The following is a 72089-nucleotide window of genomic DNA, read 5'->3' on the forward strand; positions in this document are numbered from 1 at the left end:
ACATTTTTAACAGCAAAACAAGATTTTTCTCAAGGTCATAAATATGCGCACGGAAACTTATGGACTGACCTGATATTTGATTTTGTCGAATTTTCAAAGGGGAATTAATATTAAGTTAAGCTAAGTAGCTGAGTTTATTGTCGGGTTGACTTGTTGAATTTTCGTTAATAAATTTTGTTTGGATGATTGAAATTTGTACGTTGTACATTCTAGTTACTAATGAAATATATTTAAACTTTTTGATTTAACTTGATATTTATCGTTATTATTACTAATTTTTTGGTGCACGATTAAAAGCCCAGGCCTGGCAAACTAATCTCGAATCCGCGTAAAGTAGTACCTGTTAGGTTAATGGAAGTTTTACCGACCGCAGTTAGTGTCGGTTTCATAAGATACAAAAAATAGTATTTACAGTGTGTCCAATTTTCTATTATAGGTTTGATCTCGTAAAGTTTATTGTGGACTTGTTCGTTCCACACATATTGCCATCTCTCTGCTTGTCGTTTTTTAATCACCAGCTTGAAGTCACATCCTTCAATAAACATTGTATGCTGAGGAAGAACTTGCTGACTTTGCAGCTGCATCAGCTGCTTCATTCCCTTTTATACCTACGTAGCCTGGGACCCAACAAAATTTTACAAAAATATTACTGCAAAAGAGATGGCAAAAACAGTTGCGAATTTTAATCCACTATAGAGTGAGAACTAGGTTCATGTGAGATCAAAGCCTGAAGTGCACTAACTGAGTCAGTGTAAATAACACAGCGACGATGACCTTTCCTAATTACATATTTTAAGGCTAGGTAAATAGCCTGCAACTCTGCAGTAAAAAATGGAAGAATTTGATGCAATTTGTTATGCCACGATCTCATCCTGGCAGACAAAGGCCGAGCAAACGTAATCAACCGACTTCGCTCCATCAGTATAAATAGGAATTAAATTCCTGACGTAGTGTTGAATTTCTGCAAAGTGCTGTCTATAGATGTAGTCTGGGGTGGATTCCTTAGGAAACTGCTTTAAGCTAATGTCAACATTTATCACAGGAGTTGACCAAGGTGATATATTATTGACCTCAGCCTGTGAAATATTGCTTGTGTCCAAGACGATCGTGCTGCTTACATTCTCCATTCTAATGTTGAATGTAGGTACACTACGTAAACGAGCTGCAAATAGTCTTTTCAGCTGAGTATCTGAACAATCAGCTAACAGTCCATTCTTAGATTTTTGTTTAATGTGGTAAAAAAAAGACAACTGTTCTCTCCTAAGAGATAGTGGAGGCTCATAAACATCCACGTACAAACTTTGAACAGGAGAAGTTCGAAAAGCACAAGTGCACAAACGCAATGCTTGGTGGTGGACTGGATCCAGCATCCAAAGAGTAAATTCTCGCGCAGAGCCACACACAACACATCCATAGTCCAGCCCAAAGCAAACAAGAGCCCTATATATCCTGAGCATAGAACATTTGTCTGCTCCCCAGGATAAGCAGCCTAATACCTTTTAAAGGTTCAGAGCTTTTAAACATCTACTCTTCAAATTACGCAAGTGAGGCAAAAACGTCAATTTATGGTCAAATACAACACCCAAAAATTTTGCCTCGTTGACCATTGAGATTTTAACCCCATTTATGTGAATTTCCGGATCCAGGTGCAAACCACGCCTTCGGCAAAAATGGATACACGAGGCCTTCTCTACATTAAAACTGAAACCATTGGTCTTGGACCAATTGTCGATGCGATTTAGAGAGGTTTGCAGTTGTCTCTTGATGAAACCCATATTACTAGACTGGCAGGAGATCTGAAAGTCATCCACATACAGTGTGTATTTCACACTGAGAGGGAGACACTTAGCTATGCTGTTGATTTTAATTAGAAACAGAGTTACACTCAAAATAGAACCTTGAGGAACACCCTCTTCTTGTGTGAAAGGCTTGATAAAGAGTTGCCCTTCCCGACTTGAAATCTTCTATTCTGTAGGAAGTTTTTTATAAAAATTGGCAAATTACCCCACAGTCCGAATTCATTCAAATCACAAAGTATTCCGTATCGCCAGCAGCGATCATAGGCCTTCTCTATATCAAAAAACACAGACACTAAGTGCTGTCATCTAACGAATGCTTCGCGTATAGATGTTTCAAGCCTTACTAAATTGTCTGTGATACTTCCGTTCCTACGAAATCCGCTCTGATGTGGAGAAAAGTAGCTCTTTTCCTCTAAGAGAAACATCAGACGTCTGTTTATCATTCTCTCGAAAAGTTTACAGAGGCAACTCGTAAGGGAGATTGGTCTGTAATTAGAGGGATTCTTGTAGTCTTTGCCTGGTTTGGGAATGGGAATAATAATTGATAGCCTCCAAGAGTCAGAAAAGTATGTTCTGTCCATATTCTGTTAAACAGTTCAGAAGGTTTCCAAGGAAATTGTCTGACAGATGTTTAATCATACTGTAGTGTATTTTATCCGATCCTACAGCAGTACTCCCCAAGCAAGAGATCGCTGTATGTAATTCAACTCTGGTGAATGGCACATTATATTCTTCGTTAGATGAGGAAAAGAAATTTAAACTTTGTTTTTCTCTTTGAGCTTTATAAGCTTGAAAATTCCTTGTGTACATTGTATTGCTGGATGACAAAGAAAACGTTTCACCCAACAAATCAGCAATACCCTGTACATCGCTGATTATTGTGCCATTATTTTCCATCATGGACAGCGTGTGGAAAGCATATTTCCCATTAATTTTATTGATTTTATCTCAGACTGCTTTTGAGCTAGTGGAAGATGCTATGCTAAAAACATACTTTCTCCAAGAATCCCTTTGACTTTGCCTCCTTATTTTCCTGGCATTGGCCTTTGCTTTTTTAAAAGCAATCAAATTGTTAGCAGTGGGGTATCTTCTGAAAATCCCCCATACTTTCTTTTGCTTTAAATGCTGCCTTGCAATTCTGATCCCACCATGGTTTCAGATGCTTTGGATATCTGGTTGATGTTTTTCCCATTGTTTTTTCGGCTGCCTGAATAATACTGGAAGTGACAACTTCGACTGCATCATTGATATCAGCAGTATTGACCATTTCCTCAGTGATGTTAGCCAAAGAGAAAAATGCAGGCCAATCTGCCGTTTCAAGTTTCCAGCGTGGTGGACAGGATGTTTCACAGCTCTCTCTGCCTCGATATTTTAAAAATATTGGGAAGTGGTCGCTGAAAAGTGGGTTAGATCCAACCTCCCATGTAAACGCTGAAAACAAGTCTGGGCTAGCTAATGATAAATCAATGGCAGTGAATGTTCTTGTTGGGGCATGGAAGTATGTCACTTCTCCAGTATTAAATAAATATAGTTGATGATTACCTACGAACCTCTCAATGGCTCTGCCTTGACAGTTAATATCGTGACTGCCCCACATTGGAATGTGGCCATTGAAATCACCCAGTAAAAGAAACGGAGTTGGCAGCTGTTCAACCAAGAAATCCAGTTCATCCTCATTGACTCTGACATCTGGTGGCAAGTATATGGAACAAACTGTGACAGTTACACCAATTGAAACCCTGACTGCCACAGCTTGCAGCTCTGTTGTTATTTTTACCGGTAAGGACAGGATGCAGTTTGAAACCAGTACAGCCATACCTCCACTGGCGCGGGCGTGGCTGTCGTCATGTTTACGGTAAAGATCAAACCCTTTTAAAAAATTCTTTCTCCAGGTTTTAGATGTGTTTCCTGGAGTGTGATGAAGAGAGATGAGGTAGATGAGGTCAAGTGTTTAATGTCAGAAAAGTAGAGAGGGCGCATGGTCGTCAACACCGTTAGTCAGATTTTTGTGTGCTCCTTTTTCGATCTTCATAACTTGGTTATTTTTGTATTCTCATCAATCTAATATATACCGTTCGATAGGATATTTTGCAAGGAAGCGGTAAGTGTCTAGTTTATTAAAATCGGACCAGCGGTTCAATAGTTACATGCGCTGGAACTCTTAGACTTTGTAAGGGCCCCATTTGGCGCCCCCGCTACTTCCGGTGCCTAAAATATACGTTTTCTTGTAGCCTCTGTTAATAGGCAGTATGTATATAAATTTAGTTAATGTACGACCAATAGTTCTCCGGCAAACTTAAGTTTATTTTTCGCCTGTGAGACAAAGGACTCGACACCCACGTGGCAGCTGTTCGGCGTCATCCAGCCACTCGGCGTTGGTCTCGTGGTGCTTCTACGTTTGAACTTTTAATCACTCCCTTGGTGCGGCGAACCTCTAATGTTACACCCTCCACCCTTTGGATAGTAGGTTTTATCATCGGGTATTTTTCTACCTGGATAGCCGTTCGGCGTACACGTGTTTTGAGCTTTTCCAGCAGATCGGCGATCGTAGCTGTTCGGCGTTTCCTTCATCTGGTCCTTATTTTGTTATTCTTCAGTGAAATTCAACATGGCCTTCCCAGAAAAGAACCTCTTTGAACAACTTGCTGCTAATTTAAACATTATTATGGAAACTTTTCCATCTAACTCACAGGGCTCCATAACTAACAAGGGCCGCAAAAACGTGCGAAAAGCGGCTACGAAAATGTATGCTGCGGCCAATAGCCTGTACGGGATGTTACTCGCCTTACGATCCAAACCGCAAGTCGATACAGAAAGCTATGCCAGTATAGTGAAAACAGGGAAATCTAATTGCAGCCAAACTACCACTATGATCGCAGAAGTAGTAAGCAACGTCTCTGATCAAAACCTTGATAAGGATTTGATCATAGAGCCCATTGAAACAGCGGAGGGGGAAAAAATGTGCCCTGAAGAGGTCATGGATTCCCTCCACGAAAACATAGATCCTAGATCCCTAAACATAGGGGTGAAATCCATTCAGACCCTCCCTAGTGGAAGTCTCAAAGTCCGGGTCAAGACAGCCCGTGATCTGGGTAATCTAAAGGAGGCAATAGAGAAAATACCGGAAGTTAACAATAAGGTAAAATTAACCACCCCAAGGCTGAAAAAACCAAGGATAATTATTTTAAATGTCCCCCAGACGGAGGATAAGACTACGCTATTACATAGTATCTATGAACAAAACGAGGAAATTTGGGAAAAGCTGTCCCTAGAAAACTTTATCAAGGATATAAAAGTAACACATACAATTCAGTCTAAGACAAGAGAAGAACATAGACACGTAGTAATGGAGATATCTCCAGGGCTAAGAAACATACTAGTTCGCCTAAAATATTTAAGCTATGGCTGGAGCTCCCTGATTGTTAATGACTATGTGTCAGTCCACAGATGTTACAAATGCACTGGGTACGGGCATATGGCGAATTCCTGCGACTCATCAGAAAGATGCAGTCACTGTGCGAGACGGCACAAATACAAAGACTGCCAGTATCAAAGAGAAGAGCCAAAATGTACAAATTGTCATAAGGCTAATAAAAACGAAAAGGAAGACCACAAACTCTACACTAACCACAATGCCTACTCCTCCTCATGCCCAATACTACAGAAGTATAAAAGGATCTTAGTTAAACAGACAATCTATGAGCAATAATACTTACTCACTCCCGCTTGCTGTCCTCATTCCCGCAATGTTCAATCAAAGCTACAAAATTCTGCAAATAAATACCCAAAAGAGCCAAGCGGCATGTTCTCTCTTAGTTCACACAGCTAACCAAATGGACATCGATATCATCTTAATCCAAGAACCATACACTATAAACAACGACATTGTGTGCTTCGGTTCTTAAAAGGTTTTAAACCACAAGCCAGCCACAGAAAGATCAAAATGTGGAATTATAATCCGGAACACAAGTATAAATGCTGTATTGGTCCCGGGACTGTCCACCAACAGGATTACCACTGCAGCCCTTCAAAATGGACCGTTGGACTACATAGTCTGTGTATACTTTTCTCCTTTTGACAATGACACTGAGTGTGTCAATGAACTAAGTAAGGTTGCTAAAGAACTTGAAGGTACTAAATTCATAATCGCAGGGGACTGCAATGCAAAATCCTCCTTATGGTATCATGAGGAGGAGAATGCAAGAGGGGGATTAATGCAAGATTTCCTGGGTGAAATGGACGGACTTTCTTTAAATACCTCCGACCTCCCCACTTTTCAGACTGATCGTGGCAGGGGGTGGACAGATGTTTGCCTTGCCCCGACCAGCATGGGGAGTAGAGTTATAAGCTGCAGCACACTGACCACCGATTCAGCAAGCGATCATCGCTACATTTTAACGGAAATACAAAACATTGAGCCTTACAGATGAGCCTTACTACAGGAAACACACAAATTGGACTTTATTTAACATGGTTTTCGCACAGGAATGGAGGAACCACAACTTTCATTAACTTACAAACAGACATGAAATAGACCGCTATGTGGATCACATCACTTCCTCCCTACAGCTCGCCCAACAAAGAGCTTCAATCATAAAAGCTTGTAAAAAAGCAACACACTGGTGGAACAACAACTTGAAAGCCGAGAAAAAGACGATAAGAAAATTAAGAAGGAAGTGGCTCAGGGAAGTAGATACACATCAACGCAACAATAAAGGTAAGGCCTATGCAACTGCACTTAGGTCCTACAAGACGCTAATAAACAGGACTCGGACTGAGGCGTGGAGAACCTTCCGCGATAAACCTAATCAGGATCCTTGGGGTCAACCCTACAAAATAGCTTTCAAAAGAAACAAGAGAGCTGACCTCCCTAACATCACCACTAGCCAATCTACAATTCAAAATTATGACATCAGAGACAACATCAAAAAGCTCCTCCAGTTCCATTTCCCACCGGATGACGAGACGACAGACACAACTCATCACCAAACCATTAGAACAGCCGCCAACAGTCACTATACAGAAGTGGCAGACAATTGGTTCTCCTTTCCGGAAGTCAGAAGAGCTATAAACACCCTAGCGAACCGTAAAGCCCCTGGCCTTGACGGCGTAACCGCAGAAATGGTCAAGGAGGCATTTAAGGAAATCCCCATAGCCTTTGTCTTTCTGTTTAATGGCTGCCTCCAGACCGGGTATTTTCCAGACAAGTGAAAAGTAGCCAGTATTAAATTTATTAATAAAATCGAAGAGCCTAAAGAAGAGAAGGACTACCGTCCGATCAGTCTTCTGCCGGTATTGGGGAAAATTCTTGATGGGCTACTGATCGGATGGATCAACTGGCACTTGGCCAATAAAAATTACATGAACAGTAGGCAGTATGGTTTCAGACCTGGAAGTTCAACCATCCTAGCGATCAAAAATGTCACCAATTTTATCAACAAAGCATGGCACCATGACAACCACGCCCTAGTTATAAGTATCGACTACAAGGAAGCATTTGATAATTTGTGGTGGCCATCAGTAAAACAAAGGCTGAGAGATGTTAAATGCCCTGGCAATATTTTCCAACTGTTGAACAGCTATTTGACTGATCGCAAAGCAGGGTTTTTTCTGAACAACATACAAGTGATCCATAATGTGAGTAGGGGCTGTACCCAGGGCAGCCGGAGCGGCCCAGGAATCTGGAATCTTGCATACGATGATCTACTGATCACAATCCCAGCCACAGAAAACACTTGTTTACAAGGATTCGCAGATGACACTCTCATTATGCTACGACACCAGAACTGTAACACCCTCCAGGCTATGGGAAATAAGATACTAAAAGAAATAGGTGACTGGAGCTCACGAAAAAGCTCCCCATTAATTACTCTAAATGTAGGGCTTTAATCTGTACAAGGAGGAACAAAAGAAAACAATTGCAGAGGCCTATGTGCCTATACATAGACAAACACAAAATCAAGATAACCTCTGAACTCAACTACTTGGGCGTCGGTCTGGATCCGACATTAAGTTGGAAGGGCCACATTGACAAAATATGTAAAAAAATCAGACAAAAGTCTAACCAGCTCCACCACATTGCGCGAAATACCTGCGGTCTGAGCCCCAAACACTGTCGCCTCATTTATAAAGAAGCCATTGAACCGGCACTACTCTATGCCGCCCAAATATGGGGTGGAAAAGCGAACTTAGTACATGTAAAAAGAAAGCTACTTTCTGTGCAAAGGGACTTTGCAATCCGCATCTGTAGGGCTTACAGGACAACCCCGACAGATGCCCTTCTGGTTATGGCTAATCTCGTTCCTATCCATCTAAAGATAAAATACATTAACTGGATATGGAATATCCAAAATGAAGACCTAAACATTAGTGAGTCAGACAGTGCCCAAATTATTACCCAGAACGACTTCTATCACAACTGCAAAGACATGATTCAAATGATACAAACTTATGGTTTAGACAGTCAATCCTCTAAAATGAAGTATCACCATCACCCAGCTAACAGTGACACTATGTCGATCAACCTCCTTTATAAAACTATCACAAACCATGCCAGGTGGCATGTGTTTACTGATGGTGCAAAGAATGACAAAGGGACTGGAGTGGCCTTCACCATCCGAGACACCGTCACTAATACAACCAGTAAAGAAGAGTATCACAAACTTGGAAAGCACTGCTCAAATAACCAGGCTGAGCTTTGGTCTATGCAGCAGGCACTCATTGCCATCACCAAACACCCCAGGAAGTACCAGGATAACATAGACTTTTTTACAGACAGCAGATATGTGCTAAATGTTATTAATGGTACAAATAAACAGACGGCAGCAGGAATTAAGGTCTGTCGCCTTGCCAACAATCTGCACAAAAAAAGGAACATCAGTTTTAACTGGATTCCTGGCCACAGCAGAATAAGCGGTAACGAGAGGGCAGATGCTCTGGCTAAGGAAGTTGCAACCCTAAATGTCACACCATCTTTTAATAAAGTACCGATCACTCTCGTAAAAAGTCTTATATATGATAAAATCATGAACGAATGGCAAAAAGAATAAAAAGACTCTACCACGGGAAGGATCACTTATAGCTTTCTCCCTTCAGTCAAAGACCGCCAAAGGCTTCGCCATTTTTACCCAACTTACAGTATAACTCAGTGCATAACAGGTCACGAAAATTTCCCAGCGTACCTCACCCGTTTTGGCAAACGTGACGACGACAGCTGTGATTGTGACAACGCTTGTAAAGGGGATTCCCTCCACTACCTCCTTCACTGCCCAAATCTGGACTCAGAACGCTACAAACTTTTCAGCCACTGCATAAACAACGGGCAACAATGGCCCCCAAATCTTGACTATTTGTGTACAAATAAAGAAGCGATTCATCTCCTAATTAATTTTGTAAATAATTGTAGCATTTTTCAAACAAATTCCTCAAACACTAGGCATTGATCTGTATGTTGTATCAAATTGTGTATATGTATATTTGTAATTTTACGTATATTTGTAATTTTACCTAATACCTTGTTCTCTTCCCGCCAAATTGGCAAATTGTACCCTTCCTATTTTGTTTTTCTAATAATTGCGATGCTGATCACTCTTAAGATCCCATTCACCCTTCCTTTCACTCTCTTTCTCCCCCCCTATACTACCCCTACCCCTCTCTTCCTTCCTCTCAGGCTAAGTCAATAGACAGCCTACTTACCTATACAAAAAATAAAAATAATAAAATATCAGAGAAGTTGTTGCAGAAACCATGACAGTTCCATTGGATTATTTTATAATCCATTATGTGTTTGAGGCAGCATTCTTTGCGAGAGTATCCCTCTTTAATTTAACAGGGGGTCTCTCTTTTGGAGGTGACATTGGTTTTGTAACCTCCGTATTAGGCTCTTCGTCGGATATGTCAGAAAACTCACTCACAGATTGAGCTTCTGATTTTTTTGAAACTTTAGAGAGGACTGCTTTCACTCTTTGTTTGTTAAGTGGGTTCTTACTGGCTTTTTTAGAACCCACATTTCTGGTTGTTACCCCTGATTTACTTAGAGGTTTTAGTCTTTGTGATATCCTTTTCTTCTGATTGTGTAGATGAAATCAATAAGCATTTTGCATGGCGCGTAAGAGATTCACTTGCAGAGACAGAAATATCTGTTTGAACCCGACATGTATTAGTAGATTTCAACACAGCAGCAAATGTCTTTTGTTGCAAAGGTGCACTTGGAGTGACCATGCAACGAGCCTCTAAATATTATATGTTTTTAACAGTTTTTACTTGTTGAATTTCTTTTTCTCTTTGCCATGCAGGGCATTTCTGGGAGTGGGCAGGATGGGCATCTTTGCAGTTCACACAGTGTGAAGTACTTTTACATTCAGTACTGTTGTGACCTTCTGTTCCACACTGTGAACATAAGCTTTTGCCTTGGCAAGATGTCTGAGAATGTCCAAATCGCTGGCATTTATAGCAACGCAGCAGATTTCGAATATATGGACAAACTGCGCAGTGCAGATATCCTGCTGTAACAAAGGATGGCAACGTCAGGTTGTTGAACGTGAAAATCAAATGTTTTGTGGGTATCAACTTGCCGTCTCGACGAATCGAAATGCATCGGACAGAAGTGACACCTTGGTCTGAGAGGCCAATCAAAATGTCTGATTCGTCTTCAGACATCAAGTCAAACTCAGATATCACACCACGTGATAATTTCAAACTTCTGTGTGATGTGACCAATATTCCCATGTCTCCAAGAGTGTTCATTGTCAAAAGCTTTGTTGTTTGTTGAGGAGAGGCTGTTTCTACTAGTAGATCCCCTGACCTCAATTTTTGAATTTTTTTTAAATGCCCGATAATTGATTCGAATAGTTTTTGAATCAAAAAAGGAAAACACTTAGTGCATGCAACTGGAGAAAAACCCCTCGCTCTTAAGTAAGCAGGTTGGCTGGAGGTCTTTTCTTTGGTCGTTTCTTTTGTGTATGCTTGTTTTTGCTTTTTAAAATCCATATTTAAGTATTTATTTTCAGCTCCTAGTGACCCCACCCACCATGGGGCCCAACAAGGGGATGCCGTCACATGGGAGACTCCCATAGACCGTCACACCAGGGTTTCCCAAAAGCTATACCCTCACAATGCAGTCAGGAAGAGCACATCTTGTCTGACGTGTCTGCCCGGTCTGCATGAATTGGTTGACTCCAGGCCGAGGTCAGAAATGACTCAGCGACCAGCTGATTGACTCAAACGAAGCCTGATTTGAGCCTCCCGTTTATCCGAAGCAGGGGCCAAAGCAGTGTGTTGGGGACGTTATGTTGCCCCTCAACTACCAGGATACCCCTTTCCGGCATACAGGACACCACGCACAACAAACACGTGGGTGGGCGTTCAGATCCCAGAAATGGAAAAAAAAAGTTTCTAAACCATCTCTGGGAAGTCCCCTCACCACGAACAGGAACCCACATCGAGGGGCACGAACGTTTGAGGAGATAAAGCAAGATTTGATAAAATGCTTTGAAAAGCGTAAAGATAAAGGGAAAGGCCTACTAGATCAATTGTTAAACATTAGGCAGAGTGGAAAGGAGCTGATTAGTGAATATATAATTAGGCTTAACATGAGGCAGTACTGGATACGTTATAGTTATTTGCCTGCATTAAAAAGGAAAATAGATGTTCTTGTCGAAGCTGGCATATGCGAAGAAAGTGCGTCACCCTGGAACTCCCCTTTGCACGTAGTACCAAAGGAATCGGGGGAGATAAGATTGACTCTGGATCTACGAAACGTTAACGAGGTGACCGAACCGCATATATTCCCCATGGCGAAAATTGATAATATTTTGGATCAGCTCGAAGGAAATAGGTTTTTCTCCGTCCTAGACCTGAAGGCTGCGTACTTCCAAATTCCCTTAGATCCGGCTATAAGACATGTCTATGCTTTTTCAACGCCATGGGGGAAATACCAGTTGTGCAGGATGCCTCAAGGGTGAAAAAATAGTGGGCGCTACTTTCAATATGTGATGACAAAGATCCTCGCTAGGTACATCAGAAATAGTTGCTATGTCTTCCAGGATGACATTGTGCTATTTTCGAAAAACTTAAATGACCATTTGGACCTCCTTGAGCAGGTGATAAGGACCTTGAGAGACGAAGGCTTTAGCCTGAACCCAGAAAAATGCCAATTGTTAGCAAGCAGGGTGAGATATTTAGGGCACATTATTGTCAAGGAAGGAATAACACCAGACCCAGAGAACGTTAGTGCAATAAAAAATATAAAACCCCCCACCAGCATTAAGGACGTGTGCAGTTTTTTAGGGATGGTGGGGTTTTTCCAAAATTTCATCCCTTCTTTTTCTAAATTAGCATCGCCCTCACCGAATTAACAAAAAAAAAAAAAAAAACAGGAAGTTCCATTGAAATGGTAGCTGCCAGGAGAGTTGAGAAAAGCTAAGACAAGTTATATCAAAGGCCCCCACCTTAGCCGTTCCCGACTTTAACAAGGAATTCTACCTGCATACAGATGCTTCTGACCAAGCTGCAGCAACGATCCTGGAACAAAAATCTGGTGATAAATGGGCACCTATAGGCTTCTACAGTAGAAAGTTCCATGGCGCAGAATGCAATTATTCTATGATAGAAAAAAAGTGTCTGGCTATCCTTCTTTCCCTGAGGCACTTCAAATATTTAATATTAGGTCATAAGCCCCTAATCTTCATGGGGAACATCCAAAATGTAAGTCGCCGCCTCACCAGGTAGGTTATGGAATTAGCAGACTATGACATCGAGGTACGCAATGTAAAAGGGGTTGATAATGTCGCCGATTTTCCCTCTCGTAGTGTAGACAGCGTTAATCATATCGAGTTCGACACTAGCGATCATAGACTCCCCAGTAAGGTCGAGATCAGAGAATCACAGAATACAGATAGCACATTTGGTCCCATAAAAAGAGACCTGCTGCAGAGTGATAATCATGAAATTAACTCCTATAACTACACCTTAATGGATGACTGCCTGTACAAAAGCTTCTATTGGAGGGCCCGTAATAAGCACGTTAATAGAACATGTGTAGGTGAAGCTATAGCGAAAAAGCTAGTGCGCGTTATCCATGAAAACCAACTGACTGGTCATTGGGGCGTGTTTAAAACACTAAAATTAGTCGAGAGAGCCTACTTCATTAGGGAGGTAAAGAGGTTTGGAGGAAGTTGTTAAGAATTGTGTGAGTTGCCAAAGATATAACGTTCATAAGGGTAAGGCCCCCCTCCAGGTTAACGAAGGGTCAAGTATCCCCTTCCAGAAGATTGCCATAGACATAATAGGACCGATTAAGACCTCAAAAAGAGAGAATCAGTTCATTTAGTAGTAGTTGATGTACGTACCTGGTTCATGGAAGCATACCCCTTGAAGGACCAAAGCACCTGGTTTATCAGCAATATCATCTTTGATCAAATTATATGTAGATACGGGGTACCTGATGTAATAATGTCTGATAGGGGAACCAACTTCTTGTCAACTTTATTTGCAGATTGTTGCAAATGGCTGGGTATAAAACGGAATGTCACAACTGCTTATAGACTGTGTGCGAATGGTATGTGCGAGCAGGCAAACAAGACTCTTATAGAAATGATATCGAAGTCCAGCAATAATAATGACGTCAAATGGGACGATTTGATTCCGCGAGCCTGCTTTGCACATAACAACGCTCATCACTCTGCTCTCGATGAATCCCTGTACTTCCTTCTCTTTGGTATAAATCCACGGACCCCTACTGTGGAGCCAACGCATGATAGCATGACGACCGACGAACAAAGGTCATTCCTCATGACCAAGTAACGCGCCATTCGTGAAGTGTCTGAAAGGCGTGCAGAGTCCCGACAAAGGAGAAATCGTGACCCTGTGAATAAGGGAAGAACTCTAATAAGTTTCAAGGAAAGCCAGAAGGTGTGGGTTATGAAAAAGGGGGTGAAGAGAGATAAGTTTTCACCAAATTACTTGGGGCCCTTTCGCATCTTACGCCAGGTGGACCCAACTACTTATAGGGTGGAGGGTTGTAATAAGAAGAACACAGACACTGTGCACGTGAACAGACTAAAACCCTCCTATGGCGAACAGCAACCTCGGTTGGTTGGTTGGTTGGTTAGTTGGTTGGTAATAGTTTTTTTGGCACAAAGGCAACACAGGCCAAGCTGCGCCACAACACATGGTATACATAAATAACAATAATAAATAGAATAAAATATAACAAAATAAAACAACTGAAAAAAACAAAAAACATAGAACCGATAACAAAAATAAATAACAATTAAAATGTATATAGTAACAAGGTGTAAATATAAAATAAACAAACAACTAAATCTGTTTATAAATATTTGTAACTTTTAGAAAGTTCAGTAATTTATCAACATTTGGCCTCTGGCCCAAAATCTCTTTAAAACTTGCATTTCCAAAATGCTGCCTACGAATCCTTTCAGAAGCAGTGCAATTGCTCAGTATGTGCTTAACGCTTACAGTACAATTGCAATACTGACACACAGGCTGGTCATCACCCGTCAGAAGGTATTGATGAGTCAGTCGAGTGTGTCCAATTCTCAAACGAGTAAGAATGACCTCGGATCTCCTGTCATACTGTTTGTTGTGTGTCCAATTTTCTATTATAGGTTTGATCTCGTAAAGTTTATTGTGGACTTGTTCGTTCCACACATTTTGCCATCTCTCTGCTAGTCGTTTTTTAACGACTAGCTTCAAGTCACCTCCTTCAATAAACATTGTATGCTGAGGAGGACTTGCTGACTTTGCAGCTGCGTCAGCTTCTTCATTCCCTCTTATACCTACATGGCCTGGGACCCAACAAAATTTTACAAAAATATTACTTGCAATAAGATGGCAAAACAGTTTGCGAATTTTAATCACTATAGAGTGAGAACTAGGTTCATGTGAGATCAAAGCCTGAAGTGCACTGACTGAGTCAGTGTAAATAACACAGCGACGATGACCTTTCCTAATTACATATTTTAAGGCTAGATAAATAGCCTGCAACTCTGCAGTAAAGATGGAAGAATTCGATGCAATTTGTTCTGCCACGATCTCATCCTGGCAGACAAAGGCTGAGCCAACGTAATCAACCGATTTCGATCCATCAGTATAAATAGGAATTAAATTCCTGTCATAGTGTTGAATTTCTGCAAAGTGCTGTCTATAGATGTAGTCCGGGGTGGATTCCTTAGGAAACTGCTTTAAGCTAATGTCAACAGTTATCACAGGAGTTGACCAAGGTGATATATTATCGACCTCGACCTGTGAAATGTTGCTTGTGTCCAGGTCAATCGTGCTGCTTACATTCTCCATTCTAATGTCAAATGTAGGGACACAACTTGGGCGAGCTGTAAATAATCTTTTCAGCTGAGTATCTGATACTCTACAATAAACTGAAGGTTTAGCCAGAGATTTCTGTTTAATGTAATAGAACAAAGACAACTGCTCTCTCCTGAGAGATAGTGGAGGCTCATAAGCATCCACGTACAAACTTTGAACAGGAGAAGTTCGAAATGCACCAGTGCACAAACGCAATGCTTGATGGTGGATTGGATCCAGCATCCGAAGAGTAGATTCTTGCGCAGAGCCATAAACAACACATCCATAATCCAGCTTAGAGCGAACGAGGGCTCTATATATCCTGAGCATCGAACATTTGTCTGCTCCCCAGGATGAGCAGCATAATACCTTTAAAAGGTTCAGAGATTTTAAACATCTACTCTTCAAATTGCGCAAGTGTGGCAAAAACGTCAATTTTTGGTCAAACACGACACCCAAAAATTTTGCTTCATTGACCATTGGGATTTTAACCCCATTTAGGTGAATTTCAGGGTCCAGGTGCAAACCACGCCTTCGGCAAAAGTGAATGCACGAGGTCTTCTCTACGTTAAAACTGAAACCATTGATCTTGGACCAATTGTCAATGCGATTTAGGGAGGTTTGCAGTTGTCTTTCAATAAAACTCATGTTAGTAGACTGACAGGAGATCTGAAAGTCATCCACATACAAGGAGTGTTTCACACTGGGAGGAAGACACTTAGCTATGCTATTAATTTTGATTAGGAACAGAGTCACACTCAGAATAGAACCTTGAGGAACACCCTCTTCTTGTGTGAAAGGCCTAGACAAAGTGTTGCCCATCCTGACTTGGAATCTTCGATTCTGCAAGAAGTTTTTTATAAAAATTGGCAGATTACCCCGCAGTCCAAATTCATGAAGATCACGGAAGTATTCCATATCGCCAGCAGCAATCATAAGCCTTCTCTATATCGAAAAACACAGACACTAAGTGCTGTCGTCTAATAAACGCTTCGCGTATAGATGTGTGGTGTTACAACACCATGTTGATTAGTATTTATTTTTTTGTGTTTGTAACGGTTATGTTCCACGGTAGGGGGAGCCACTGTGGAGGTGTATTTAAGGTGTTCCCCCTTTGTTCTCATCACTTTTGGGTTGTGCGATTCGTCAGGAGAGCAGTGGACAGGCAAGTCAAAAGGGAAGTGTGTAGAACTTTATTTATATTATTTTTTTATCCGTTTGCATCGACATTTTGGAAGTGACCTTTCACTTACGAACTACATCAGGACTGTTGTATTAGTCGGATTGTACCGGGTGCAGTGATTAGTTTTGTGTTTAACCAGGAAGATCGATAGAATTTTGTTGTAAAAAAAAATTACATCAAGAAAACCTTGTAATTTTGCCTTCACGCGTTTAGTATTGTAGTTTAGCCGTTTTTCTTTTGTTATAAAGCAAATTGCCCTTAGTCTTGGACTACCGGGAATTTACATTGGCGTCCGCGACAGGATCGAATTGTGTTAAGGTGGTTCTTACCTCGTACTGTCAATATTTTTGTTTTGTGGCGTTAAATTTTTGGATAATAATGGAAGAAACTGGAGGTGCGACTTCAAGTAACGGCAATGTTGATACGAGTATTGTACCAGTCGTTACGGGATTTATGGGTATGATCCCTTGCTTCTCCAATTCCCCTGGGGACACCTTGAACATTCAGAGATTCTTTCAGACCATCGAAAGTGTAGCCGAATTAGCAGGATGGGAAGAAAAGGTAAAACTAACCGTCTTACAAGCGAGATTAAAAGGTGAGCCTTTATCCGTATTCTTCGATTTAAAGGAACAAGGGCAATCAACTTTTGTTACGGTTAAAGAAGGGTTAATCAAATGCTTCGATAGGCAGAAAAACTTCTCGGATCCATTTGAGCAGGTCCTAACTATAACACAAAAGGGAAGCGAGCGTGTTTGTGAATATGCCATTAGATTAAAAACTCTATTCGCTCGTGCTGTGGCTCGTAATTCAAATTTGGTCACTTTACGGGACAATACTGTCAGAGATTGCTTTGGAAAGGGACTAAACGCATCAATTCGTAGACAAGTTCTACAGAGGAAACCAAGCACCCTTGATCAATGTATAGAGATAGCTGAGGAAGAGGAGGAGGTTGTGAGGATGTGCAGCCAAAAGGGGAATAACCATGTCTTTATGAATTACGAACGTGAACCAGATAAAAAAAAAGGGGAACTCGAACAAAACGATCGCTTAAACAAAATGGAAAAACAAATTCAGACCCTTTGCGAGTCGATTGCATCATTATCGGAATTTGTTAAGAAAAATAATAATTATGAAAATAGGACGCGGGAACGTAAATGCTTTGCATGTGGGAAGGTTGGACATTTAGCAAAATGGTGCAAGAATAATAAGGATTTAAACTAAATGAAGATCACGTGGACGGCCAACCAAGTGATCGTTATGTTGTCTTAAATTTGGCCAATAATTCTGAACTATCTAAGAGTAATGTTCCAACGATCAAGGGACGAATTGGTATGTTAGGTGTAGATTGCCTAATTGACACTGGTGCTGAAAGATCCATAATTAATAGCAGCCTAACGAGGAGATTGAAGCAAAGGAACAACCATTGGGTAATTAGCATGGATACCACTATGAGGGGTATAACCGGCACACAGTTGCAGAGTAGTGAGGCCGTGATTATTCAATGCCACTTCAATGATCATGACTGTATCAAGTTGGAAGTGCCCAGTTTGGCTTTCCCAAAAGGTTTAAATTATGATATCATCCTTGGCATGGATTTCTTATGTCATCATAGGGCCCTTATTACTAACATAGACTTTAGCAATTATGATCATGATTACCAAAGGCACGAGACTGTCACCCTGACCATAAACACTAGCGAGAGTAATGTTAAAAGCAACATTGACCTGAGTCACGTGGAAGAAGGTACTAAGGCGGAAGTAGTAAGGATCTTAGAAAGTTATCCAAATTGCTTTGTAGATAATGTCTCTGAATTAACTGGCACTACGAAGTTCAGTCATAAGGTTGAGATTGAGTCGGGGAAGGTCATTAACGTCAGACAGTATCGGATACCACATGTGCATCTACCGGCATTAAAAAAGAAAATTAATGAGTTTCTTAGAGCAGGCATTTGCGAAGAAAGCAATTCCGAATGGAACTCCCCAATATATATAGTCCCAAAGAGTTCCGGTGAGATAAGGATGACCCTCGATTTGAGAAAGGTCAATGAGATCACCAGACCACAAGAGTTCCCGATGGCTCGTATAGATGATATACTATCTCAGTTTTTTGGAAGTAAATACTTTTCCGTTTTGGACTTGAAATCGGGATACTTTCAAATACCATTAGATAAATCGATCCGCCACATTTTTGCCTTCTCTACCCCATGGGGGAAATTTCAGCTGTGCAGGATGCCCCAAGGTGGAAAAAATAGTGGTCGGTATTTTCAATATATTATGACAAAGATATTAGCGAGATTTATCGGCATTAGTTGTTTCGTTTTTCAGGACGATGTTGTTCTGTTTTCTCCCACATTAGAAGAACACTTAATCTTACTCAAGGACGTTCTTAAATTAATCCACGAAGCTGATTTGAAATTGAATCCAAAAAAATGTAAGATCTTAGCTAAAGAAATTTGTTATCTAGGGCATGTAATTGACTCCAGAGGAATCAGGCCTGATCCTGAGAATATCAATCCGATCAAGACAATGGACCCTCCTAAAAACACTAAAGGTGTACGTAGCTTCCTCGGATCTGTGGGATTCTTTAGGGAGTTTATTCCCAATTTCTATGAAATGGCAGCTCCTCTAATCGACTTAACAAAGAGGAACAAAAAGTTTTGTTGGAATGAAAGTTGCCGAAGTAGCTTCGAAGGCTTGAAGGAGGCCTTATCCAAACCTCCACTCCTATCCCATCCTGACTTCACCCACCCTTTTTACATTCACACTGATGCGTCTGATAAGGCTGCCGCCGCTGTGTTAGAACAGAAGAGAGGAATGAGCTTTGTTCCCATAGGCTATTTTAGTAAGAAGTTCCAAGGCGCCGAGTTAAAATATTCAACGATAGAGAAGGAATGTCTAGCAATCGTCCTTGCCCTTAGGCATTTTAAATATCTAATCCTTGGTCAAAAGGTTGTCATTCTTTCTGACCATAAACCCTTGGTTTTTCTTAACAACTTAAATAATGGAAACAAGCGTTTGATGAGGTGGGCCATGGAAGTAAGCGATTTCGACGTCGAAGTAAGACATATTAAAGGGAGTGAGAATAAAGTGGCTGACCTGCTGTCCCGTGTTTCTAGACGTAAGGAATGCAATAACATCAACGTAGTTAGGTGGGAATTTCCTGACAGAGATGATATCATTAGATCACAAGACGACGACGACTATTTTGGTCCTATCAAACGTGACTTGGTGAGAAAGGATAAGGGAGACTTCACTCAACAGCGGAAAGCCCTGGGGTTTGAATTGGTAAACAATTGCTTGTTTCGTGTTGTTCATAATAGTACCCGTGACCAACAAGTGAACCTGGTGTGTGTAGGAAAGGGGCTTACCAATGATATTATAAGGGCTTTTCACCAGAATAACCTCATTGGTCATAGAGGTATTAACAAAACGATCAAAATGATTGAAAGGCATTACTATATATTAAACCTAAGACGAAAGGTAGCAGACGTGATACAAAATTGTCAAACCTGCCAACGTTATAACATGCATAAGGGTCAGGCTCCTTATCAACCCAATGAGACTGCTACTTCTCCCTTTTTGAAGGTAGCGCTAGACATTGTAGGTCCACTGAACTGCACAAAAAAAGGAAACAAATTCTTGCTAGTGATGATTGATATTTTCACTAGATTCGTAGAAGTATGCCCGCTAAAGGACCAAACTGCCTTGACTGTGAGTGACGCAGTATTCGATAAAATTATGTGTAGGTATGGAGTTCCTAACACTATAATATCCGACAGGGGTACGAATTTCACATCCTCTCTATTCTCGGATGTTTGTAAGTGGTTAAAAATTAATAGAAATATCACCACTGCATACCGGCCTTGTGCTAATGGTGTATGCGAGAGGGTGAATAAGTCGATAATCGAAATCATATCAAAAACCTCTGAACATAACGGTGCTGATTGGGACGAGTTAGTATATCCCGCTGCCTATGCTTATAACTCTTCTCCTCACTCTGCTGTCGACGATTCTCCCGCATTTCTCCTTTACGGTTTTGACCCCCGTCTTCCTGACATTAATTATGAAGATGTAAATAGAGATCTTGACGACCATAGAGAATACCTAATGTCCAAATTACGAGTTTTGAGAGAAAATGCATCGAAGTTTTCAGAAGATTTTAATAAGAAAAGTAGGAGCTATAGAAATCGTAACCGGAAATGTAGAACATTTATGGTTGGTCAGCGCGTTTGGTTACTAAATAAGGGCGTGAAGCGTAACAAGTTTGGAGCAAAGTATAAAGGGCCCTTCAGAATAGTTTCCGTCCGGGGTCCGACTACTTATGAAATAGAAGGTTGTAATCACAAAGATAAAGACACCGTTCATGTTGACCGATTAAAACTGTGTTACGGGTACCCACAGAGTAATAACAGAAATTTGAACCATAGTAAAAATAGACAAAATAATATCTTCGAGGAGGACGACCTCGAGGATGGAAGTGAACTGCCTGACATTCCCGTAATTCGAAGAACAGGTGAATGGGAAGCAAAAAGTTTAACAGCAAATCAATGCTCTAATAACCCTGAGTGAAACTCTTACTAAAACTGAGGCGAGACCATATAACCTAAGAGAAAGAAAAATTGACTTTTGGCGTCTTCATAATGGTAAATGATTCTTCTGGGGGAGATATGTGGTGTTACAACACCATGTTGATTAGTATTTATTTTTTTGTGTTTGTAACGGTTATGTTCCACGGTAGGGGGAGCCACTGTGGAGGTGTATTTAAGGTGTTCCCCCTTTGTTCTCATCACTTTTGGGTTGTGCGATTCGTCAGGAGAGCAGTGGACAGGCAAGTCAAAAGGGAAGTGTGTAGAACTTTATTTATATTATTTTTTTATCCGTTTGCATCGACATTTTGGAAGTGACCTTTCACTTACGAACTACATCAGGACTGTTGTATTAGTCGGATTGTACCGGGTGCAGTGATTAGTTTTGTGTTTAACCAGGAAGATCGATAGAATTTTGTTGTAAAAAAAAATTACATCAAGAAAACCTTGTAATTTTGCCTTCACGCGTTTAGTATTGTAGTTTAGCCGTTTTTTTTTGTTATAAAGCAAATTGCCCTTAGTCTTGGACTACCGGGAATTTACAGATGTTGCGAAGGTTTACCAATTGTCTGTGGTACTTCTGTTCCTACGGAATCCACTCTGATGTGGTGAAAAGTAGTTCTTTTCCTCTAGGAGGAACATCAGGCGTCTGTTGACCATTCCTTCGAAAAGTTTGCAGACACAACTAGTCAGAGAAATTGGTCTATAATTGGAGGGATTCTTGCAGTCTTTTCCTGGCTTGGGAATGGGAATAATAATTGATAGCCTCCAAGAGTCAGGGAAAATACATTCTGTCCATATTCTGTTAAACACATTCAGAAGGTTACTAAGGGAATTGTCTGACAGATTTTTAATCATGCTGTAATGGATTTTATCTGGGCCTACAGCAGTATTCCCCGAGCGAGAGATTGCTGTACATAGTTCTATTCTGCTGAATGGCACATTATATTCCTCATTAGATGGAGAGTGGAAGTTTAGATATTGTTTTTCAGTTTGAACTTTGTAAGCCTGAAAATCCTTTGTATACATAATATTGCTGGATGAAGACGAAAATGTTTCACCCAACAAATCAGCAATACCTTTTATGTCACTGATTATTGTGCCATTACTTTCCAGCATGGACAGAGAGTGAGAAGCATATTTTCCATTGATTTTATGGATTTTATCCCAGACTGCTTTTGAGCTGGTGGAAGATGTTATGCTAGAAACATGAAAGGGTATATGTATTACGTAAACACAAAGGCAGGAAGTTTGGTAAATTCTCTCCTTAGTATTCAGGCCCATTCTGCATCAATAAGATATTACGCCCAGTAACCGCAGTACTGGATGAAGGCAATGAAGGGAAGAAACTGATAGTACATTTCAACTGGCCGAAACCGTATTTCTCACATACCGTTTATCGAGGGCAAAGGACCACCCGACCCAGAGATAACCGTCACTCCGATCCCACTGATGATGATGACAGAGAAAATGAGGTTGTGCATCAATACCAAAGACAACAGGTGCCCTAAGAAAATATACCCATGGAATTTCAAAGACGCGGTGCGCAATCAGAAGATACCCATGACTTGAATGAGCAACACCAGGATGTTTCCAAAAGTGATGACCGGTACGATCTTAGGAAGAAGAGAGTTGATTATTACGAACTCCATCACGGACTTTGATCCTTCCCGATGGGGGCGTATGTGGCTGTACGCCTTTATTTATGTATAGTTTTTAATTTAATTTATATTCTATTTCTATAAATCTATCCTTCTTTCCAATTTTCTTTGTTTTATTGTCTTGAACTTCTGAGAACTCGAACTTACCCATAGCCCACCAGGAGGTAGGAGAAAACAATAGACGGCGACGAGCCTGGAGAAGAAAAGGAACATTCCACTGGACATTCTTGGGCCGGACACGAACGAAGAAAGACGTGTGGCTGCGAACCTCGAGATTGAGAAATTGGTAAGCTCTGTGGAATAGGGCCAAAAGAAATACACAGAGAAGAGAATCCAATTACTGGAAGAAAACGCTAAGAAACCATCATTTTAAGTGAGAGCATATGAGCATTATAAGTCGGGACAAGGATCTGCGTCCAACAACAGCCAAGAAATTGGGTACCCATCTATCCTATAATCCTTCTTACTTCCATGCCTTTCTATTAGTTTACTATTTGTAACGGAACTGTACTATGTGGATTACGGTTACAATACGAACACTGAGGAACAGTGGGAATCAATAAAGAATTTGTACCATTTATTTCCAATGCAAAATTAAATTTATTTTAATTGATCAACACGTGTATGTGTTTTTCTTTTGTGTCGTACTTTTTACACAACTACAGCAGCTATGTGACATGTATGTATGACAATTATTTTGTGGAGAATAAACTCATTGGTAAGTGGAAGTGATTACATTTATTTTAAATCATTACTATATTTATTCATATTTTAGAATCAATTTTAAATAATGTTCTTTTTTAATTGTTCAGGTTATCTGCTCCACACACAAAATTTTTATTTTTCTACTCTACAATACCTGTAACTGTAACTGATAATGGGGATAGTCCTTTAGAAAATGTTGGTATTGACCTTTGTCACTGCATTCCTTTAACAAACATTTCCATTATAACAAAAGCATGCAACATTTCATCTATAAGTGGTCAGTAAACTACTATACTTTACTTTTATATTGCCGAGACCATTTTAATTTTAAATTTCAGAGTTTGATTTGTCTGGATGTTCATTTTGGACTAATTAGCCCTATGTTAATTAAGCACAATAAAATTAAATATATAAAGAATATTTAAACTTAATGTAAAAGAGATAACTGTAAAAACATATTATAAATTATGAATTATTGTAAAATTTATGTTTTAAATAAATAAAGATTCATTCTGCTAAAATTTTCATACTATATTTTACTATACCTGTAAGGAATTAATACTTGTAATTAATAATATTTGTAATTTAATATGATTGTGATTGCTATGACAACAAACTATTTAAATTTATTTTTTGAATTCGTTGTACTTGTTTAAAATCAAACAATATAGTTTTAAAGAACATTAAAAAGTGTATTAGTGAAAGAGTGCTTATTTTTTACTGTTAAACATATAAACATACAGATAACCCCTCAATATAGCAAACAATTTGAAGTCCAAGTTGGCCACCTGTAAGACTTGGCTTAAGAACTGTCAATATAAATTTCAGAATACCAAAGGGTTTTTCACTATGCTGAACATTCCCAATATATCAAACAACTGGAATGGGTTGGATGAAAATGATTATAAAGTTCCATAGATGACTGGACAAAAGGGGCATGTCTAAAAGATGCCTTAGGTCACGGTTGGTATGGTGGATGGTCTGGATTATTCGTTACGCATATTAAAATATTCTGGAAGTGCTCAGTGCAAACCCATAAAAGATGGATGACACCAGTGACAGGACCTTTCAGACTATAGGCCAAAAATTCCACCACCAAAGAAGACGAGTACAGAGATGATACTAGGAAGTTACAAGAAAAAGAAAGTACATAAGTGTTTTATATTCAATGAATCGTTTAGTATTAAATGGATAATATACTTTACTATGCTGTAGTTATGATCAATCAGTCACTGAAATTAATCATGTCAAACTTCATAATGAAATATGCCAAAGGGGAAAAATGCAACCAATTTTTATTGTTTAAAAAGCTTCTTTCTACAAGAGATTGATTCTGAGTAAAAATTAGATGTTGCAAGGGAGTTTGACAGAATGGAAAGAGTGATGCCAATGATTTTAAAAGATCATTCAATGTTGAAAAACGTTAAAAACATCCAATGTTGAGTCCAGAGGAATAAAATGCACAGCACACAGTTTGAGGATGTGCAGAAAGTTATTTTCATCTGGTTTCAAGATGTTCAAGTATGCCACTGTCTCATGGGCAGTTCCTTTTTTTATGGGGATTTTGTGAAAAGTATGGAATTATCTCAAAATCTTTATGCAGAGAAACATTGATGTTTCATTGCACATAGCATGTGCATGAACTACAGATAAGATACAATATTTAAGTACAGCACAGATGACATTTTCAATCCTGATGAAACAGGCAGTTTCTTCCAATTGCTGCAGCATTGGATGCTGACCATTTTGGATGACTGCTGCAGAGGAAGCAAAAATTCTAAATAACCATTAACTGCCATGTTTTATTGCAGTACCTCAGGTAAGAAATAATCTCACACTACACTATACTGCATTGTTTCATCTCTTTTATTCTAAGAATGATCACAGACTGATATCCACTGTACATGACAGATATGGAGAATATGAAATCCTTAATCATTTTAAATGTCTCAGCAGAAAACTATACTTGACTGTAGGGCAGAGATGAGCAATCTATTTTAACTAGAAGGATTCACCCTACTTCAGAAACACCTAATGAGCCTGTACAATGTATTGCAGATTGCATAAATATATATATTAGTATACATGCACCAATAACATAAACTATACTTAATTACATATTTTATAGGAGTAGAGAATGGAAAATATATTTTCATAATGTAGATTTAATTTTGCTGTCTTGAATTTTATCACACTATATTTTGTTTAGCATTAGAAACCACAAAATGTCACAGGTTCTCCAACCATGGTGTAGGAAAACAAAGTTAATGACTACCATTAACAAAGTATATACATTATACTAAATAATATTAGTTAATGGTGATATCTCATTATTATTATTATTAGTGTTTGAACAAAATATAATTTTTAAAACTCTACCAGCAAAATTATTTATTAACGTAACATTATTTCCAGGATTATGATGGATAAAATTCATGAAAATTATTAGAAAAAAAACTGCAATCTTAAAATGAAGTATATAGTGAAATTTAACAATTGATATGGTGTATACAAAATTGACTATTGGCCAACTGTTGGTTAACGTCAATACTTAAAGGCGATTTCACGGGTAGCGATGCTAACGTGAGTCTATCATAATATATTATTTACCAAATGGTTTTCTTAAAAACAAGCAATTATTTGGGCTACAATTTTTAATTTAAAATATATCCTCTCCACCTCAAAATAGTAGTGGCTTGCCCCTGCACATCACACTTTTCCTTTAATTATATTTTGTAACAATACAGTTTTGACAGTCATATTTCTAACACCTTCCAGGGGAAGCTTTTAATTTAACGCGACTTCCGGTTTGCATCGGAACTTAAGTTCTTTTGCCCCTAAGGTTTCCCTATCAGGTTCCGTTCTGGAAATTAATTGAAAGATACCCATGTAACATTTTTTCCCGAAATTTTCCGATATGTTTCATAGCTTTTTTCCCGGGTTTGGTTTTCTCCACTTGATAGGCCCCACTAGGCTGTCACAGTAATAGAAAAAAAATTATGTTTAAACATACTTTGGTGGGGGCCCCTATTTTGTGGAGGCTCTGGGCACCGGCCCCAAATGCCCTTATGTAAATCCGGCCCTGTATAGTATACATTATCTGGAAGAAAATTAGTGTTAACTTCCACCCTAGATGACTCATCCATTCCCCTTGCATTAAAGTAATTTGAGACGTAATGTAAATAATGGCATTAAAAAATAGCTGTTTTCTTCATTTTATAGCTGTAATTTACTAGTTTTGAAATTATTCGAATTTACTTAGACCAGAATATTTCTTATCAAAAGCTTCCAATTGAAAAATTTACTCATTACTTCTGGATGTTGCCTATTCGCTGGAAAAAATTAATTCATCGCTAATTATATTTGAATATTGTAATATTCGTTTAAAAAATATGTATATAGTGTCTATATTCACTTCTCGAAGCAGAAATACGTTTAAAACTCGTTAATGAACTGAACCTGACCCAGTTACCCAAATCTAACAACTCCTTGCTGAGTCAGAAAGTGATTATAAACTTTCGACTCTGGGCGAAAACACGTGCATTTGTTTTCTTTGAATGTAAACAGATGCCTTTGCATTATAAAATCTCGGCAAATAAAAAAGGTATTTTAAAAAAATTTTTAAAAATACCAAACAAATAAGAAAAAAAATAATCTTTTCTTATTTGTTTACTTTTTTAATTTTAAATGAATGAATAAAAAAAACTCTTTCATTTTTTATTTAATTATTTTTTGAACTTAAATTTTTACATACAGAAAATAATTGTAAATAGTACAATTTCAAAATATTTGATATAGTCTCAAAAAACAATGTTTTCAATATTATTACATAAAGAGAACTTTGACACGCGTGTTACGCATCGCTTAGCGCACGCCACAATAGAATACAGGTAACCCCCATATAACACAACACTTCTATAGCACAAATTCACTCTAACATGGTTCGAGAATTAAAAACATCCCCCGTATAACACAGTGATTTTATAGCACGAGTTCACTCTAACATGGTTCGGGAATTAGGTGAAATCCTCGTATGACATGAAATGTAATGAAAACTGTTACCAGTTGATGATGCTCATGCTGAGATCATCATAAAATAAATAATCCTCTGGTAAAATATTTACTTAAATAATAAATAAGTATTTTAACCATGAAAAAAATCTACTATATAAAGCTGAAAAATCGGATTCTATCACTGTATGTCAAAAATGGCAACTAGTGGCACCCCCTAATATTATTTAAATTAACAATATAAATTATTTTATATTTTTACAGTATAATATTCAGTATATTATTATTTCTATTTGTAATTTTGTATGCCCCGATGCCTGCATCGAGCCTTTCGACTTGTGAATAATAAATCCGATTTAAAAAAAGAATTTAACAGCATGTTTTTAATTTTTGGAACCTAACCCCCCTTTTCGCACTAGTTCTTTGTTTCGTATAACAGCAATTTTTTGGAACATAACTCCTGTGTTATACGGGGGTTACCTGTAATTGTTTCTGTCTCAGCTAATGTCCTTGAAAGACATTGTGTACACCGGTTAGTTACTTATAGCTCTGTAAACAGTGGGGACCGATTTAGCGATAATAAATGTAATAAACAAACCAGAATTGCACCCCGATTTTTCTAAGCCGTTCTGTATGTATACTGATGCTTCGGACAAATGTGCTGGCGCAGTCTTGGGGCATGTTGATGATAAAAACTGTTTTTCCCCGATAGGTTTCTTCAGCAAAAAGTTCCATGGTGCTGAACTTAATTACTCGACTGTTGAGAAGGAACGCCTATCGATAATATTAGCCCTCCGTCATTTTAAGCCCATCATATTAGGTTATGAAGTAAGGATTTTCTCTGATCATAAGCCCCTGACCTATATAAAGACCATGCAGAATCACAACAAGAGATTAATGCGTTAGTCGGTAGAATTATCTGATTATAATTACAGTGTCTGCCATAAAAAAAAAAAATTAAACCCCGTAGCCGATTGGCTACGGGGTTTAATTTTCGGCTATTTTCGTTTAATTTTTTAATTAATCGCGCCCCGATGTCCACTTAGCCAGTTGTAAGTCTACCCAGGATTGTAATATGAACACCAAAGCACGTAATTTTTTAAAGAGAGTAGTAGATTCGCAGAATAGTGACAAGTTCTTTAATAAGTTAAAGAAACACCTCGAAAAGCACAATCTCGATTCTTGTAACTCCCCAGGTGAAATACTACCTGAATATCAGTTAGAGGGCAATGTTCTAGTGCACGTCAAACCAGACCAGTACGGTCTTCGCCAATGGCGACACCCCTGTGTGGGGGCTGATATGATCAACCATGTGATAAAAGCGTTCCATAACTCTAGTGTTGCGGGCCACTTTGGTACTGAGAGAACATGCAAGTTGATCGATCGTCATTACCATATCAAGAACTTACGCACGGCTGTTAGCCGTTACATCCGGAATTGCGTCACTTGCCAAAGGTTTAATCTGCACCAACGCCGGGCTCCCTTCCAGGAGACGGAAGCTGCCGATTACCCTTTTCAAAAAGTTGCCATCGACATAGTTGGCCCCCTTCGGGTGACCCCAAGAGGAAACAGGTATTTGTTCACAGTTATAGACATATTTACGAGGTATGCCGAGTTGATTCCCATTAATGATCAGTCAGCGGAGTCTGTTACTGATGCGATTTTTGATAAGGTTGTTTGCCGTTACGGCTGCCCCGAAATTATTATTTCGGATAGGGGTAGCAATTTCACGTCTAAACTTTTCCAAGATGTTTGTAAGTTGTTGCACGTCAAGCATAATATGACGACGGCGTATCGTCCGTGCTCAAACTCAGTTTGCGAAAGGTTTAATAAATCTATATGTACGTAATAGCACGCATATCGAGTGGCAACAATCGTGATTGGGACACGTTCGTTAAACCCGCCATATTCGCTTATAACAACACCACTCATGTCTCGATTAACAAAGCCCCGTCCTTTCTTCTCTACGGGTATGATCCCCGTCTCCCGTGGTCTTTCCCTAATGATGATACCATAGTCGGTCATGATGCTAGTTATAGAGATAAATGGGTAGAGAGATTAAATGTAATACACGATAGTGCTTTTGAGTACAGTAGGTTTAAAAACTCCCGTAATCGGGAACGTATCAATCATGGCCAAAATTATACTGCATGGATCGTGGGGCAGAGAGTATGGTTACTGAGAAAAGGTGTTGGAAGAAAATATGGGAAGTTCTCCCCAAAATATACAGGGCCATTCAGAGTCACCCGGATACTTGGACCTGTCACTGTCGAGATAGAAGGGAACACTCCCCGCAATAAAATTTCTGTACATATCGACAGATTAAAACCATGTTTTTCTCCCATTATGATCAAAAGGACGAAAGGATCAAATCAACGTAATCAACAAGTGCCCGATCATGACGGAGATGAGCTAGAAGAAGACGACATCCCCATGACTTTTTTGGACCGCGCTCCGCATGCTCCTGACTGGGACCGTAATGAAACGGCCGACCAAGGAAGTGCGGGACCGAACGGGAACCAACAATGTGGAGAGGAAACCGCCAACTCATCCGCCCCTACTCACCCATACTTTCTTCGGAAGAGGAAGGTCGATTACCGTAAATTGCATTACGGTAATTAATCGTTTTTGTAAGGGGTGTATGTGGCTACACGCCATGCATAAATTGTATATTTTTATATGTAATTATATCGTTTTCATATTTTATATTTTCTTTGTTCTTTTCTTCCCAACCTAATTGTCCATTCTTCCTGGAATGTACCTACCGCTCCCACCCTTTCTTTGTTATTTCGATGACTCACCCCTAAAACAAAAGAGGGAGTGTAGCCCTGAGGGGTGAGAGAGGAAGACGTGGGTCATTCTGGAGCGAGAACTCGAGTTGGAAGGAGCGATAGTGGTGTTTCCCGAGTGCGCCGAGTGCCAGAAAGATAGGGACGAGGACGATTTGAGCTGTTCTAGAGAGTGAAAGAGAAAGTAAAAGTGTTCGCCGACCCCCGTTTCACCGTGATATTTCGGCCGGTAGTTTTGTCATCGTCATCTAGTCGTGGGTACCCTCTTTCCTGTCCGTTCTTGATATTCTCTTCCTTTTATCTCTTTGTATAATATTTTTAACTTTATAATTTAAGTAATATTGTCGGGAGTTTTTTTTTATGTACACTAGAATTAAGGTTTATGTTTAAAGAGATATTGTCGAGAATATTTATTGTACCAGTTTCGGTATTTTTGCTCTCGAGTATTGTCGGTGGAAAAGGTGTTTGTTGGTATCCCCTGTATCCTGTTTATTTACGAGCGAAGAAAATAAAACTCATTGTGTTTTGTTTCTTTCAATTTTGTTTCATTGTTTTCATACCGCTCGTTAACCTTCTCACAAAGTAAATAAATGCGTAAATACACAAAATACATAAAACATACATGAAAAATAAATACAAAGGAAAATGCGTATGTACAGAAGTAGTAAAAAATAAAATAAAATGGTAGTAACAATAACAAAAATGAAAGAGACAGGAGAATATATACAAAGCAAGTGCAGCAAAGAGCAAGCAATGCATGCACATATAGTACAAACATGAAACATACGATGACATGAGGAAATCCAGCAATGAAACTAGGAGAATTCTAGGACCATATTCCTGAGGTGTGCAGTGAAAAAAATTGAAGAGAGCATGATAAGTGTCCTCATGCTTAAGCAGACAGTTGAGATTTGGGGGAGGCCAAATGTAGTTGTGAGCCTCACAGAGGAATCTGAGATTAAGTCTTTCACGCTCCAGCATTGGACAGCTGAAGCCGTGGTCACACTATGCGATTTCCAGCCGCGCGGCAACTGCAACCGCGATGACTGTTCCCGTTAACTAGTAATCCCCCCTCGAAAACCGGCGCGGCTGCAACCACAACTAGAAACAAAAAAGTTTGTTCTACTGGCGACGGTTGCAAACGCGCATCCAATCAACAAACGCCTTTGAGCCACATCATGCGGTGGCAACATTGAAAATAGTTCATCATGGCAGATAACAAGAATATGGATGACATGTGTATAGAATCCAGGTTAATCGAACTCATCCAGTCTCACGAATGCCTGTGGGACTTTAATTCTTCATTTTATCAAAGAAAAGATAAAAAAGCGCAGCATGGTGTGAGATTAGTGAAAGTCTCGGCATTGATCGTAAGTACCATTTTTAGATTTCTGGATATAGAATGTTGATTGTTTTTAGTTTGGTAACGACAATATTGATTTAAATATAGCTAAAGTACTAAGTAAAAAATTCCACCATCTTCGAACGTCGTTTCTGAGAATTAAAAAAAAAGTAGATGACAGCAGGCAAAGTGGATGTGGTGAACACGAGGTATATAAACCAACGTGGGAACATTGGTCGTCTTTGAGTTTTCTTTTGAATTCATACAAGAAAACGATATCACCGCTGTCGTCATACGATGTAATTATATAAGTTATATATATTTTATATATTAAAGTAGGTAAAAATTAATTAAATATAGCCTATTTATATTTATAGTTAAATCAAACACAATCCACTTCTGGCTGCATATCTGTTTTTTTTTTTTTTTTTTAACTCTTTCCGCCCAGTGGGCACTAAGAGGGCCTCTTATAGCAAGCCCATTATGAATTTTGGCCAGGCCCACAATGGGGCGGCGAGGTGGTGAGGGATGGGGACCGACATATCCAAGACGAGACCACCCCCGAAAAATTCCTGGGGATTTTTTCGACCCGTACGGTATTCGATCCCGGGTTCCCCAGGGCGGCAGGCTGCTAACCTTGACCGCTCAGCCATCCGGCTGCCTGACTGCATATCTGATGAGGCAGAAGAAGCAAATATAGCAGATGTGCATGATGATAATGAAATGTTAAATGAAAGTATTTCATTGTCCCATGTACATTTGATGCACAGCCACCTAAGAAGAAAAAAAAGATGGCAGGAAAGGAGAAAGAAAATTTTTACAAATGTGCAATGAATGTAAGTTATTTAAAAATGTATAATTTATTTATTTATAGTTTACAGCTCAGAGTGAACAACTAAACAACTCAAATATTGAGTAAGTGTTCACTTTAGTAACTGATACTATAAATATTACACAAATACAAAGATTATTATTAAATAATATGACTGAAAACCTGATCTGCCTTTTCATTTAAGATTGTCTATTAAATATTTTTTCAGGCTCTCTGTAATGAACCAAAGAAGGATGTGTTTGATGAATTTGGCAATCTTATAGCTGCCAAACTAAGAACACTTCCTCAGAAAAATGCCTTAGATTTGCAGATGAAGATATTTTCACTTATTGTAGAAGAAGAAAAAAATATTATGAATAATAATTAATTAATAAATATCTTTCACTTATTGTATCAAAGTTGTATTTCTTAACTCAAAATAGTGTATCATTTATAATGACATAATCATAATAATTCCAAACTTTTTAAATATTTTTACATTTCACATTTATTATTAATAATTTTATAAACAAATTTCATCTCATTGCCATTCTACTTGGCCTACAGTATTAAAATATGTTTTGAATTCATCACGGATTGCTTTTGCCACTGTTGTTGATGGATTTAAATTACGACTGCTTTCCAAGGGTGTAAACTGTTGATGTTGCTCTCCAAAGTTGTCACTGGTAGCAACTGTGAGATAAGATTTTATTTTTCTTTCCCGTAACATGTTGTGAAGAACACAACATGTTAGGATGATTTTTGCAGCCTTATCCGGGGATAATAAAATCACTGTAGAGAAGACTCGCCAAACAGAAGTGAGGATGCCAAATGCATTTTCGACAACTCTCCTTGCTCTTGATAATCTAACAATAATTTCAATTTGAATTAAATTAAACAGTTTTCATTAGTTATACACTAATAATAATAATAAACTGTCTTAAATAATTAATATTAAATAGCTCTTTTACCTATAATTAAAGATGGATTTCTCAGCTGTCAACTGTTTCATTGGGTAAGGCCTCATTACTCGTGAAGACATACCAATTCCTTCATCTGTAACAAATACATATGGAATTGGCTGTCCTCCACTTTGAAGAGGACTATCTGGTGGAAAGTTTAACTTTCCATCATCAATGGCTTTCTTCAGATTTGATGCATTCCAAATCGAAGAATCACTTTGTCTCCCATTAGTGCCTGCATCCACATATGTAAATGAAAGATCTGCTCGCACTATTGCCATCATAACCACACTATAAAATCCTTATTTGGAAAAAATAGAGTTTTAGCAAACAGAATAACTGAGTACAACCTTAAATAATTGACTAATAACAAAAATACTACCTTTGTAATTATAATAAGCAGATCCAGATTGCTTAGGACATATGATTTGTACATGTTTTCCATCTATTGCACCAAGGCAATGAGGAAATTGCCACATTTCATCAAATTCCCTAGCAATATCTTCCCATTCACATACTGTAGATGGTACCTTAGAAAAATAAACAATTTTAAATTGATGTAGCCAATATAATAATAAAGTTAAAAATCAAAATAATATGAATTTCTTTAAGAGCATTTGAAATAAATTTTTTCTGCACAATTTTTTTTCAAATTAACATTATTGAGATATACCTTGTGTTGTATATTTGTCAAACATATCTTGATAGTAACATTAAATGTATTAAAACTGAATTAATACAAAAGTTAAATGCTATATTTGATATAAATCAAATCTGAATTTATGAAAGTTATTGTTAGATTTATTTGATTACATTTAATAATATACAATTGAATAAAATAAATGCTTACATAAAAGAAAAAAATATATCGATTAAAAATGAATTAAATCATTCAAGCTTTCTTCTGAACAACACTTACCCTCAAATATTCACTTTTATAAGATTGATAAATGGCATCCAAAACTTCTGGGATAATGACTGATATTGTATTATGGGCCACTCTAAATTGGTATGCCAAACTACGAAACGTTTCTCCTAAATTATATATGAACCATTTTAATCGTAAGATTGCATAAAATATAAATTAAATACAAAATATATTATATTCTTACCGGTAGCTAAATAACGAAGTGTCAACGAAAGACGTTCTCCGGGTGAAATAGAACCTCGAAGATGTGTATCTTCTTTAGCTATTACGGGGGTTATCCTCCTTAAAATACTTTGGAAAGTATTTGTATCCATACGGATATATCCCCTATAACCTTCGGCATCCGAAAGCCTTAATTCGTTCATCAGCTGGTGGAAGCACGATTGTTCAGCCCGTTTATTTTCATTTCGCCAAGTTTTAACCCAGCATGAGCGTTTTTTCTTATTTTTTTCTTCGTGTATTCTTGCCAGCTGTAACAAAATTATCGCCTTTTTTCTCTTATTCATTTCAGAAAAGGAACTGCTTGCCATTTTAATAATAAAAGTGGCTAAAATTCCGTAAATACTCTGAAGTAGAAAGTAAAATGTCGGTAAATTCACGAAAATAGACAAAAACAAGCTACTGTAATTTTATTGGTTTATTATAGGGTCACGTGTTCCGAGTTGCAACGTCAACGAACAATGTGTGACCACGAGAAGACGCGCGCGACTCGCGCTTGTTGCGGTTGCGATCGCCTGCGCGGCTGGAAGTCGCAAAGTGTGACCAGGGCTTGAGGATGTAGTGCCTGCTGCCGTCGGTGATGTTGCAGATAGGGCACAAAGGGCTGAGTATTTTTGATATGGTCCATGTAGGCAAAGAACCTGCCATGACCAGTAAACATCTGTGTAGTCCAAGTTTAAGTACAAGTGGTATACTCTCTGTGAGAGTATACCACTTGTATTTAAAGAACTACTCAAGATTAGGGATGAAATCATGAGTAATAATGCTGGAGTTGTTGGTTCCAGTCCTGTTGCCAGTCTGAGATAAGGTCCTTCCAGAGAATTGCCTTGATGGTATTAGTGCTAATTTTATTGTAAGTAATGGGAAGGTTGTTGTTGCCTGATGCTTCCTTAGCGAGAGCATCAGCTCTCTGGTTGCCATATTCTCCTTGGTGGGCCCTGGTCCAATTAATGTAGTAGTAGCAAGAGGAGCTACTGATGATGTCTGAAATATCATTGGCAATAGGATGAAAGTTTATAGTCTTCAAAAGTGTGATCGCTGAGGCACTGTCGGTAATAACGCAAATCTTCTGATTGTGATACTGCTCGCTGGACCAAAGGGCAGCCAACTTGATGGGGAGCAGCTCAGCCTGGTAGACTGTGCAGTGCTCAGCAAGACTGTATTGTTTTGAGGCAATCTCAGTGCCATCACAAAAAACCACAAAGCCGCAGCCCATTTTGTTATCAGTTTTAGAACCATCAGTGTATATGTCTAAGTCAGATTTATCAGAAATGTTAAACTGGAAATATGTTGGAGTAGCTGGGTGCCTAGACTGGGCGAAGGGAACGTCCTTTTTGAGATCCTCACGGGTGAGTGAAGAATTGGTGGTGATGATACTGCAGCCCCATTTTAAGTGCCAGACCTTGGAGTACATAGTGATGAGTTTGTCAATGGGAGCCTTTTTGGCTAGGACCTGCAGGGAGATGTTAGATGTAGTTCTGTAGGCTCTGGTAATGTGAAGAAAAGCTCTCCTTTGTGCTGCTGTAAGTTTATGTTTAATGATACTGTCCAAGTAAACAGTAATAGTATTATTGAAAGGAAACCAGTCAGCAAAAACAGTCTGTTACCTTGGTAATGACGAAAATCTCCGCCTGGGGGATGGAGCAGTGAGGTCCAAGCTTGTAAATAGATCTGTGGGTGTCACCATTCCGATGGTTGTAGAGCACAAAAGCTGCTCCCATCTTGTTGTTGTCTTTGAAACCATCAGTGTAGATAGAGATGTCACTGGTATTGTCGTTGAAAGTTTATTGGCACAAGGGCCACATAGGCCAAGCTGCGCCACAACATACGGTATATATATGTACATAAATAACAATAAAAATGAACAAAACAAAAAACAAAAAAACCAATAACAAAAATATACAACAGTTAAACTGTGTATAACAACAACATGTATATGGATATAAATAAATAAATAATTAAATTTCTTTATAAATATTTGTAACTTTTAGAAAGTTCAATAATTTATCAACATTTGGCCTCTGGCCCAAAATCTCTTTAAAACTTGCATTTCCAAAATGCTGCCTACGAATCCGTTCAGAGGCGATGCAATTGCTCAGTATGTGCTTAACACTTACAGTACAGTTGCAATACTGACATACAGGCTGGTCATCACCCTTCAAAAGGTATTGATGAGTCAGTCGAGTATGTCCAATTCTCAAACGAGTAAGAATGACCTCAGATCTCCTGTCATAAGGTTTCTTCTGTGTCCAATTTTCTATCACAGGTTTGATCTCGTGTAGTTTATTGTGGACTTGTGCGTTCCACACATTTTGCCATCTCTCCTCTAGTCGTTTTTTAACAACTAGCTTCAAGTCACCTCCTTCAATATGCATTGTATGCTGAGAAGGACTTGCTGACTTTGCAGCTGCGTCAGCTTCTTCATTCCCTCTTATACCTACATGGCCTGGGACCCAACAAAATTTTATAGAGAAATTCCTCGCAAAAAGATGGCAAATCAGCTTACGAATTTTAATCACTATGGAGTGAAAACTAGGTTCATACGAGATCAAAGCCTGAAGTGCACTAACTGAGTCAGTGTAAATCACGCAGCAACGATGACCTTTCCTATTTATATACTTTAGGGCTAAATAAATAGCCTGCAACTCCGCAGTAAAAATGGAAGAATTCGGTGCTATTTGTTCTGCCACGATTTCATCCTGGCAAACAAAGGCTAAGCCAACATAGTCATCCGATTTAGATCCATCGGTGTATATAGGAATTAAATTCCTGTCACGATGTTGAATTTCTGCGAAGTGCTGTCTATAAACGTAGTCTGGGGTGGTTTCTTTTAGAAACTGCTTTAAGCTTAAATCAACGTTTATCACAGGAATTGACCAAGGTGATATATTATCGACCTCGACCTGCGAAATGTTGCTTGTGTCCAGGTCAATCGTGCTGCTTACATTCTCCATTCTTATGTCAAATGTAGGGACACTACTTGGGCGAGCTGCAAATAATCTCCTCAGCTGACTATCTGAACAATCAGCTAAAAGTTTATTTTGAGATCTCTGTTTAATGTAATAAAAAAGAGACAACTGTTCTCTCCTAAGAGATAGTGGAGGCTCATGAGCATCCACATACAAACTTTGTACAGGAGAAGTTCGAAATGCACCAGTGCACAAACGCAATGCTTGATGGTGGATTGGATCCAGCATCCGAAGAGTAGATTCACGTGTAGAGCCATACACAACGCACCCATAGTCCAGCTTAGAGCGAACAAGGGCCCTATAAATCCTGAGCATAGAACATTTGTCTGCTCCCCAGGATGAGCAGCACAATACCTTTAACAGGTTTAAAGCTTTTAAACATCTACTCTTCAAATTGCGCAAGTGTGGTAAGAACGTCAATTTATGGTCAAACACGACACCCAAAAATTTTGCTTCGTTGACCATTGGGATTTTAACCCCATTTAGGTGAATTTCAGGGTCCAGGTGCAAACCACGCCTTCGGCAAAAGTGGATGCACGAGGTCTTCTCTACGTTAAAACTGAAACCATTGGTCTTGGACCAATTGTCTATTCGATTTAAGGAGGTTTGCAGTTGTCTCTCAATAAAACCCATGTTACTAGACTGACAGGAAATCTGAAAGTCATCCACATACAGAGAGTGTTTCACACTGGGAGGAAGACAGTTAGTTATACTGTTAATTTTTATTAGGAACAGAGTTACACTCAAAATAGAACCTTGAGGGACACCCTCTTCTTGTGTGAAAGGCCTAGACAAAGTGTTGCCCATCCTGACTTGGAATCTTCGATTCTGTAGGAAGTTTTTTATAAAAATTGGCAAATTACCCCGCAATCCGAATTTGTGCAGATCACGGAGTATCCCGTATCGCCAACAGCGATCGTAGGCCTTCTCTATATCGAAAAACACAGACACTAAGTGCTGTCGTCTAATAAACGCTTCGCGTATAGATGTTTCAAGGTTTACTAAATTGTCTGTGGTACTTCTGTTCCTACGAAATCCACTCTGATGTGGTGAAAAGTAGTTCTTTTCCTCTAGGAGGAACATCAAACGTCTGTTGACCATTCTCTCGAAAAGTTTGCAGAGACAACTAGTCAGAGAAATTGGTCTATAATTAGAGGGATTCTTGCAGTCTTTACCTGGCTTGGGAATGGGAATAATAATTGATAGCCTCCAAGAGTCAGGGAAAATACATTCTGTCCATATTCTGTTAAACAGATTCAGAAGGTTACTAAGGGAATTGCCTGACAGATTTTTAATCATGCTGTAATGGATTTTATCCGGCCCTACAGCAGTATTCCCCGAGCGAGAGATTGCAGTACATAGTTCTATTCTGCTGAATGGCACATTATATTCCTCATCAGATGGGGAGTGGAAGTTTAGATATTGTTTTTCACTTTGGACTTTATAAGCCTGGAAATCCCTTGTATACATAATATTGCTGGATGAAGACGAAAATGTTTCACCCAACAAATCAGCAATACCTTTTATGTCACTGATTATTGTGCCATTACTTTCCAGCATGGACAGAGAGTGAGAAGCATATTTTCCATTAATTTTATGGATTTTATCCCAGACTGCTTTTGAGCTGGTGGAAGATGTTATGCTAGAAACATACTTCCTCCAAGAGTCCCTTTGGCTTTGCCTTCTTATTTTTCTGGCATTAGCCTTTGCTTTCTTAAAAGCAACCAAATTGTTAGCAGTGGGGTATCTTCTGAAAATCCCCCATGCTTTCTTTTGCTTTTTAAATGCTGCCTCGCAATTTTGATCCCACCATGGTTTCGGATGTTTTGGATATCTGGTTGACGTTTTCCCCATTGTTTTTTCGGCTGCCTGAATAATACTGGAAGTGACAACTTCGACTGCATCATTGATATCGGCAGTATTGACCATTTCCTCAGTGATATTAGCCAAAGAAGAAAATGCAGGCCAATCTGCCGTTTCAAATTTCCAGCGTGGTGGACGGGCTGTTTCACAGCTTCCTCTGCCTCTATATTTTAAAAATATTGGAAAGTGGTCACTGGAAAGTGGATTAGATCCAACCTCCCATGTAAACGCTGAAAACAGATTTGGACTAGCTAATGTCAAATCAATGGCAGTAAATGTTCTTGTTGGGGCGTGGAAGTATGTCACTTCTCCAGTATTAAATAAATACAGTTGGTGGTTGCCAATAAATCTCTCAATGGCCCTGCCTCGACGGTTAATGTCGGGACTGCCCCACATTGGATTGTGGCCATTGAAATCACCAAGTAGAATAAACGGAGTCGGCAGTTGTTCAACCAAGTCATCCAATTCATTTTCATTGACTCTGACATCTGGTGGCAAGTATATGGAACAAACTGTGACAGTTACTCCAATTGAAATTCTGACTGCCACAGCTTGCAGTTCTGTTCTTATTTGTACTGGTAAGGAAGGGATGCGGTTTGAAACCAGTACAGCCACACCTCCACTAGCGCGGGTGTGGCTATCATCATCCTTACGGTAAAGATCAAATCCTTTTAAAGAAATTCTTTCTCCAGGTTTTAGATGTGTTTCCTGGAGTGCCACGCAGAGAGATGAGGTAGAGTATGTCAGGTGTTTAACGTCAGAGAAGTTGTTGCGGAAACCACGACAGTTCCATTGGATTATTTTATAATCCATTATGTGTTTGAGGTAGCATTCTTTGCGAGGGTATCCCTCTTTAATTTAACAGGGGGTCTCTCTTTTGGAGGTGACTTTGGTTTCGTAACCTCCGTATTAGGCTCTTCGTCAGATATGTCAGAAAACTCACTCACAGATTGAGCTTCTGATTTTTTTGAAACTTTAGAGAGGGCTGCTTTCAGTCTTTGTTTGTTAAGTGGGTTCTTACTGGCTTTTTTAGAACCCACATTTCTGGTTGTTACCCCTGATTTACTTACAGAGGTTTTAGTCTTTGTGATCTCCTTTTCTTCTGATTGTGTAGAAGGGATCAATAAGCATCTTGCATGGCGGGTAAAAGATTCGCTTGGGAATACAGAAATATCTGTTTGAACCCCACGTGTCGTAGTAGATTTCAACACGGCAGCAAATGTCTTTTGTTGCATAGGTGCACTTGGAGTGACCATGCGACGAGCCTCTGGATATGATATGTTTTTCTCAGTTTTTATCCGTTGAATTTCTTTTTCTCTTTGCCATGCAGGGCATTTCCGGGAGTAGGAAGGATGGGCATCTTTGCAGTTCACACAGTGTGGAGTACTTTTACATTCAGTACTGTCGTGACCTTCAGTTCCACACTGTGCACATAAGCTTTTGCCTCGGCAAGACGTCTGAGAATGTCCAAATCGCTGGCATTTAAAGCAACGCAGCGGATTTGGAATATACGGACGAACTGCACAGCGCAGATACCCGGCTGTAACAAAGGATGGCAATGCAGGGTTGTTAAACGTGAGGATTAAATGTTTTGTGGGTATCAACTTGCCGTCTCGGCGTATCGAAATGCGTCGAACGGAAGTGACACCTTGGTCTGAGAGGCCGATCTGAATGTCTGATTCGTCTTCAGACATTAAGTCAAACTCAGATATCACACCTCGAGATGAGTTCAAACTTACGTGTGGTGTGACCGAAATTGCCATGTCTCCAAGAGTCTTCATTGACAAAAGCTTTACTGTTTGTTGAGGAGAGGCTGTTTCTACTAGTAGATCCCCTGACCTCAATTTTTGCGTTTTTTTTAAATGCCCGATGGTTGATTCAAATAGCTTTTGAATCAAAAAAGGAGAACACTTAGCAAGGGGTTTTTCTCCAGTTGCATGTACTATTAAGTAAGCGGGTTGGCTGGAGGTCTGGTTCTTTGTCGCTTGTTTGTTGTTTTTAGGATCCATATTTAAGAATTAATATTCAGCTCCTAGTGACCCCACCCACCATGGAGTCCAACAAGGGGATGCCGTCACATGGGAGACTCCCATAGACCGTCACACCAGGGTTTCCCAGGAGCTATACCCTCACAATGCAGTCAAGAAGAGCACATCTTGTCTGACGTGTCTGCCCGGTCTGCATCGATCGGTTGACTCCAAGCCGAGGTCAACAATGACTCAACGACCAGCCGATTGACTCAAACGGAGCCTGATTTGAGCCTCCCGTTTATCCGAAGCAGGGGCCAAAGTAGTGTGTTGGGGACGGTATGTTGCCCCTCAACTACCAGGATCCCCCTTTCCGGCATACGGGTCACCACGCACGGCAAACACGTGGGTGGGCGTTCAGATCCCAGCGATGGTAAAGAAGAGTTTCTAAACCATCTCCGATGGTTGTAGAGCACAAAAGCTGCTCCCATCTTGTTGTTGTCTGTGAACACCATCAGTGTAGATAGAGATGTCACTGGTATTGTCGTTGAAAAAGATATCACTATTGATGGCAAGGTAGTCAAGAGTCATATTAGAGTTGGTGTCCTTAAGCTCAATCCCAAACAAAAGAATGTCTTCCTTCAAATGACTGGGAATTGCCGAGATTATATTATTTTTCCTGGTGTTATTGGAGGAGTGGTCATTCACGAAAGTATTATTAATTTTCCAGATTGTAGAGATCATATTGATGTGAACAGGAAGCAAACCAGCGATGACCAGCAGGACAGAGGTCGGGGCCATCCAATACGCTCTGCAGATTTTAAGGGCTGCAATCCTTTGGGCCTTGGAAAACTTCCTGTGGATGTGAATCTTCCAGGTGGCTTCAGCCCAAATAGGAGCCGCATAGAGTAGAATGGGTTCAATTGCTCCTAAGTAGATGTATTTTGCTGCTTTATATCCTATACCCCAAGTGTTTTTGGCAATTGAGAAGAGCATTAGATACCATTGCAGCTGTTGCTCGAGTTTAACACCAAGGTAGATAAATTCCTTGACACTTGTAATTTTAACACTGTCAATCTCGATGCGTGGACTTCTCTGAAGTGGGGTGTTTTTGGAAAATATAATGTAGCTGCATTTGAGGTAGTTGATAGGGAGCTTGATTTTGGCACTCCAGTTTGAAATTTTGGCCAGTAAGTTGTTGCTAAGAACAGGTAGCTTGCCACTGTTCTTGTCAGACACAAGGATAACTGTGTTGTCAGCATATCCTTGTATAAGGTGGTTGCCATCATTTACATTATTAATTGAGGAAAGTAGATTACTATGGACAATGGTGCAGAGGCCAGGCCCCGAGATCGAACCCTGTGGATAGCCCTTGGTGACATGGTGGATATGACTGATGTTATTTACAAACAGGCCGGCTTTCCTGAAACTAATAAAGCTCCTGATCAGATAGTATAAATTACGAGGACAGTGGTGAACCTGAAGTTGGTACAAGATAGCTGGCCACCAGAAATTGTCGAAGGTCCCAGGAAGTCAATTGAAACTAATAAAGTATGTTTTCCTTCAGCTTTAGCCTGGTTGATGTATTCTGTAATCTTTGTGAGGGCTGTGCTGGTAGAATTCCTGGGAGTGAACCCATGCTGATGGGGGCTGAGGGCATTTTTCTTTCTTAAAAAGGTGAGAATCCTGGTAATGACCAGCCTATCAAAAATCTTGCCCATAATTGAGAGCAAGCTGATTGGCCTATAATCCTTTGCAAACTGGGGGGTCTCATTCTGGCGCTTCCTGATAAATTTCACTGATGCACATTTCCAGTATTGAGAAAAGTATCCAAGGGTCAGGCAACGGTTGTAAAGGGTGACAAATGTAGGGATGGCATATAATGCCTCCTTGACCATTTTTCCAGTAATATCATCAATGCCAGGTGCCATTTTGTTGTTAATAAGCCTGATGGCGTGGTTGACCTCACTGTAGGTGAAGAGGTGATCATCATCTTGGTTAATTGAGTGAGTGACATTGTGACAAGTCTCATTTTGTTCATCGGAAGCTTCGTTAGGATCGTCAAAAGAAAAGGGGTACTCGAACAATTCCTTCAGAGTGTTTTCCAGGGTGTTGGTATAAAGAACCCTAATTCATCTTTACAGCTGAAGGAATATCAGCTTTATCTTTTTTCTTAAAGGCAATATAATATGGGTCACCCCAAGGCTTGTTGAATCGGCTACAGAATTGTCTCCAGGTATGATGCCTCTTTTTATTAATTAGAGACTTGTACTCGTTGAAACTGGTAATGTACTCGGCCTTTTGGGTGATAGCGATTTGCTCATCACTTTGCTTTAGCGTTTATGGAGCCTATGGACTTTATTACGGTGCCTTGTAAGTTCTCCATCCCACCATGGGGCATTGGTCCTGCTTTTATTACTCTTTTTGCTAGCCAGTTGATAGCTGTTTAGGAGAAGGTTGGATAGATTCTGGATACAGTCCTCGATTTCATTCTCGTCCATGTTAGTAATTGATGTTATAAGGTTCCAATGGTCCTGTATGATTTGATGAAAAAAAGGCCAGTGGGTATGATGGTAGGTGACAGTGCTGTTAGTATCCACATTGTCAAACTGTAGTTCGATTTTAATGTACCTATGATCACTGGTGCTTGACTCGGTCATTGTTGAGCAGTAAGTAACACTTGGTGCCATATGTATGTTTACCAAACAAACATTAACCTAGCTCTCCCCAATTGAACAATGGAAAGTGGCAAGAGGGGTGGTGTTACACGAGGTGAGGTAAAGAGCTGTAATAAACTTGAGAATACAAAAGTTTCGGCTGTCTTCAATAGGGCTATGCCATAAAGAGGATTTAGCATTTGTGTCGCCATATGAGCCACGGTTTATCAGCAATAGTCTTACTAATCTGATCCAAGTCTTCTAACATTGGTTCAATGTCCATGAATGGTGAGCAGTAGCTTAAGGAAATAAAGGTGTTCCCATGATTGATATGGATGGAACATGTGGTGACGTAAGAAGTGCTGAAATGTAACATATATTGAATGGTTAAATGCTTATTCCTCACTAAAATGGCAGTTTTAAAGTTGGCCTTAGAGGCTTTGGGAGGGAAGGACCCCCAGCCAGCATAATTCGTGAGCTCACCTTTAAAGAGATAAGGTTCCTGAACGACGATAATGTCAGAGTTCCAGTCTTCAGCCGTTTTAATTATTAAGGAGGAAGGGGCCTTGCCACATTGCAGATTGATTTGTAAAATCGAGAGAATCTTCTTAGCATGGATGTTACTGTTGTTAGCATGGGCAACAATTAGGCTGTATGTAGTATTAGACAGATCCTGGAATTGTGGTAACTTTATGGTATACGTTGATAGACTATAATCCATAGTTGGTTTGTCTAATGGTCTTGGAAAACTTGGGGATACAGAAATATCTGTTTGAACCCCACATGTCTTAGTAGATTTCACCACGGCAGCAAATGTCTTTTGTTGCAAAGGTGCACTAAAAGCGACCATGTGACGCGCCTCTGGATATGAGATGTTTTTCAGTTTTTACCCATTGAATCTCTTTTTCTCTTTGCCATGCAGGGCATTTCCGAAAATAGGCATGATGGGCATCTTTGCAGTTCACACAGTGTGAAGTACTTTTACATTCAGTACTGTTGTGACCTTCAGTTCCACATTGTGCACATAAGCTTTTGCCTCGGCAAGACATCTGGCAATGTCCAAATCGCTGGCATTTAAAGCAACGCAGCAGATTTGGAACGTATGGACGAACTGGGCAGCGCAGATATCCTGCAGCAACGAAGGATGATAATGTCGAGTTGTTGAATGTGAGAATCAAATGTTTTGTGGTTATCGACTTGCCGTCTCGACAAATCGAAATGCGTCAGACAGAAGTGACACCTTGGTCCGAGAGGCCAATCTGAATGTCTGATTCATTTTCAGACATCAAGTCGAACTCAGATATCACACCACGTGATGAGTTCAAACTTCCGTGTGGTGTGACAGATATTCCAATGTCTCCAAGAGTCGTCATTGTCAAAAGCTTTGTTGTTTGTTGATAAGAGGCTGTTTCTACTAGTAGATCCCCTGACCTCAATTTTTGGATTTTTTTTAAATGCCTGATGGTTGATTCAAATAGCTTTTGAATCAAAAAAGAAGAACACTTAGCGAGAGGTTTTTCTCCAGTTGCATGCACTATTAAGTAAGCAGGCTGGCTGGAGGTCTTTTCTTTGGTTGTTTCTTTTGAGTTTTTGGAATCCATGTTAAAAGAATTTATATTCGGCTCCTAGTGACCCCACCCACCAAGGGGCACAACATGAAGATGCCGTCACATGGGAGACTCCCATAGACCGTCACACCACGGTTTCCCAGGAGCTATACCCTCACAATACAGTCAAAAAGAGCACATCTTGTCTGACGTGTCCACCCGATCTGCATCGATCGGTTGACTCCAGGCCAAGATCAAGAATGATTCAGCGACCAGCCGATTGACTCAAACGGAGCCTGATTTGAGCCTCCCGTTAATCCGAAGCAGGGGCCAAAGCAGTGTGTTAAGGACAATATGTTGCCCCTCAACTACCAGGATCCCCCTTTCCGGCATACGAGACACCACGCACGGCAAACACGTGGGTGGGCGTTCAGATCCCAGGTATGGTAAAAAAGGATTTCTAAACCATCTCAGGGAGGTCCCCTCACCACGGACAGAAACCCACATCGAGGGGACGTATGGGCAAGGATGCCGAGAGAATGACCAAAGTTAAGCCCTACCGAAGAACAACAAAATGTGTGCGAAAACAATAACCACGAGAATTGTCATAAAGAGGGAGAGAGCGTTAAGCATCACCACCCGTACGACACACGTGGCCATAAGGTCAACTACCGTAGGCTACACTACAGAAGTGTGATTCTAAGGGGGGGGCGTAATGTGGCCGTCAGCCATATTGTTTTCTTGTTTATTTTTTTGTTTTAGTTCATAAGTTGTAAATACATATATATGTTTTCTAACTTCATTCTTTCTACATTTCTACTTTCTTATTTCCGTTCCTTTGTCTGAACAAGTCGTATATCAACCGTTATCACCAGAGGAAGAGGATTACCCCTTCTAAGAACCAAGGGGTAAACAAAGAAGAAGGTATTAGGACTTCCATGAATTTGAAGAGTAAGAACAAAAGAAAAGGGGAAGCCCTGAAAACTAAGTGGTAGAAGAACAGACACTTTTTGGCTAGACCGAGAGGAACAAAAGTGCAAGGCAGCGTTTGAAACTCAAAAAAAAAAAAAGAAAGTAAGTTGCAGGACCGTCGAGGCAAGAGAAAAATAGGCACAAGGGCCAGACAGCACCGAGAGAATAAGAGAACATCAAGGATAAACAGCCAAATAAGGAAAAGGAGGAAAGGCTACCATTGTGGAAGGGTACTTCCCCAAGTGTATCGATCAATTGTGAACCCAGGTACTTTCTGTCTATTTCTATATACTTTCTATCCTTCCTAAGTCAATCCGTTTCCCTATTTCATTAGTTTTAAGGTAGTTATAAGTTTAGTTTTAAGATGGTTGTATAGGTTTTGTGTTACGCGCGTGTGCATTATTGCTTGTATGCGAATAAGTGGCGACCCCTTCCCCAGTGAGGATACTCAAGTTGGGATCAATTGTAAATAATAAAGAAAAGAACCGTGTTCCGAAAGTAATAAAGGAATATATAATTGTATATTTAAGTTTTTATGTTCCTATTTATAACATTTGTTCGCGTACGTACAAATCTCTCGATATGAACAATCACATCATTGATTGTATGGAAAGTGTAAATTGTTTCAATCATAAAGTCAACTGAAAATTAATATTACTGAAAAGTTATTCTCAATCGAAGTAAATGAATGGATATTTATTAGCGTATACCCAGATTATTATTAAATTGTATCAAAAAAAATAAAAGTAAACAGTCTGAGAAAAATGTGTTTTAAATATTCAGATTTACAGATTAACTTGAAAAATGTAAATAATCAAATGTTCAATTACTATTTTTATACTTGAAAAACAACAATAAAAAATAAAGGTAAATCAATGAATAATTTTAACCAATTAAAAATAATATCCACATTTGTCATACTTTCGTTACAAGCTTTTCTTATAAATGAGCATTGTTTGCATTTATCCAGTAGCGATTATTGATTTATTTGCTGCATCTGGAATTATGTAATAGACCAAAACATTTTGTAAATTGAAAATATAGCATTGTTAAATGACCAAAACCTGAAATGCACTCAGAATCAAGTCAAAAGTATATGTGAAATCTGGAAGTTAAAAACCTAGAAATTTCTGAATTTGTTCACTCCAGTTATAAACGACTTAATCAACAACATTCCATACCCGGGAAATTGTTGACCCTCGAATGGCAACGATTGTCCCCTAACTATCAACAAACCGTTATTCCTTCGGAGCAGGTAGATCATCTTGCACGATGGTTTATAGTTAGCGTCCGAACTAGTCGTTTATTTAATATCCCGGGAACACCTATGGCCCTAATAGTGATTCGTTTTCGATCACGTGACAAGTTTTCCCATCAAAAACTTATAAAAGACGCTTCCTTCCCCCCCTAAGGGGCTCCTTCGTCTCGCTTTTACGACGTGCACTACGCCATCCGCCGGACTCTCAAAAAGTTTCTAAGTTCTTTAAGTGCCACTGCCCTGCCTACGAAAAAACAAGCTCTACGTGCCATCGGCCCATTACCGGATTCTCCATCAGCCAAACTTTATCGTCACTTCTGATTCCGTCTATTACGGACTTGTTAAGAGGTATGAAAAATAATTGTAAACTCTCTCTCTCCGGCCCCTTTTTGTATACGAGGGTAGAAGTGTACTTTAGTTCGTTTAGCTTTCATTAAATTTTGTTTTTGTTATAAAATGGTGTCTTTCTTGACTGTCGGCTTCGCCTTATCGTCGGCCCCATCCTTCCTCCTCCTCCACTCGCGTAACGCGTAACGCGCCGTCGACGTAACAGCCATCCTTGACAAGTGAGTCACGGGAAAAAGAGGTACGACTCCCTCTTACCTCCCCGAGATCTCACACATTGGTGACAATCGAAGGGGTGGCGTCTTTTTAGGCACCCCCGATTTCACATATTGGTTTGCAGGAGTGGGGTCTCGACTTTTTCGAAAAATCGATAAGGCGAAAAACAGCCACAGTCGGGAGAGAGGTCGAATTGAGTTGAATTAGGAATCATAGGAGTAGGGTCGTACTAGAATCTCCGACCTAGTTGTAAGAACTAACGAAATAAACATAATGGAAGACGATCCCCGCGATGCGGCTGGGCCAGCCCACCCAAATCCTAATCCGGCACCGAATCCCCTTACATTGGGAGGTTTAGGCGGAATAATACCCCTATTACCCGTATTCTCGGGAGAAGCAGGAGGCCCTCGGGTAACGGACTTTTTTGATTCGTTAGCCGATGTTACTAAGGTAGCGGCATGGTCCAAGGCCCAGATGCTGGCAGTGGCAAAATTAAAACTTACGGGTATCGCGAGAGAATTCGTCCGGAAGGACCGAAGAATAAAAGAAGTGGATGACTTCGACGAATTCAAGCGATTGATGATAGCGCGTTTTGAACGGGAGCCATTTTCCTTTCGATTATCTAAATTTTATGCGTGCGTGCAGAAAAGGGACGAGGACGTACAGACTTATGCTGCTAGACTCCAAGCACTGGCGATGGAGATAGAAATTACGCCGGAGCCTGGCGCGACTGCCGCCGAGACCGCGATTATTGAACGAGTTCAGAGGAAGGAGTTAGATGAAAGGCTTAAAGCGCAATTTTTGAACGGAATAGACATAAGAATCCGGCAGCGCGTAATGAGCCGTGAGGCTGAGACATTCGATGAGGCTCTAAAAGCCGCGATCAGTGAGGAAACAATTGAAAGTCTCACCGCGCATCCAAGAGGAATCATGCGAACAGTAAGGGAAAGCGATAAAACCTCAGCTCAGGAGGAGTTAGCGCAAGTAACGTCAGCGATGGAGGACTTAAAGGCTAGAATGGACGGACTAATCCGAAACTCTCCTCGTTTCGGCTCTAGAGATCCTATATCTCGCCGAAATCATCGAGGAGGCTATACTCCTAACTCCTACAATAACAATCCCAATAATAATCCGCATTTTAGGCGTAACGCAAATCGGTCGAACTCCCCTAATTGCCGAGGTGACCGCCCTTTCGGTCAGTCAAAATGGAATCTCAATCAAACCCCGAACCAACGCTCGCCCGCTTGCCGAAACGGCAATCCTAGCGACCGCTTTATGCGAAACGATTCACCCAGGCGACGTGAACCCGAAGGGGAGAGGAATAGGGTCAGATTTCGATCGCAGCCTACTGAAGAAAATCGAGGCAAATGGAAGGGCAATGTACGTAGTGTAGAAGGACGACGACCTCGATCTAACTCTAGTAAAGCCTCTAGGACCCCTCCTTTTTCCTCTCGAGAGATCCGAGGCTCAAACTTTGACTTAGAATGTCCGCCTTATAGGACTCCTTCGAAGCGAAATCGAAGAACCTCCTCAGTACGAATCACTAATTATACTTCCGCACCTAGCGAAGCTACATTTGACTGTTACATAGGTGGCAATCCCGCTATAGTGCAGATAGATACTGGTGCGAAGGTCTCACTTTTATCAAAGGTTTTCGCTAACTCTATGAAAGAAAGAGTACATATAGATCATAACAAAGACACAGACCTTAGAAGCGCTACGGGACATGTAATTCAGACCTACGGTATTATTAGCCCTACTTTCCAGATAGGAAATCTGCGCTTCCCCTTTGCCTGTTGCCTAGTTGATCACGATGTCACCTCTCCCTGTGACGGCATCATAGGCCGGGATATGATAACCGACAAGGGATTCTGTATTGATTTAAAGGGCCGAGAATTAACTATCCCTCCGCAGACAGTGATACCTATTCAAACCTCAGGGAATAATAAAAGAGCGGGAAGGATTCAACAGAACCAACAAAGGGAAAGAGGCCCGAATAGAGATAATAGAACACGAAAGAGAACAGAGGCTCCTCCACTAGAGGAAAATGTCGGCTCAGCGAAAAGGTCGTACCGGTCAACAGATCGGGAGGAAGGAAAAGGAGTAGTGTTAATTGAATCCTGTCAACTTCCCCCTATGACAGAGAACATAGTTACTGCTAGAATTGTTGGCGATAAGCGACCTAGTAAAGTCGGAGTAATCGAAACTGCTTCCTTCACTCAGGAAGGAGTTTCAGGAGTCAATTTGTTGGTGACCCCAAATAAAAAAGGACAAGTTCCCGTACGTCTTCGTAATGACACTCGTAAGACAATTAAGTTAGAGAAAGATGGTAAGGTTGGCACCTTCTTTGAGGCTATCGAAGAAAGTGAGCCCGCAGATACTATAAAGGAAGGGGCATCCACGAACCTATCGAAAGCAGAATTGAGCCACCTTTTTGATTGGACTGGCGTCCCCCGGAACGAGAAACGAGATCTCTTAAATTTACTATATAAATATAGGCATGTCTTTGCCGTGAATGACTATGACCTTGGCTACTGTAATATTGTGCAACATACAATAAATACTGGCGATGCGGCACCTATCTATTCGCCTCCTTATCGCATTCCCTACGCCCAACGCCAACAATTAAACGATATCATAGATGACCTCTTGGCCCATAATATTATCGAACATTCTACGTCCCCTTGGAGTTCGGCTGCTCTCCTAGTTAAGAAAAAGGACGGATCGTTACGCTTAGTAATAGACTATCGTAAACTAAATAAAATCACTAAAGTAGACCCGTATCCTCTGCCTTTAGTGCAGGAATCCCTAAGCCTAATGGGACAAGCGAAATACTTTTCGACGATGGATACGATTTCAGGATTTTGGCAATTAGGAGTAGGTGATAAGGAAAAGACCGCATTCTCTACGCCAGACGGCCACTATCAATGGAATAGGGTTCCGATGGGTCTTAAAACAAGTCCTGCGGTTTTTGAAAGGTCGATGGATTTCATCTTACATGGTCTCAAAGGAAAGACATGTCTTGTATACATGGACGATATACTAACATTTAGTCCAGACTTCCCTAGTCACCTAAAACGACTTGAACAAATATTTCAGAGACTCGGAGAAGCAGGCATAAAATTAAAACCTAAGAAATGCCATTTCCTGCAACGCCAGATAAAATTTCTGGGTCACGAAATTTCAGAACAGGGTATAAAACCCGATCCCGACAAAATAAAATGTGTTCTAGAATTCCCGAGACCTGAATCCGAGCGAGAAGTCCGCTCTTTCCTAGGACTCACTGGCTATTATCGGCGGCACATAAACTCTTATGCCACGATCGCTAAACCCTTGACTGATTTATTACGGAAAGATGTGCCGTTTGAATGGGGCCTTAAGCAACAGGAAAGCTTCGAAACTCTTAAACAAATTTTGACGTCGGCACCATTATTGAAGTCCCCTGACTTTACAAAACCTTTTATTTTGGCGACCGATGCGTCAAATTTCGCCCTGGGAGCGATATTATCTCAGGAAGAAAACGGCCAGGAGAAGCCGATTGCCTATGCGAGCCGATTATTAAGGAAACCCGAACTTAATTACAGCACTACTGAGAAAGAATGCTTAGCCACCGTGTGGGCAGTGAGGTATTTTAAACCCTATCTTTATGGAAAAAAATTTACTATTGTCACAGATCATAGACCTTTGAGATGGTTATTAGATTGTAAGGATTCTACTACTAATTCTAGATTATCGAGATGGATCATTTTCCTTCAAGAATTCGATTTTGATATTATCTACAAGGCCGGAATTTCACATAGAAATGCGGACGCCCTTAGTCGTATCCCAATACGTCAAATAACAGAGGTTGAACCCATCTTCTCCGTGCCACAATTAATAAATGCGCAACAACGTGATGATCGATGGAGACCCCTTATCCAAACCTTAAAGGATGGTGTAACTACAGGAACCTATAATAATCTTAACCTAGAGGATTATTATATCAACGAGGAGGGTGCCCTCTGCCACAAGGGCAGGAATAAAAAACGTGTGGATTGGTGGGAACAAATTGTTATACCTACCGCCTTAAAGGAATATATCCTGTTTACCTACCATGATAATCCACTAGCCGGTCACCTAGGAGAATTAAAAATGCGTACTAAAATCGCAAACTCGTTCTATTGGCCCGAAATGGCAAAGGAAATCAGGAATTATTGCCTAAGTTGTCAGAGCTGTGCCAAGCACCGACGACCGGGTCGACGGACAGCAGCCGAATTGCAACTGTTTGCCCCCCTTTCTCATGTATTTGAACGAGCAGCAATGGACATTGTCGGTCCACTCCCTCTTACGACAAACGGCAACAAATATATCCTAGTATTTGTTGACCATTTTACTCGATATGCGGAAGCAATTCCACTACCGGATGTAAGTAGTAAAACAATTGCTAAGGCCTTTGTCACTCACATCATATTGCGACACTCTACTCCTAGGCAATTATTAACTGATAGAGCGCCGAACCTAATTTCTAAGATGTTCGCAGAAGTGTGTGAATTGCTACACATAAAGCGGCTCCTTACTACCGCCTACCATCCAGCCTGCAATGGTGTGGTGGAGAGATTTAATAAAACTCTAGTTGATATACTATCTCATTATGTCTCGCAAGATCAACGAGACTGGGACGAGTGGATCCCTTATGCCTTATTCGCATATAACACCTCCGTGCATACGTCTACTAATGACAGCCCATTTTTCCTACTATATGGGAGAGATCCAACCTACCCTTTTGATTTAGTTACAAGCCCTGCCACGGTCTCCTATGACGTAGAAGACAATTTCGCTTCGGAATTACGTCAACGAATGAGACACGCTCATCAAACAGCTCAACTATATGCCGAACAAGCCGCCGAGACGAGGCAGGAACTACACCGCCGACAAAATAAGCCACCCCTCTATAGAGTGGGAGATAGAATACTACTAAAGGAAGTCGTCACGCCTAAAGGCCTAAAGCGAAAATTAGCTCCCCGGTGGACAGGACCTTATCGTATTGTCGAAATTCTAGGACCCGTCAATTTCAAAATAGAAAATATCCAAACCAAAAGAACACTACATGTTCATGCTGACAGAATTAAACCTACAACTGCTCGTAAGGAGATTAATCTAGAAACTGATATGACGGCCGATCAGTCCAGTTTACCGCCGACACAAGAAACAGTTACGGCGGCGCCCCAAACTAATATTCCCATTGACCCTTGGGACGAATTCATCTTGACCTCTATTCCCACTCCGCAACCGGAAGAACAACCTGAATCCGAAAGTGAGAGCGGAAGTGAGAGTGAAAGTGAGAGCGAAGAACCGGAGTTAGAGAGCGAAGTTACTTCCTCTGAACCGGAAGAGCAAGAGACCACTCCTCCCTATGCCCTTCGGAGTCAAGGGCCCGTGCCCGACCAGCCGTGGGTGCTTCCGAGACCCACTCGCAGCCGCATCCCGCGTTTTATTTCCCCCGCGACCAGTCGATCGTCTTCTCTTTAACCCACAATCCTACCTCTTTTGTTCTCCTTTTTAACTTACGGTAGCGATATCTTAATTAAAACCCGTATCGTCTTGTCGGTGTCTTATTGGTCTTTCTTTTTCCCTTTCAGACCTTCATGGCCGCCCCTGGGCAAGATCCTGCCCTCACGACCCTTCTGAGTTGTCCTATTTGCTACACCGTGGTACACCCACCTGTATATCAATGCACCAACGGACATATTGTGTGCTCATCCTGTCGACAAAGAATTACTACTTGTCCCACGTGTCGGGAGACCCTCGGGCATATTAGGAGCCTGGTGGCCGAGCAAATTGCCTCTACCTTGCAACTGCCGTGTACGAACGAATCCTACGGATGTACGGCACTTTTAAAGGAGGCGGACAGGGCGACTCACGAAAACACCTGCCCTTTTCGACCAGTTGATTGCCCTTTCACCCTCCACAATTGTAACTGGAAGGGAGAGTTAACTAATGTACTCTCACACATACAACAAGAGCATAAGCAAGTGCCCCTGTTACGGCAGGCATCTCTAATTTTTATGGGTATCCCCCTTACCCGATCAACTTCGCAAATTTGGGCCACCATGCTAGCCTGGAATAACCAAACCTTTTTACTTTCCGTAACTAAACCCTCCAGCTACTCTCCTTTTTGTATTCAAGTTTTCTTACTCTCAAAGCCCCCTGAGTCTTCTACCTGTCGTTATACAATCACATTTAAACGGGGCCCTAATACACTTTGCTGGAAATCCTCTTTTATCCCGATATGGAGTCTTGCTAATCCAAGCCCCCCCCTCCCCTTAGAATTACCCTCTGATCTAGTATACTCATTCTGTGGCCATGGCAATTTTAAATTTCATTTTGAGCTTTCCACCGATTAACGAGCTCCTCTCCTTCCCCTTTCAGAATGGCGGACTCCGAGGAATGGTGGAATCCCGACCTCCCAACCACGTCGACCAATCGAGGGGAGGTCGATATTACCGCGCTTCGGGCAGCTTTAACCTTCGCCCGGATGCAACGACAAAAGGGAGCCGTGCCCGCTACTCTTATTTTGCCCCTTGGACACGAATGCCCGCCGATATTAGAGGAATCCTTCCGAGAGGAAAATCGGCTTAGTCAAGAATATTATGATCGACAGGAAGCCATAACTCCGCACGCTTCCAGGACCCCTATTTTTCAACCCCCGGCTCGAGGGCGCTCCAGACCGTCACGGGCCGCAAGATCGGCCCAGCGCCACCCACATCACTAATTAGCTATCTATATTCCTCTCCGCCACCTTTTTGCATTATACCTATATTGTAGTCTCATCACTTAATGTATCATAATACTTGTAACCGTGTAACCAGGTATGGCATATATACGCCCAATATATATAATTAATATTTTCATAAATAGGTGTACTCTCTTAATAAAATAGTGTTTTTATATTATGCCAGAATGCGTGTCCATTTTTTTTTCGTTCGACGCGACCTCCGCGACTAGATAATCGACCTATCTCCGTAAACCCCTCTTTTAGCGCTCGATTTTTCCCGTTTCGACCTAACGGAACCTCATCATTTGAAAATTATCATTATTTATTCAATAAGGAAAGCTACTTCATTATAAAAGCCACGGGGATCAATTATTACTAACACCCTTTCCCTGTTACAGGGGAAGAAATACAACCCCCAGAAGGTGGATATAAAACGCACCTCAGCAACAAATTCAACATGCTTCTCCTCCATGCTTATTTCCTTCTTCAAGTTTTCCGTCTCACGACGATGATCTTGTATTCAGAACAACAGGAATTCACCAAAGGAGTTGTCTTCCTACATCGAGGGAATTTCTTAATGACCGCCAGTCACTGGACGTTGGTCACCGAACTCTCCTTCGAACATTTAGAGCGCCAAATTCAATTCATCTCCCAATCTCTGGAGTATTTAGACACGAAGCTTCAATCCCAAGAACATGTTCCTACCAAAGGCTTCGAATTGCTGCGAGCTTCATTTCTTAACCATCATAAAGAATATCAAGAGCTCGCCACTTTAATCACATTGCCTTTAATCCCAAAAACCAAGCGAGGTTTAATAGACGGCGGAGGAAAAATTCTAAAATTCCTCTTCGGAACAGCTACTTCCGAAGATATTACAACCTTAAATGCCGAAATCTCTAACATCAATGACCAAAACGAGAGAATTATTCATTTACTGCGCTCACAAGCCACCTTATTGAATGATACTCTAAATATCAGCAAAAATAATCGACACCAAATCTACGTGTTATTCAAACGACAAGAATCATTTAAAGAGTTATTAAATCGCTATAGTTACGAACTTGCGTTTGAAATAATTAGTCGGATACTCGAATTCTCTATTCAAGAGTTCCATCTCCAACTAGTAGCCTTACGAGAGGCGATTGATATACTAGAAAAAGGTCAACTAAGCACCTATTTCGTATCACGAGAAATCATGTTACGTACCCTCCGAGACATTCAACTACAGCTTCCGGAAGGTTACGCAATGGTCGAACCTATAAGACCTGACACGCTATTTAAATACTACCAGTGGATTACCACCCTGGCTGTAGCAGTACCTGGCAAGTTGAGAATCTTTGCTAAGATTCCATTAATCACCCCTAGTGGATACTTCGATATGTACGAAATTATCAAATTTCCTACATACATACCTGATCTAAATACATTCGTCCAAATCCAGACTAATTATCCTATAGTCGCCTTATCCATGGACAGACAGTCCTATATGTTATTACAACACTATGAATTAATAATTTGCAAAATGGATCACTTTCCTATTTGTTCCGTAGACGGACCTATTCAACGTTTCCCTCAACAAAGTTGTGAATATGCACTATTTAGTGGCAACGAAGTCGCGGTCAAAGACCTTTGTACCCGTCAAATCGTTCCACAATTTCCACCAATTTTTAAGAGGATTGATCACACTAGGATCATGGATTTATTCTATTCCAAATCCTCTCACCCTAACTATTAGATGTCCCACTCGACATCAACAATCTCCATTTTCATCCACTACTCATAAATTAAACAAAACGGGAATACTCCATCTCCCAAACGCATGCACCGGCTATGTACCTGGATTCGTCCTTACTTCGCCGTTCCGAATGCAGACCACCATACAATTGGAGATAGCACAACAATTAATAGTGCCACAGCTAGAACAAATCGTCAACAAATCTGAAATCCTGTTGCTGCAAAAACGCCTTAAGGATCCTGACCTCCCGAAACTCACATCGGACTACGATATTCGATTAGCAGACCGTTCCTTGAACAACGTCCAATACGACCTAAATCACCTGTTACGGGAGCCAACAAAATCATCTCCCATAACTTACCCATCTTTAATAATAACCCTTCTTGCTGGTTGTCTAGGCGTTATCCTCACGGGAATTTGTTTATCTTATAGTTATCGCAATTACTCACGACGCAAGAAGTACTCACGAGGCAAGAAGACTCGTGCGACTAGTCACTGACCTCCACCGGAAGAGGAACACGAAGAAACCGCCTTTAACGGAGACGGAAATCCGCCCGCACCTAGTACTCAACCAGGCACTTCCCCCGAAGAAAAACCCCGAGGCAACCCGAATCCACGAAAACAAAAATCTATTGTTCAATCCTATTAACAAGGTCATCCCCACACCGCCATTTTCCCTTTTATTCCTCATTTTAACGTACTAACGTTTATACCTATATTCATAGATTTGTCGCGAACGATTCTACTATTTAGTTCGTATCCTAGAATTATAGATTAACTCTCTTTAACGGGATTTTTTTTCTCATACTAACCTAGATATATATTGAATCTTATTTTAACGAGAGAGAGAGTAAAATAATCTTTTATGTAACCTTGCATACCTCTATCCGGGATTCAAGGATTCTTTACTCCAAATAACTTCTTATTAACCTTTATTTTAAATCCAAGAACAGTGTCTTCATCACCTTTACCGAAGATGGCTGACTCACGCAACTTTACAACTGATCTACCAAACTAAAAACTATTCACCCGAATTTAATTTATCCACGTGGACGGACAACTCTATCAACTTACCTACGATTCTTGCCCATCCAGAACAATTTATTTCCAAACACCCAAGATGGTGATAGTGTACTACACACCACCCAACTCCAGCGAACAAAGAAATTCCACCAAACAGTCTCCACTCATGTGAACTTTGAACTGCAGTCTCGACCCTAGGTCAACGATGACGTCATCCACCCACCCAACTACTTCCAAGAACTCCAGACACTCGCCTCTCCTAACCTCGAGTAATAAATATTGTCACGCGTCTAAACGCGTCGGGATATATTTTGTAAACAACTTCGATATTATGTATTATCGCAATGATGTCACCTATTGACCTAATCGTTTCTAAGAGAAAGTAAGATATCACTCTAAATTGTAAACATACTTCTCCCCCCCTGCTTATCAACTTAATATTTTAAAATCACACTAACTAAGTGATAATTTTAAAGAAAGCATGGAGTGAATGTGAAATCTGGAAGTTAAGAACCTAGAATTTCTAAATTATTTCACTCCAGTTATAAACGACTTAATCAACAACATTCCATACCCGGGAAATTATTGACCCTCGAATGGCAACGATTGTCCCCTAACTGTCAACAAACCGTTGTTCATTCGGAGCAGGTAGATCATCTTGCACGATGGTTTATAGTTAGCGTCCAAACTAGTCGTTTATTTAATATCCCAGGAACACCTATGGCCCTAATAGTGATTTGTTTTCGATCACGTGACAAGTTTTCCCATCCAAAACTTATAAAAGACGCTTCCTTCCCCCCCTAAAGGGCTCTCCGATCGTCTCTTCCAGTACGAATCGCACGGTATCGTCGACCAAGCCCGAAGTCTCTACGTTGCCCAGTGCCACTGACCCGCCTCGAGTTTTTAAGGTTCTACGTGCCAGCGGCCATTATTTTGACTCTCCGTCATCTCGAAGATTTCTATCACTTCGAAGTGAATATTTACCTAAGGGACCTTCGCTGGACTCCGACTATTACGCTATTTATAGAGGTATGAAACCAATATTTGTAAACTCTCTCTCTCCGGCCCCTTTTGTGTATATGAGAGTAGACGTATAGTTTTGTTCGTTTCGATTTTAATAAATCTTGTTTTGTTATAAAATGGTGTCTTTCTTGACTGTCGGCTTCGCCTTATCGTCGACCCCATCCTTCCTCCTCCTCCACTCGTGTAACGCGTAACACGCCGTCGAAGTAACAGCCATCCTGGAAACGTGAGTAGCCAAAAAAAGAGGTACGACAAACTCTTACCTCCCCGGGATCTCACACATTGGTGACAATCGAGAGGGGTTCCGACTTATTCGGCACCCCCCCCGATTTCACATATACATTAAACGCTAATGGATTAACCTTTACATTACAGTTGTGACAACTTTCTATAGAATTATTTTAGATAAATAATAATTTCAATCATATTTTTAAATATCTTATTTTATTATAAAAATGTTGTTGTAATTTATGTTTGCTACTCTTTATTCATCTTAATGGAATCGAATATTTAAATATAAGAAAAAATGCAGAAATAAAATAAAAAATTGTTATTCATTTGCAGAAAATACGTTTAATGCTGTAATTGTCTCCAGCAGAAAATAAAAACAAAGTTAGAAATCGTTCCACCCTATAATATTTTTTTTAGTATTTTTAAACATCCCGTAGAAAATTACTATTAATTGCATGTCTTTATAGTCATTGCCAACACGTTATTAAAAAGTTAAACTATGCTTTTATTGTGTAATTATATTAACTTACTAAAAAAAATTCATTTTAAAATCTAAAACTCGTATTCAATAACGTCGCATCGAACAAACAAAAACTTCAGCAATTGCTGAAAAATTATTCTTAAAATTTATTGTTTATGCAACAATAAAAAATGTGCTTATGCAATGATAATTACAGCAAGTGCTAAAAATTACGTGTCAATCAATTTTATATTGGGGTTTTATTTTTTGTGGGTAACTGTAAAGAAACACATGTGCTATTATAAATGAAGATGTTTGTTTGTTTGTTCTCTATACACTTCTACGCTGTTCAACCAATTGCTACAGAACTCAATACATGCTCTTAAATACTGCTAACATACTGTACATCATATCGTACATTCCACCCCAAAATATCAATTGGATTTTTCTAAATCAATTCATTTTTGTTTACATTCGATTTTTTAGAATACTCGTAGTGCCATTTATTAACAAAAATTTAAGAAAATAATTTACTACATATAATTCTATAAAATATATACTATATTTCCCAAATTACTGTGAACAATAATTTAGCATGAAATAGATGCGCCAATACACCACTACTGCGACAGATAGCAGACACCAGTCAACTGCGTGCCGTGTGATAGTATTTTGCCTTTGTACATTATACTTTTTCCGTTAGCAATACAGTCGTGCCAGTTATGTATCTAATTTTATTTGGCAGAAAATTTTTGTATTTAAATAACGTGAATTGTAGTACAAATCAAGAGTTTGTATATAGGTCATCTGGTTTTTTTTTTCTGTTACGATTTCCATGTCTGGTCTCGACTTTTATCTATCTAATTCCGTTCTAGGGATTAAGGAAGGTCAGGGACAAACAGACGACCTGAAATTTATAGCTCTACTGTTTTTTTTTCAATTTGCAGTTTAATAAGTAGACTTCAGTAATTAAGTAGACTAAGCCACTGAACACGTTAGTCAATCATAGATTCAGGCGTGGCCAACAAACTGGCCAAGTAACTCCAAGTTATCTTCGCGTTAGTAACACTAAAATTCAGGCCAACTTCACATAAACGTGTTTCCAGGATGAATCTTTTCCTCGCAGATCACTCACGTGTCGAGTTGCTGTAACCAAATAAACAAACTAATTCTAACCAGCGATTATTTATTGTGACATTGTCGTGATGCCGGGCTGCAACTGTTCGTCACAATGTTCTCAATTCTTTTAGTGGGAATCTTGCCCCAGTACATCATATTTTTCCTGTTAGCAATAAATTCGTTCGAAGAAATTATGAATCAAAAGTAACATTTCTTCGGTTCTAAACAGGAAATTTTTATATAGTAAATCTGGCCCTCTTGCCCTAAGCTTTCCACATCTTGTCTCAACTTTCATCTAACCAACTCCTTTCTGGAGATTAAATATATAATTTAAATTATAATTTTTAAAATTAAAAGCATTATGCTTTACATTTCCGTTAAAAGCTGAGTTGGAGACTAATCCCAGAGTTATTCTATAGAGTAGCTAACCTATAACTACATTCAAAATACTTGTAAACTGAATTCCACTTGTTAAAGTGAAAACTTTTAACATCAGTTCTACGAAATGGCATTTTTATTATACCGGTTTGTAGAGCTTTTTCTATCCCAATTTGAACTGATGAACTAACATCTACTTTATTAATTTTCAAGCGATGCATTTTTAATAATGATTTTATACTCATCGTTATTTGCCATTAGCGCAAAATTTTCTTTAGACTCTCCAATTTCACCCTCAGGTCCACATTGTTTATTAAAAGCTTTGGCTGATTTGCTAAATCGATATGAAGACGCCCCATTAAATCTATTATTCTACTTTCTTTGCTAATGTTAAATCTTTTAACTAATCCATGGTTAGTATTATTTTCATCTAATGGATTTATCAAATCCATTTGTGCCGCAGTATCTTTAAAAAATAATGCACTTATTAAAAAAGTTTCTTGCATTTCTTTCAAATTAAATAGTAAGGCCTCTAATATACTTTTATATGAGTAATTAACATGAGTGCTAATCTGTTTATCATTTAAAAACATCGTACACTGTGAAAACATACTATTTAAAAAATAATTAACAGGCGTGACTTTGTCTTCAAAACTTAGATTCGATCCATCCTTCTTTAGAATTTTTGCTTGAATGCATAAATAAATTGAATGTAGATCCATATAATGCTCACCTGATCCGGATATAAGAAACTCAATAGGTGCTCTGCTCTCCGATATAGTGGCTACTGGATGAGCGATAACTTCGTAAGTATTCTCAATTGCTAGTTGAGTCGAAACAGTATTAAATAGGTCCAATTCTGATTTGAGACAACCACACGAATGAGGATCCATTTCTTACCAGCAAAAATATCGTTAAGTTTTCACTTCTTCTTCTTTTGCGACTGAATTAATCTTTTTCCTCGTTTTCTTTTTATACCTGATCCTGTCTGGACTTTTTTAAGCATATCTTGCTTAATTTCAGATCCCACATCTTTAAAACGAGACTTTGTAGATTCTTTAAACAATTCCCCTCCAATTATATCTGATCCTACGTTTGACGCAAATTTTAAAGCCTTGCTACCTAGATACTTCCCCACTTTAGAAATTAAAGGAATAGATTTTCGAAATAGATTTCCGAAAAATCCGTATCCTCTGTATTTGCAGTCCAGCAAAATACAGTCCCTGGCCAAATTATTAGAAGCACTACAGATTTTTCATAATTCAATGTTTCATACCCGGTTTGGTGTAGGTCTATCTTATAAATCATAATTTTGATAAACGAAACTTATTTTTTAATGTCATTGTATACCTATATTTGTTATATTTCATTACAATGTTAATATATTGGTAGGTATCAGAGCTTAGACATTGAAGTATAGCGTACAAGTACGAACGTGTTTCAGTCGCGTTCTCGCTTGCTACTGGTGTGGACGTGTTTCTGTTCACCTCTTGTATTTAGGTCATGGTATACAATTACGCAAGTGTTTGTTTTCTTCGATAGTAGTATTTTTACCAACCAGATATAATAAATTGTGATCTTTTGACATGGGGAAAAAGGGAGACCTTTCACCACGTAAAAAAGCTGAAGTCAAAGCCCTCGTTAATACAAAAATGTATTCCAACTGTGAAATTTCACGAAGGTTGAATGTGTCTGAAGCTAGCGTACGACGTATAAAGAAAAAAGTTGAATCAGATCAAGATCCGAGTTCGAAAAGAAAAAATACATGCGGCAGAAAGCCAATTTTCAACCCAAGGTCAGAAAGATGTCTTAAGAAAATTTGCTTAGAAAACAGATTTGCTACCACTAAATCAATATGATCTCAATTGGAAGATGCAAAAGTGAATGCTTCTGAGCGCACTGTTCGCAGAAAATTGAAAGATCTGGATTTTAAGGCTTACCGTCCAGCAAGAAATCCCAAGTTAACAGTTGCAATGAAAGCAAAGCGTTTAAAGTGGGCCAAACAGTGGCGTGATAAGGATGTAGACTTCTGGAGATCGGTAATTTAACATTAAATAGATTATTTACTATAAAATAGACAAATTAACAGTAGGTACTTGATTCATAAGATATATTTTTTTTTGTTTTCTCAGGTCTGTTTCAGCGATGAAAGCACATTTGAAATTTTAGCCAACAAAGCTCATTTTGTCCGTCGTCGTAGAAACGAAAAATTTCATTCTGACTGCGTCATTCAGACTGTTAAGCACCCCACGAAAGTAATGATTTGGTCTGTCATCAGTGGCAAGGGCACTGGGTGCCTGTACGTAGTAAAAGGCACCTTGAGGCAAGACCAATATAAAGAAGTCTTGCAAAATCGATTGCTGCCACAGGTTAGAGAATGGTTCCCCATTTGGGAACCATTTATTTTTATGCAAGATGGAGCTCCCTGCCACACAGCCAAGTCTGTGAAAACATATCTACAAGAGCAAAATATCCCTCTGTTGAATTGGCCGAATAATAGTCCTGACATGATACCCCATAGAAAATGTGTGAGAGCTCATGAAGAGGGAAGTGGCCAAAGAGGTCATCACAACCAAAACGCAGCTTTTGGAAAAAATCATCCATGTGTGGAATCATCATCCACAAATACAAGAGACAGTCCAGTCTTGCATCGACAGCATGCCGCGCCGGATTGAGGCTCTCATAGCTGCAAAAGGTGGCTCAACAAAATACTAAAATTTAAATGGCAATTTTGTATTTTTTTACTATGTTAATAAAAACAAAAATTTTCAATAAATATAACGTTTTATTCGTGTTAGCACCTATGTAATAAAGTAAACTGTACATTACAAGTTAAATTCATTGGTAATAAATATTCAAAGACCAAATTGTAGTAGCTGATAATTAAAATTTGCATAAAAACTATAGTGCGTCTAATAATTTGGCCAGGGACTGTAATTCCCTCTTCCAAATTGTTGTGTAAAAGGAAAATCGTGTTTCCATATTGTTCCTCCTGCCTGATTTCAGTAATAATTTATACAATCCTTGGGATCGAGCTTCATTTTCTACTTCTCGAAGACGAACTAACGTTAATAAATAAAATATAACAATATTTATATCTGTTTAAAAAATAAAACTAATAATGTTTTTCCCCCCAAAAAGATGATTTCTTTCCCGTTAGCAGTTTACAGTTCAATTTCAATCGTATCAATATAATTATGCGTTAATGGAAAGTATAGAGGGAATTGGTAAACTCTAACTATTTGATCAGTCTTCTCCCCCATTACAGGTATAACCCTTAAAAGAGGAGCTGATATATCTCTAACACAATGAGAAGCAACAATATTCGAATAAATAAAAATTTCTGAAATTCCTGCAGACAATTCGATTGGATAGTCGCTCGCATATTCACCCTCAGAAAATTTGTGTGTTCTAAACCCTACCAAATCTTTTAATTCGTTTCTGAATTCAATCGTTATATTTTTAGGAACTTTTAAAATGATTTTGTTATTAAATAGTAATGCTAATTTACTATATTTAAAAATCCCTAAAAATTTTTCTGCAGATGAATAAAGTCCAATAGAAATAAAAATTTTTTCCTCTACATCAATTTCCACAACAACTTTTTTATTTCTTTCTATTAAAAGTATAAATTGATTTTTATAAAATTTAGAATTTGATATATATTCCTCCAACGCCTCTCGCAATATAAATTTGAAGTGCCTTGTTTAAATATAATTTCTTTCAGCGGAAAATTTAATATATAAAGTAATTTGTGAGCATTGTTTTTCGTATTATGCAACTCGAATCCTTCTTTCAAATTTATTTTTATGTCTTTATAATTTTTGTTTAAAATGAATTCTTCCGTGTTAGACCCTGTTAACTAAACTATATTCTTGTTTATCCAATCAAAAAGAGTCTCTCCTTCATTTTCTTTAGCTGTAGTTAATGGAATCACATATGTTTTATCTTCTATTTTTTCTCTCCTAATCTTATGTCTAGTAATAGTATAATCATTATTATGATTAGATATATTAAACCAATTTCTAGGAATAATAACTTCTGTCAAACAAACTGCCCATTTTCCATGTAAATCAATAGGCGGACTCATTTTCACAGTGAAATGAGACTGATTATTTTCAGGGAATAACTTCATGCTGGCATTGCTTGTCAGAGTCACAAAAAACTCTGATTGCATAATTTTGTTACCTTCTGTAATTCTTCTGTATAAAATCGTCCTTCCAAAATCTCGTTATTTAAATCCTTTAATATATATGTTGGAAGATAAGATGAAAAACGATCATGAATAATAAATATTTCCTTAGTCCAACTGGGTAGGTATCCTCGACTAAATGTTTTACGTATTTTCGAAATTCGAACAAACTCACCTATATTAAATTTAAACGTATTTCCTCCTTTTATACCATACAACTTTTCGAAAATCATGCTATGATGTAGGGGAGTAACTTCCGATGGAGACATACCAATACTTCTATGAAAACTATTATTATAACTTTTCACAATATCTGATAATTTCTCGATATATTTATAAGAATTACGATAAGTAAATAATCTATATATTTTATTCCGCAAAGTTTTATTTAATCTTTCCACAACAGCCACTTTTGGATCTGAATGAGTTGAATAATGATTAATTTTAAATTTTTTAAAAAAATTTTTTACTAATCTATTATAAAATTCTTTTCCTTTATCAGTTTAAAAAAAAACATATCCAGACAAATTTAAAAATGGTTTGAAAAGCATTAAAAACCGACTGAGGTTTTTTATCTTTTATAGCTACAACATAGCAATACTTAGTAAATACATCGATTACGGTTAGTAAATATTTTATTCCATTATTAAATCTAGAAAATTGTTTTAATAAAATTAAATCAGCTTGCCATAAGTCGTTAAGATAAACACTTTTAGTTTTTCTTCGCAAATATTTAATTCGTACAGGTTTATAAAGTGTATAAAGTTGATTGAGAAGACAACCATTTTCTAACATCAGATCGCGGTAAATTTGATTCTTTAACTAATTTACTCACACCATAAAAAAATGCTGGAGATTTCAGATTATAGTATATCGATTTCAAAAGTTTTTACATTTGAAATTTTTCTTCTTCTTCCTCTTAGATTTTTTTGGTTAATGAAATAGTGATGGAGAAAAAATTTCTTCTGGAGTTTTGAATGATTTTGGTTGATATTGTATTTTTTCAGGTAATGTCGTCATACCTTTGTTTCCAATCCATTCTTGTGGAAGGTTTTTTCCTTTAACATAGTCCAAAATTCATTAAAACAAACAGGGGGTAATGCGGTTTTCCTACTTCGCATACATACGAAACCAGGTCTACCACATGGCTTCCAATAACAGGTTTCCCTTCGATTGTTAATTCACCTTTAGAATTCCATCCATAATGATTTCGATCAAGCTAAGCGATTAAATGTAGTATATATTTTTGATACAATTGAGGTACTGATAAAGTTATTTGTTCAATAAACCCATCGTCGTGATCAGCTTTTTCTTATAGTTGAGATTCTGTTTCATCCATTTGGTTAGACACAACAGACACTCTAACAGGTTCTTTAGGAGTGTGAACGGTTTTCTGATATCTCGAAATCAATTGGCTTAATAGCTTGAATTTACCGTCGTCAGGTAAATTTGTACTCTCAAGTAATTCTTCGATATTAAAACCAATTCTTATTTCAGGCTTTTGATAACTCATCAGTAATTCGGGAGGAACTAGAGCCATCTGCTTTGCCATTAAATTCTTTATCCTATTACTTTACCAATTAATCCTCCTGCCATAGACAATAATGGAGCTAGTAGAAGAGGAAGGAATCTGCTGGATTGATTAACCAAAATTTTTTTCTTTGTATTTAAAGAAATGTGTTTTTCACTTAATATCCTAATAATTTTTTTATATTTTCCTAATTTACGAACATCAGCAGGTATATTTCCTCTCCGCAAATTATCACATATTTCGCACAAAACTTTAATCTGATTTGAAGTAGCTTCTTTCAATACTGCTCTTCGTTGAGAAGGAGTAGTCTTCGCTAAAAAAGCCAGCATATGATAATTTTTCTTTACGTTCTTCATTTTATAGGCAAGTATATCCAGAAAATACCTTGTTTGTCAGGAAAACAGGAATCTCTCACAGAAAATTTCTTATCTGTTTTAGGATGAAAATCCAATAACAAATAACCAAATTCCTTTTCTGTTGCTTTTTTATATGCATCCATAACAGAATTAAATTTTCCTGCGAAAGCCTGACGACCCAAGAAATTCATCTGACTTTCATCACGATTATTTTTAAATAAAATCAAGTAATGAGTATTTAAACTTATATCTCTCATAATCTTATTTTTCGAAAACAAATTTTGCATTATTAAAATCACACTTACATTACAATGATGAGATTCTGTTGTAAACAAAAATGCTGTTTTTAGAGACAACTCATGCATCAGATCATCAATTGTTATTAAATCCCATTCTTCGACAGATTCTCGTAACCCACACATAAATGTGATATCCTTTTCTTCTTGAATAAATGGTAGATATACAGAGTAACACCACAAAATCTTCGTCAGAAAATTTTCATAAATTTGTTGTAAATAATTTTTCTTACTGATGTGGTTTTACCTGATTAGGAAAAACCCACAATTACAAAAGTACTAGGATGTTTGAAATACATATTAATAAACCTTGTCTACCTTAGGAAATTTAGAAAATTTATATTTCATTCCTGGACTTATCTCTTTAAACATCAGTAAAGTTTTCTTATCGTTTTCTAAACATATTTCTCTCATGTCTTCTGCACACCATTCGAACGAACCACATAATCCATTACATACTTCATTAATTTCCCCATCCTCGTTGACAATTATAAAACCATATTTTCCTTGTCCTGTCCAAATATCTTTGACTTTAAAATAACAAAAGATAAATGGAAAATTATCAGGAACATTGAACGAGAAATTTTTGGCTGCAGAAACACATGCGTCCAAGCTCTTATATAAGCACTTAAAAGCCAAATAATTTTTAGACTCGCCATAATTAAGTACGAAACCATAAATCCCCATGATCGTAGCTTAAATATAAAACTAGTTCCCTCTTTTTAAAAAAAGTAATTTATATAAAAATACTGACCAATCATATTTTCTTTTAAAAAACCTAACAACCAATCGCATGTTTTTAATTAACAGCGATCCTCTATTACCTAGAAATTTCAAACCTTTGAATAAAACAAAAAAACAAAGTTCACCCCTCAAATTTTTCTTAAAAATATTAATCATACGTTTTTAAATTATTACAAATACTAATACTATATCGTATATTATCTACAGATTAAATATATATCACAATAACTTACAATATTTCCCGACTTTGCGACAAAAATAATTCTAAGCTTTCAAATCCAGCTCCTGTCTAACAACACACAGAGAAAAGCAACAGGTTTACAGTTGGTTGGTTAAGTGGTTTGAGTTTTTTGGCACAAAAGCCATATAAACTATGCTGCGCCATGACAAATGATAAAATTAAATAAAGCTAAATACATACATATCATAAAATATTAATATAACATGAAATCATAAACAACTGCAAATAAACAGAACAAAACAAATATAAGTATATAATAAATAAATAAATAAATAAATTAGTTAATTTATATCTCTCTATTAATATTTATAACTTTCAAAAAGTTCAGTATCTTATCAACATTTGGCCTCTGGCCCAAAATCTCTCTCAAATTTGCATTTCCGAAATGCTGTCTGCGACACTGGTCAAAAGCAACACAGTTGCAAAGTATGTGTTTAACACTTAAAGTACAAATGCAATACTGGCATACTGGCTGGTCATCACCCTTCAAAAGGTAATGATGAGTAAGCCGAGTATGTCCAATCCTCAGACAAGTAAGAATGACTTCAGATCTCCTATCATACTGTTTCTTGTGTGTCCAATTTTCTATTATAGGTTTGATCTTGTAAAGTTTATTGTGGACTTGTTCGTTCCACACATTTTGCCATCTCTCTGCTAGTCGTTTTTTAATGACCAGCTTCAAGTCACCTCCTTCAATAAACATTGTATGCTGAGAAAAACTTGCTGACTTTGCGGCTGCGTCAGCTTCTTCACTTCCTCTTATACCTACATGGCCTGGGACCCAACAAAATTTTATAGAGAAATTCCTCGCAGAAAGATGGCAAATCAGCTTACGAATTTTAATCGCTAGGAGTGAGAACTAGGTTCGTACGAAATCAAGGCCTGGAGTGCACTAACTGAGTCAGTGTAAATCACGCAGCAACGATGACCTTTCCTATTTATATACTTTAAGGCTAAATAAATAGCCTGCAACTCCGCAGTAAAAATGGAAGAAATCAAGGCCATTTGTTCTGCCACAATTTCATTCTGGCAAACAAAAACTGAGCCAACATAGTCATCCGATTTAGATCCATCAGAGTATATAGGAATTAAATTCCTGTCACAATGTTAAATTTCTGCAAAGTGCTGTCTATAGACATAAGCTTAAAGCAGTTTCCCAAAGAAACCACCCCAGACTAAATCCACATTAATCACTGGGGTTAACCAAAATGAAATTCTATTAACCTCAACCTGTGAGATGTTACTTGTGTCCAGGTCAATCGTGCTGCATACATTCTCCATTCTAATGTCAAATGTAGAGACACAACTTGGACGAGCTGTAAATAATCTTTCCAGCTGAGTATCTGATACTCTACAATAGACTGAAGGTTTAGCCAGAGATTTCTGTTTAATGTAATAGAACAAAGACAACTGCTCTCTCCTGAGAGATAGTGAAGGCTCATAAGCACATACGTACAAACTTTGGACAGGAGAAGTTCGAAACGCACCAGTGCAAAAACGCAATGCTTGATGGTGGATTGGATCAAGTTTACACCACTTAGTTCAGGGTACAAACTCTATGACGAAAGGCACTAGTATAATTTTTTTAAAATAAATCGATTTTATCATTACTTTACATTAAATTCTAAAAAATTAAATTTTATTAATAGAGGGAAACGACTTTTAATCTCTACAATAGTTATTTCACAGGACAAACTGTACAATAGAGGGCGCTAGTGTATATAAACAAAAATAGTTACGCTTAAAGTTGAATTTTATTGGTAAAATAAGATGATTATCAGATGGGTGAGGTATAAAATGAATTATTTTTGATGCTGATAAGGAACAATTTTTCACTTCAGAGTAGAGTGTAATCCTCTTTATAACTCAGTTTGTATCATTAATTTACATTTAAATCTATATGAATTAAATTTTATAATCCGAAGTGCATCTTTTCTATACTACTAACGCAGAATAAATATATCAAATGTTTTAATGGATTTTTTTAAAACTCCTGTCAACTATACAGAACTATCATAAAAACATTCCAGTAAATTCCTATCTGTTGGGTTAAGTTATAAATCTAGTCTAGGATGGGCAACCTTTTTTATAACATGGGCCAGAATAAATTTTACGTTTTTTCCGCGAGCCGTAGTAGTTAATTGACGCCATCTTGTGACTTGTAATTTTTTTAGTCTGCAAATATGAAATAAACAAATAAAAAGTTAATTACTACATTTATTTCTCTTGTCGTTTTTGAAAATTACGAAAAATTGGAAAAATAACTATTAATTAGTTATTTTTCCAATTTTATAATCTATTGAAAATGTCGCGGGCCAGATAGAAATTTTTCGCGAGCCGTAGCTGGCCCGTGGCCGAGGGTTGCCAGCCGTTAATCTAGTCTACTTGTGATTAACATAATCGGGCGAGGGCGGCCGAATATCTAGCAAACAGGCAGCTAACAGCCCACAACCAGTCCAAAATATAAAATTAGAAGCTTTATGCGTGTGTCACTTCTACCAGCTAAACCGGGTGAGGTTAATGCTCTGTAAACAGTATGTGCCAATGTCTATATAATCTAGCTGATTGAAAACACCTGGTTTTGACATTCCTTCTGCCACCAAATTATTCAAATATACAATAGCAATCTTATCGTTTTTTTCACATGTAATATAGAAATTTGTAAAAGTTACATAATACAGCTATAATAAAATATTAATTTTAATTAATGCAAAGTACGTTGAAATATGAAAATTTATATTTTATAAAATACAAGAGAAGGTCATTGGAAGGTGGAATCAGCGCTTCCATCTCTTCCAATGACAGCACGTCACTGCTGTATATATATCAGATAGCATATGGCAGAAGTATTTTGAATGGTTTTCTGCAGAGTTTCGGTCTAAGAAAAATCGAAATTTTATGGATAATTCACATGTTGATATAAGTCTCATGAAAAAAGTTTTTAATGTTCAAAAAATAAAATGCTGCATTGGGAAGCTCAAAAATAGAACTGCAACCGGAAGTGACGACATTCCTAATGTAGTGATCAAAAAGTTAACAGTACCAATACTTGATTACCTGGCCAGACAATTCAATGGATTTTATAATAACGGAGTAGTTCCCATTGAATGGAATTAGGTGATATTTCATATGTTATATATAAAAAAAAAAAAAAGAATGGACCTCGGAAATTATCGTCCTATCGCCTTACTATCAGCGTTCCGAAAACTCTTTACAACAGTGCTAGTGACGAAATTTTATAAGTGGATAGACCAAGAAAATTTGAACAATCCAACCCAATTTGCCTTTATTAAGAAAGGTGGCATGCAGTTAGCCTTATTTATATTGTTGTCAATTGTTCAAATACAGCTCTATAGGAAAAGATACAAAGTATTTGCATTATTTTTAGACCTAGAGAAAGCTTACGATTCAGTAAGTATCAGAGACTTACAAAATAAAATGTCACGATATCAAGCAGATAGTTCAATGATGAAAATAATTAATTTACTATTCGGTCACTACAAAGCAATCATTAGACAGGATAATAAACAGTGAAGAAAAATATTCTTTGGAGAGCGAAACAATTGATGAGGAAAATGAATCTGACATCGAGAGAAATTCATTGAAAAATGATACAAACAGCATATCTGAAGAAAATGCATCTCGCATTAATGATGCAAATATAATCGAAGGTATGCCTCATTTTATTTCTATCACTCAACGTTGTTCAACTTCATTTTAATATGTGAAAATTGTTAAATTTAAAATTATTATTTCATTTCAAAATTGTTAACAAATTGTTATTACATCTAAAATACATCATTATTAATTCTAACATATCTTTCTAAATTATAAAGCTTAACATGTATATTTTTACATTTACTTTTTATGTATCATTACCATAAATATTCAAAATAA

At 38.7% G+C, this 72089-nt stretch overlaps 4 protein-coding genes across 4 annotated transcripts; 2 read left to right on the plus strand and 2 right to left on the minus strand.

Annotated features, from left to right (window-relative positions):
* The first annotated feature begins 7729 nt into the window (after window positions 1–7729).
* On the plus strand, window positions 7730–8848 carry LOC136977152 (uncharacterized). Its single transcript, XM_067272589.1, has one exon. The coding sequence runs from the start codon at window positions 7730–7732 to the stop codon at window positions 8846–8848; it is 1119 nt and encodes a 372-aa protein (XP_067128690.1).
* Window positions 8849–10037: 1189 nt separating this feature from the next.
* Window positions 10038–10544, minus strand: LOC136977153 (uncharacterized). Its single transcript, XM_067272590.1, has one exon. It carries the CDS (start codon window positions 10542–10544, stop codon window positions 10038–10040), a length of 507 nt encoding a protein of 168 aa, XP_067128691.1.
* Window positions 10545–31261: 20717 nt separating this feature from the next.
* Window positions 31262–31706, plus strand: LOC136977155 (uncharacterized). The gene is made up of 2 exons (XM_067272591.1): window positions 31262–31423; window positions 31473–31706. Exons 1-2 carry the CDS (start codon window positions 31262–31264, stop codon window positions 31704–31706), a joined length of 396 nt encoding a protein of 131 aa, XP_067128692.1.
* A 913-nt stretch (window positions 31707–32619) lies between these two features.
* On the minus strand, window positions 32620–34739 carry LOC136977148 (uncharacterized). The gene is made up of 5 exons (XM_067272585.1): window positions 34281–34739; window positions 34088–34203; window positions 33551–33698; window positions 33178–33469; window positions 32620–33072 (listed from the first exon to the last, which is right to left on the minus strand). Exons 1-5 carry the CDS (start codon window positions 34624–34626, stop codon window positions 32748–32750), a joined length of 1227 nt encoding a protein of 408 aa, XP_067128686.1. The 5' UTR covers window positions 34627–34739; the 3' UTR covers window positions 32620–32747.
* Window positions 34740–72089: the final 37350 nt, after the last annotated feature.

The sequence above is a fragment of the Centruroides vittatus genome, unplaced genomic scaffold, assembly GCF_030686945.1.
Source record: "Centruroides vittatus isolate TY-2023 unplaced genomic scaffold, ASM3068694v2 contig_449, whole genome shotgun sequence".
Lineage (NCBI taxonomy): Eukaryota > Metazoa > Arthropoda > Arachnida > Scorpiones > Buthidae > Centruroides > Centruroides vittatus.

Bases quoted from the DNA above. Each gene is read 5' to 3' on its own strand.
- LOC136977152 (XM_067272589.1), top strand. From the start codon at position 7,730: ATGTGCCTATACATAGACAAACACAAAATCAAGATAACCTCTGAACTC.
- LOC136977155 (XM_067272591.1), top strand. From the start codon at position 31,262: ATGGCAGATAACAAGAATATGGATGACATGTGTATAGAATCCAGGTTA. The intron at 31,424-31,472 runs GTAAGTACCATT...GATTGTTTTTAG, and splicing joins TGAAAGTCTCGGCATTGATC to TTTGGTAACGACAATATTGA.
- LOC136977148 (XM_067272585.1), bottom strand. From the start codon at position 34,626: ATGGCAAGCAGTTCCTTTTCTGAAATGAATAAGAGAAAAAAGGCGATA. The intron at 34,204-34,280 runs GTAAGAATATAA...TATATAATTTAG, and splicing joins ACTTCGTTATTTAGCTACCG to GAGAAACGTTTCGTAGTTTG. The intron at 33,699-34,087 runs GTAAGTGTTGTT...TATTTTTCTAAG, and splicing joins ATAAAAGTGAATATTTGAGG to GTACCATCTACAGTATGTGA.
- LOC136977153 (XM_067272590.1), bottom strand. From the start codon at position 10,544: ATGAACACTCTTGGAGACATGGGAATATTGGTCACATCACACAGAAGT.